General features: G+C 42.8%; 2 long non-coding RNA genes across 2 annotated transcripts; one reads left to right on the plus strand and one right to left on the minus strand.

The window, feature by feature from the left end:
• Positions 1–2,527: 2,527 nt before the first annotated feature.
• Positions 2,528–15,823, minus strand: LOC143708801 (uncharacterized). The gene is made up of 3 exons (XR_013193660.1): positions 15,778–15,823; positions 14,910–14,985; positions 2,528–3,102 (listed from the first exon to the last, which is right to left on the minus strand). It is a non-coding gene; the product is annotated as an uncharacterized LOC143708801 (long non-coding RNA).
• A 241-nt stretch (positions 15,824–16,064) lies between these two features.
• LOC143708840 (uncharacterized) lies at positions 16,065–19,709 on the plus strand. The gene is made up of 3 exons (XR_013193674.1): positions 16,065–16,356; positions 18,972–19,035; positions 19,371–19,709. It is a non-coding gene; the product is annotated as an uncharacterized LOC143708840 (long non-coding RNA).
• The last annotated feature ends 52,380 nt before the right edge of the window (positions 19,710–72,089 follow it).

Here is a 72,089-nt window from a genome sequence, read left to right on the forward strand (position 1 = left end):
TTGCTCAAGGTTTATTAACAACAATACTGGTAGACAATTGCTTGCAATTAGTATAATAGTTATTTATTAATATTCCAAAAATAAAAGTTAAACCAAAACTAATAGCAAAGTTACAATATAAAGCAAGGTATAAATCAAAGGTACAATCAGCTGGTTTTCTAGCGTCGAGAGATACCGCTAAATCAGTATCTGCTTGTCCAGTCTTCTCATCAGTCTTTTATACTCAAACAGTTCACTGCCGAAGTCAAACTCTCTTCTGTTGTCATCAACTGGAGAGCTGCCAAGTCTTCCATGACCCTTTTAAGGTGTTTCCGACGTAGCCTGCCCTCTCTCTTCTTGGCTCTTTTTCTCTTGGTTCTCCGTTTCTTCGTCTGTAATATATACCTTATCTACAGTATTACATTTTTCTTAAAAGCAATTCTTATCTAATACATACATGCTCTACTCTAAGTTACTTAATATAAACAAATTTACTACTTTTATAAGGTCAAGTATACATGCATAATTGATATTAATTTTTGTATATAATTTCCAATACATTTTAATGCAGCATTACTATTTGGGTTACATAAAAGTACTACAAAGCAAAACAGACATCAATCAAGACAGAGTAATTGCAAATAATCATCTTCATTAACACCCACTCCTTGCAATTAATCTGACTAAGTTAAGCTTCCAGTTTCAAACTAAGATATGGTACAACAAGGTCTTTAAATGTATCATATTTAGCAAGCAGCATATACACAGTTCCATCATTTGTCAGAATATTAGTGTGAAACACATCCATGAAGTGTTCCACCCAAACTCGCGTGTTTCTAGGTTTCATTCGTACTCTATGAATTATTGTCCCTGTCACAGCATCACCCGGAGGCCAAATCTTTGTGCTCTGCTTAAGAATAGTCAAAAATTGACCAAATCTAGATTTCAAAAACCGTCCATCAGTAAGCTCATGTCCACAGACCCCAATCAAACACCCCCTAGGATCCTCACACAGGAACGTGCGGCTCCTCCCCTGGCAGGATCCAAGCAAAGGAATCTGGTTTTCCAGGCAAAGTACCTTGGAAACCCGAGCCACTTGTCTGTCCTTCGGATCCCTGGGGCGTGAAGGTGACTTGGTTTGAGCTCGATCCTCTTTCTCCAGAAAATCCACAAATTTCTCTGTCTACAACAAAAAACATCTCATCAAATTTAACCAATCGTACAACTTCAGGTGTATATTTACTATGCAGGCACTGCACAAAAATCTGGTCCCCCGACTTCCATGCTTTATGCGCATCCAAGTCATTGTACCAGTCTTTAAAGTCTTTGTCAAAAATCTTTAAGTTATGTTTCCTTTGTTCCAAAATACCTGTACTCAATCCAGTAATCAATTAAAAAGATCTGATATTGTACTCAATTGTATCATCATCATTGTACCACAAAATATATGCACTCTTTAGATACCAATCTTGACATAAATCCCCCATTACAAAGTTCACTCTTTGGTCCATCAGTGGGTGACGGCATCTCATGCATTTGTCATCTTCAATAACAACCCAGTAATTCTGTTAGTAAGTCTATAGTTGTGTTTAGATAAGCCCACCCTGCGTTCACAAATTTTAATTTTCCTTCAAAATAATAAACAGTCCATAGACTTCTATCAACAGTCAGTTCTTCTTGGTCATCCAGTATGGCACTGACATTAACCGTCATCTTGTATTTTGGCGTTGGCACAGTCTTTTTATTATGGTATTCAGGAATTTCTGGAGGAATAGCCCAAACTATTCTACCATCATTTATATATCGCATTCTAACTATAGGCAAGGGATAATAACCGCCTAAGCAGGTATTTTTATATTTTATTCCCATTCCATTATGAGTTTCCTTGTCATGTACTTTAATCTTTTGAGCTTTCATACTTTTCACAGTAATACTCTCCAAAATATTAGTTCCAATATCTCCAAATAAATCCCACAATCTGAATTGTATTACCATTTGATCAGTCTCAGTCCCGGTTTCAGTAATTACATTTTTCCACAATTCACTGTTTCTTTCCATTATTGCTATTCGTAAGCCTTGCCACGTTTGACCTTTTGAGTTCCTCCAAAATGCCAACCAGTGTTTATTTTTATCTTCTTTTTCCCAAGTCATTCCAGCTCTAGCCATATAATTTGTACCACAATTCCATTTTCCAGAAATGTGGTCACAGGGGCATATACTAGTAATATATTCTTTTCCCCTTTCTACACAATTTTGGTTCCCAATCATTGTCCTATAAGCATCTAAAGCCCTCAATCTCCAAAGAGTGTGTAACTCCCAATTGTATTGAGTCCCGTCACATTTATTTAAATCCTTTTCTGGACAGTCTTCCCAAAATTTATCTGTTATAATGCTAATTTGGTAGAGGGTTCTCAGTCCTCAGAGTATCTACTAATTCCTTCAGTAGTTTCCCCTAATCTGGTAGTTTCATTATACCATATTATCCATGAAAATGGATCCCACATCTTTTTCGACGTTTCATACATAGTATACTTGTTTCTAGTATAATATTTTTCACAATTTCTTTGGAATGTTCTGTTAGGGTTGTATAACCCCCCTTTTTCACGTTGTGCCCCCTTTTTAATTGGAGGGAGTGGTGTTGGAATAATCTGAGGTTCTTTATTTTCCATAATAATGTCAGTTTGATGTTCCCGGTAACATCCATGCTTTTCTCCAGGTCCAATATATTCTATTCCTTGTATCTTGTGCCAAATCCAAACTCTCTTTCTTTGTGTAATGTTGAATATGTTTGTCCTTATCCTACATTTTACTATGGTATTTGCCCCCACCGTATAATTTTTTACTATTTCCTCACATCGGCTACATTCTTCCAATGTTTTGCTTTCACATGGGCCTAAAAAGAATTTGGTTATTATAGTACAGTTTGACACTTCTCTTACAGTAATCTCATCAACAACAATCAACTGTGTAGTGAAATCAATTAAAGGCCAAATTCCTGCCAAAATTACTGTCCCTGTTGCTAACAATACTACCAGAAATGTCTGGGCAAACAGGGTTTTCTCCATCGTTGTAATTTCCTTGCCCACTCTTCTCTTTCATCTCCATCTTGTAATTGCATTATGCCTAAAAAAAATAAATAATAATAAATAATAATAATAATAATAACAATAAAGAGGTTAGATCACACCCCTTCCCTTCCAGAACCTTTTGCAAATATACTCAATTTTAAATTTGTGCCAATTCTATATCGACAGCACATGCAAGAATTTGCGGTTCTGAGGTTGTGGTCATATTTATTTTAACTTTAAACATTAGTGTGTGACTGTGTGCTGGCAGAATCGAGGTCTCCCCCTCCATAATTGGCTTCCTTTCAGAAGATAAGGCAGCTGCTTTCAGGCTGTCTTGTCTCCAGAAGCCAATCGGAACACACAGAACACACAGCATTCTTTTAATATGATTTTATTAGAGCATCGTTCTTCATCCAATTGTCCAAATTGGCAACGCATATTACTATTTGTTTCATCACACTCTCCCCTTCTCGGAAAATCAAGTCTTGGTGATGATATTTGTGTTCCTGTACTATTACTTTCTAACATTGTTTTAGCAATAGTACCTATCGACCAGATAATTCCAATCCCTTTATCTGGTCGAAACATTGTGCCTTTTTCATCAAAGCAAGTTTTCAGGCTCTCTAACTCTCTCCCCAGATCTCTAGGGTCAAGTAGCAACCACTTGCTTTGAACATCATCCATATTTTTCTTAATACGGTATGACCATAAATAATCGACGCCAGAATTACCCAGCTGTTTCTGATAATTTGTGTTTTTCAGGTACACCCCTGCACCGTCAACCTTGCCTTTACTAGATAAATCACCAGAAATCTTATTCCAAGCCCATATTTTATGTCTACCGTATACCAGCAAGTTACGTGTTTTTATGTCTTTAAGACATTGTTCACATTTAATCCATTTTGTGCCTGTCCATAAACATTCACAAGCATCTTGTCTTTCTCCAAATCTTTGAGTTGTTATGGAATGTTCCATCTATTACCCTTCTTTCATTGATTCCTAATTATGGCCTCATCTGTTTTCTCACTTGTAGTGAGAGAGGGGCTTGTGTGATAATTTACTGTGGTTGGTGGTCAGTGGAGGTAAGGAAAAGCAGATGGTCAAGGGGTCATTTTGAGTGCATTTGTACTTTATAGCCTAAAGGGTTAAGGGGGCATCTACCTCTTCTGTCAGGGAGGTATAGAAAAGACAAAGTATACCTCTCTCCCTGAGGGGAGGGCAGAAATAAGGCCTTGGAGAACATGAGATATAAAAAAAGACAGACACTGCTTCTCCTTATCTCTCCTCACTGACTCACAAATGTGTATTGGTGACGAGGATCTCTCTTGCAAGAGAATAAATACTTTATAAACTATTAATTTGGACTCAGAGTGTCTCTTACTCAGTGATGATGTTTGTTTGATGATAAAAAAAGCCACAACAGTTTTGGTGTCAGAATAGTGGGATCCTTGGACGTGATTCCGGGACTGACGGACGGACGGAGGCTGATCACCTAGGAACTGACAAAGTTCCAACCCTACCTCGAGAAAAACATTAAGAGACGAGGGACCGTTTCCGCCGTTAGGACCGGATCCGGCCACTGGAATCAAAAGAACTCAAGGTGGCACAGAACAACATCTCTGGGTAAGCGAATTAAATTCAGTTTAAAGGGGGGAAGAGTGAAATTGAACCATATTGGCTGAGGGCTGTTTCTGTGGTACGTAATCTGAGATTAATTGAGATCTATATATAGATCAAGAGGTTTCAAACAGATACGAGAGGAAATTATCTGAGATTAATTGAGATCTGTAACAGATCAAGAGATTTCATACAGATAGGTAACCTGAAAATCAGTTGTTCCACCACGGAGCAAATTGTTTTTAGGTGCTGAGGCTAATTGGGGGGGAACCAGAAAAGATTTTTTTTGGTGAACCATAATTAGGAGGGCACTAATAGTGCAACCCGACCGATTTGGGTTAAAAGAAAAAATCGGGTCTGTTGGGGACGCCTAACAGATCAAGAAAACGCGCGTTGAAGAGAAATCCACAGAGAACAGAAAAGCGGCCAGTATGGGGAAATCTCAGAGCAAGATTATGAAATATGATACACCGGTGTACTACCAAATGAGAAAACATTATGGTCAGAAATGTATGTTAGATATTGAGAAATTAATCAAGCATCATGATTTTCCCGAAGGGGGAACATTGAGCCGCACGAGGCTGAAAGTGGTGAGAGACTCAGTGGAAAAGCATAGTGAGAAACAATTATCTTGTTGCTGCAAGTGTGTTAAACATGTATGCAAAAAATGTGAAGACACAGTCGATTGCTGGCTTGAGGAAGCAGATAAAAGAGAAAGAAGGCAATTGCAAAAAGAATTAGCAGGAAGGAAAAATGAAAAGTGTGAAAGTCTGCCTGTATGTGTGTCTGCACCACCAGAACCGACTAACCCACAGTATGTTTGTGTTTCCCCACATGAAAAAGCGGTGAGACCGGCACCGCCGGAGTACAAAACACACTTCCCAGGAGCCGGATTGACTGCACTGAAGTTCGACCCCGACCTTGACTGTTCTCCATCGAGACCGACCCAGCCGCGAGCACAAGCCGAACCGCAACCCGAGGCACAAGCAGCAGCGAGAGAGGCACAAGCACAAGCAGAGCGTGAAGCAGCGCGTGAAGCGCAAGAAGAGCAAAATGACCGAGCAGCAAGAGCTGAAGCGCTGGCCGCGCGGGAGGAACAAGAGGCGAGAGAGGCCGCACGAGCAGAAGCGCAAAAACAGCAAACAGCGCAGATGGCGTTGGCATTCCAGCAACTAGCGATGCAAACAGCGCAGGCAATGCAACAAGTGCAAGCAGAGGGACAAGCGTCCAGTCACGTGACCCAGGGCGAGAAGGAAGAAATCACAGAAAACACGGACGAGCAACGCGGAGCCAAGCCGAAGAAAATCTTCACAAGATCACAGATCCGAGATGAAACAGCTAACATCGCGGCTCCCATGATTGAGGTGGCGGGGCCGGATGGACCGGTGATGGTCTATAGACCGTGGACGGTGACAGACATGAAAGAAGCAATGGCCCATTTGCCAAACCCGGACGATGCAGGTGACAGATTTTCAAACGAACTAGTCACTTTCTGTCAAGAGTTCAGCCCAACCACACAAGAACTGAAACGGCTGCTAGCCGTGAAACTGGGAGCCACGAGCTGGCACAAAGTGAGCAGCCACATGCCGAAAGAAGAACGACGAAGAGCGCACGGGGAGTGGATGAATGATGCCAACGAACCGTATCGAGCAACAGTGAGCAAACTCGCCGAAGAAATAAAGAAGGCTTTCCCACCACGAGTGGACACAGAAAAAATCAACAGCTGTTGCCAGGTGAGAGAAGAGCCTGTTCGTGACTATTATGCAAGACTTTTTGAAACATTTCAGAAACGCAGCGGCATGCCTGAGCCGGAGGAGAGAGGAGAGCAGCCAGGCACATGGGAGTGTCATCTGCAGAGCCGTTTACTGAATGGACTGAGACCTGAAATCGCACAAGCGGTGAGAGCAAGTTACATCGAGTGGCAGAACGGGCGGCTAACAACCACCCTAGCGCACGCTGTGCACGCCGAGGAACAGCTGCTGACAAAGAAGGACAAAGCCGCGAAAGTAAAGGTGGACAGAGAGCTGCAGCTGGCTGCTGTACAGATCAAAGCTAGCACGAGCGCACCACCAGCGCGGCAGAACTGGGCCAACAAGAAGAAGAAAGTGTATCAGGGAAAGTGGAAATGTGGACTGTGCGAAAGCAACGAACATGACTTTATCAGATGCACGAAGTGCAGAGTGTGCAAGGGCGATTGACACTGGGCAAAGGATTGTCCGGAGGCGCGGAAGGCGGATTGACTACAGAGGAACGGAGAACAGGAGAGGGGAGGGCGAGCGACAGGCATTCAACCGACTGCGAGAAAGGGAAGTGAAAATTTTTTAACACACACAACACGCACACATACACTGATGTACATAATGCTTCTTGCAACAAAGAAAATGCTAGCAAACCTTTATGTGTGAGTGATGAAAATTTGAATAACGCTGTTTCTGCTGAATGTCTGAGAATGTATAAAGGTTCAGGATTTTTAAGACTACCGAGATATCCACTGCTAGTTGACGGTACAATGATAGAGTTTCTCGTGGACTCGGGTGCAGCCCGGTCCACAATAAGGCCATATGACTTGCCATGCAAACCAAGATTAACGAATGTGGTGTTTGAAAGCACGTCAGCGTCAGGGCATGAAATTTCAGAAAATTTCACTGTGCCGTTACAATGCGAGACGGAGGGGGGCAAAGCATTGAAACATGCGTTTTTGTGCTCTGAAACCTGTCCGGCTCCATTGTTGGCAAGAGATTTAATGTGTGAATTAAATTTGAAACTCACTGCGGGCCCGATGGGTATTGTTATTGAGGAAGAACAGCAAATGTGTTGTGCAAAATTTGAGCCACAATGGGCATACGAGTGGCAGGTAAAAGATTCTGATTGGGCAAAAATGATTTTGAACATGGCAAAAGATCGAACAGTATCAGATAACACAGAAAATATGATGCCTGACAAATTGCATTGCACGTCACATGTTGTCTTTGAGCGTGAACCTCAGTTTGAGGAAGAGTGGTTTAACGAGACAGAAGATGAGAAAATGAAGTTTGATAAAATGTTCTGGAATGAGAATGTGTGTGCGCTTTCAGCTTGCCTGTCAGAAAAACAAATGAAGTTGTATTTGATAACAGGAATGTCGGCGCCTCACTTATCAGTAACCAAGGGCAAAGCGCAGCAGTGGGCAGATTTGGGTCCTTTTGTGAGACAGTGCATGACAGCCACAGATTGGGCTGAAAAGGGAGACGGGGTGCAGAAGAGTGACAGTATAGGGGCATTCATGCTGCCATGTGATTTTGAGGTTGATGTACACAGAGCTGTGACTGCTATTGTTCAGAGTGTAATGGAGAAGCATGATAACGGAGCTATTTCTGCCACAGATATTCATCCTATCCTGGCAGAAATACCTTCAGCATTGTGGGCGAAACACAAGTATGATGTTGGATTGATTAAAAATTGTGAACCAGTGGTAATCACCCCAAAGTCTGATTACAGGCCGTGTCAACCGCAATATCCCCTGAAAAGGGAGGCATTGCGAGGGATCCGGACAGTTTTTGAATCTCTCCTGAAAGAGAAAGTCATCATCCCGTGTCATGATTCTCCAGTACGAACACCCATTTTCCCAGTAAAAAAGGCAACAGCTAATCAGAATGACATGGTTCAGTGGCGGTTTGTGCAGGATTTAATTTCAGTTAATGAAGCTGTTATCGCGAGAGCGCCACGGGTCCCGAACCCGTACACGATCTTGTCACAGATTCCGCAAGATGCAACATACTTCACTGTGGTTGATTTGGCCAACGCGTTTTTTTAGCGTCCCAGTGGCAAAAGAAAGTCAGTTCTGGTTTGCGTTTGATTTTGACAACAAACCGTATACTTTCACCCGTTTGTGCCAAGGTTTTTCTGAGTCCCTAACTATTTATAATGAGGCGCTCAAACGAAGCCTCGAACCGTTCATTTTGTCGAACGGAACAGCGCTGTTGCAATATGTGGACGATCTGTTGATTTGTGCACGAGATGTGTGGCTGACAGTGTGTCCCTGAAGCATTTGGAAAGGGAGGGGCACAAGGTCAGTCTGGCTAAGCTGCAGTTTGTGAAGCAGAAAATAACTTTTTTGGGTCACACGATCACACCAAACAGTAAAGCTCTCTCTGAAAAACGAGTTAAAGCGATCAAAGATGTACCAAGACCAGTAACAAAGAAACAATTGTTGTCATTTTTGGGAATGTGTGCATATTGTCGAACGTTTATTCCAAATTATGCACTGTTGGAAAAGCCCTTGAGAGCCCTGACAGCAGGGAAAGGGCTGAGGTCATGTGACAAGATTGATTGGCCAGCAGAAGCACAGGAAGCTTTTGAAACTTTGAAAATGCAACTGGCTCAGGCTCCAGCGTTGGGCCTTCCAGCAGTTGACAAACCATTTATACAGATGGTAGATGAAAAATACGGCTTTATGAGTTCAGTGCTCTTGCAAACCCATGGTGACAGACTAAGACCAGTAGCATATTTTTCAACGAAACTTGATGCAGTTGCAGCAGGTCTGCCACTCTGCCTGAGGGCTGTGGCAGCTGCGTAGTTGGCTGTGCTGGCTTCAAGAGAATTTGTGGGGTATTCTGATTTGACTTTGATGGTCCCACACGCAGTTACCATGATTTTGCAAGAACAGAAAACATCACACTTATCTTCAGCCAGATAGTTGAGATACCATACAATTTTGCTCGATATGCCGAACATAACTGTGAAGAGATGTACAACTTTGAATCCTGCCACACTTCTGCCAACAGAAGATGATGGGGAGGAACATCACTGTTGTCTTTCTGTTTTGGAGCAGGTGTGTACTCCACGTCCAGACCTGTTGGACACACCTTTGGAGAATTGTGATAATGTCCTCTTTGTGGATGGATCGGCATCCAAAGATCCACAAACAGGCCTGAATAAGGTTGGTTTTGCGGTGACTACTGAATTTGAAGTTGTAAAATCTGGCAAATTGCCGTCAACTTATTCAGCTCAGGCAGCTGAATTGGTTTCACTGACAGAAGCGTGTAAATTAATGGCAGACAAATGTGTGACGATTTACACAGACTCGCGTTATGCTTTCGGGATTACACATGATTTCGGAGCAATTTGGAAGTACAGGAATTTTTTGAAGTCGGATGGACATCCGATATTGAACGCTTCACTGGTCTCTAAGCTTTTGGAGGCCATTCTTTTGCCAGACAAGGTTGCAGTCTGTAAATGCGCAGCGCACTCTAACGATAAAAGCTTTATTTCCACAGGAAACGCGAGAGCCGACGCGGCAGCGAAGGCCGCGGCAGCGCAGGCGACAAAAGAAACGACGTGTACTTTGGTATCTGTGCCTAACCCTGACATTTCTCCTTGTTTAGAAAGCATGCAGACTTTTTCCACAGGAGCAGAAAAACAGAAATGGAGGTCGTCTGGATGCAGCCTCCAGGGGGGTGTATGGATGAGTGATGGCATTCCTTGTTTACCCAAACACTTCTTTCACCATTACGCTAAGTTAACACATGGGTTAGACCACGTGTCAAAGGGAAGTATGGTAATGCAGATGAAAGATTTATGGTATACTAAAGGATTTACAACCTTTGCTGAAAATTTTTGCAAAAGGTGTGTCACTTGTAACACACACAATGTGGCAAGAGGGATAAAAACACCCTTAGCATCCCAACCAGCCCCAGCAGGTCCGTTTGAGTATCTGATGATGGATTTCATCGAATTAACCCCTTGTGGGAAACAGAAACACTGTCTGGTAATGGTAGACATGTGGTCAAATTGGGTGGAGGCTTTCCCGACCTCACAGGAAGATTCGGCAGCAGTGGCAAAGGCCCTGCTAACCGAAATCGTGCCAAGATGGGGGATACCAAGAAAAATCAGCTCTGACAATGGCAGACATTTTGTAAATGCTGCAATAAAGCAGGTGGGAGAGTTCTTGGGCATTGATATGAGAACACATTGTAGTTACGCTCCCTCGTCAGCAGGGGTGGTAGAGAGATCAAATCAAACAATCAAGAACAAATTGGCAAAATGTTGCGAAGAGACGGGTCTGTCTTGGGTTAAGGCCCTACCAATCGTACTGATGTACATGTGAATGAGGAAAAGAGTGAAAACAAACCTGAGCCCATTCGAAATTTTGTTTGGCAGGCCGCCATTCATGGGCATAGAAGGGGGTAAACAAAGGCTGCCATCCACGGATGTGTGTGAGAATGACATGTTGAATTACTGCAAAGAAATATCTTGTCTGTTATCACAAATTTCTGTGCAGGTGAAAGCTGCCCAGGGGAAAGTTGCTGAGACGTTTCTGCACAAGGTCAGGCCAGGTGATTTCGTGGTGATTCGTGATCACAGGAGAAAGAGCTGGAAGGCGAAAAGGTGGCTTGGGCCTTTCCAGGTGCTTCTGGTGACGTACACGGCGGTGAAGGTCGCAGAGAGGGCCACGTGGGTGCACGCGAACCATTGCAGGAAGGTGCCGCCCATTGCGGAGGCGGAGCAATCGCAGGAGGGGGTTCAACGAGCATAATCGTCAAGGTCCAGTTATTGACAAGCAAGAAAAGGTACCGTTATCTGCGCAAGAGCAAGGCCATGCAAAAGACATAACAGAGCCTGCAGATACAGACCTTTGCATTGAAGCAGCAGGGAGGAGACAGGAGGAAGCAAACAACTTTGATTTTGCCAAGCGGTATCCAGCTGGAAACCGTGTGGCCAACGGAACAGATAAGACTTTCTTGGTAGTGCTTTTAAGAACTGAACTGTCTTAACACTTTCTGGTCATACAGCAGATCAGAGTAACCGAGAACATGGAGCGTACCAGACCCTGGCACCCATTCAGAGTGCCAGGAATGTGTGGCCTGGTTAAGACTACAGGCATAATGACTGTGTTGTCAGTGACAATTTGCTTGATAATAATGCATTTTACAGCAGGCCTGAAAGTATTACCAACAGGAGAACAGACCAACAGGACTGAGACAACGGAGCGGAACGACACCGCTCGACAACGTGCTAGGAGAGACGCATTCAAAGAGGTGGAGCCAGTGAGAGGCCTCGAGGGGGGCATGGTGACAGTTCACGAAGGATCAAATGTGAGTTTCGGGTGCAACCCCTATCAAACGAACTGTTCAGGCTGTCAGGGGCGCAGCGAAGACTATGCAGGCTTCTACTTCTGCGAACACCCATGTAAGTGGAGCGACGTGAAAGCACATGCCTCCAACTACAAGGGGGGAACAGATAAAAGATTTCAAGTATTTGCAAAACACAGACTAAGCAACAACAGGTATGGGATGACAGTCGAGCTAGCACAAGTAAGACTGTCAGACCAAGGCAAGTACTATTGTGGATTAGATTTAGAGGGAAAGGATTGGTACGAAGAAATTGACATTATTGTAAACGAGGCAGTCCCAACTTTAAAACCTTTTGTAGCACCTGAGGTCGAACGAGAAGCGAGGGACGAGCTGGCATGGATGGGGAACGGAGACGTGACACGAGATCAGGGGAACCCTGAAGTGCAGAAAGCCATGATGAAGTGTCAAGGTAACAAAGCCTGTGCTCTGGCTACGCTGCAGAAAGAAGAGTTAGAAATATCAACGAGCTGCTGGCTGTGTCTGCAGATGTCACACGCTTGGAAGGTCGTCCCACTGACTATAGCAACAGCTAATGAAACAAAGTGTCTAATTCCAAAACAAATGACTGATGTGCTTTTAGCAGCAGCTGAACTGGAGAAAGGAGAGACATCGACAAAACGACCTGAGGACAGCTGTGACAACGTTCGACGATATAACAACACTGATATAGCAATTCCACCACTGAGAGTAACACACGAGAAAGGTGATGTGTGCGTTTGTTCAGACACGCAGAGACTTTTCACGACAGGATGGTCTGACTGCAGAGTCAGAATCAACACAAAGGGCGGAACAGTGAACAATTGCACAGCGACACTCGACGGCAAGGAGATTAGTTTCACATGTCCATTTGGTGAGCTGCATGAGACTTCACCAGCAGCTGTGTGGGTATGTGGGGACAGGGCGTTTCACAGAATGCCTAAACACGGGTGGTCAGGGTGCTGTTATCCAGCGTTGATAAATTTGGGAACATCTGTGTATTTGCCAAACAAAACACCAAGGGCAAGGGAAAAAAGAAATGTTAAGATTTTGCCTGGGGTTCTGCCAAAACATTATTCGGGGTATACATTATCTGATCCATGGACAACACCTGGGGCAAATGTGGGGTGGTCCCTTTTCCTGGGGGTGGGAACAACGGTGACGATTAATAAGGTTAATGGTTTAGCATGGTCTGTATTAGCAATAGCAAATGCCACTGAAAATGCTATAAAAATGATAAATGATGAAATGAGACATTTACGAGAGGCAGTTATTCAAAATCGATTAGCTTTGGATTTAATTACTGCAGAACGGGGGGGGGGCATTTGTAAGATGTTAGGTGTGTCTTGTTGTTTCAATATTCCAGATTACAGTGACAACATAACAAATGTGATCGAGCACATGAGAAAGGCGGTGCAGGAGCCTGAACCAGTGGAAGAGAACTGGCTGACCTGGATAATGAATTTTAAAGGGGGCTGGGGATTTTGGTTAGCTCAGACTGTGTTGCCAATATTAGTCATAGTAGTACTGATTCTGTTATGTATACCATGTATTATACAATGTGTGTCTAGCTTAGTGCAGAGACTGGTTAAAGTTGGAATGTCTGTTCAATTGGTGAAAATGACAGCCTACCCGAATGATGATGTTGATGAACAACAATACGATGACACAAGTAGCGGAAGTTACAGCGACACGTGCTAATTGAGTAAAGAAAATGTGTTTTCCTTTTTGCCACGAGATGGCGTAAAAGGACAGGGTTTGAAACCGAGTGATTTTTATTATAGTTTTTCTGTTTTGTTTTCTTACTACATTATAACTATTTCTTGTTTATACTAAGGTGACTGAGGGTCCGATCTAGGTCGGGAGTGCAATAACAGTGCTTATTCATTCAGCCCGGCTTTAGATAAACTGTTTACTTGCTTGCTAAAATATTACGGGGCCTTTCCCCCACAAAAACAGCCTTATGCTTCTTCATTCTAAAACTTTCTTCACAGGTTCAAGGAGAGTGATTTTATGTGACTTGAATTTGCATTTATTATTACTATTATTGCAATGTTTGATTAATCAGTTATCATAGTATGATAAACAGAGAGGAGTTGTTATGGAATTTTCCATCTATTACCCTTCTTTCATTGATTCCTAATTATGGCCTCATCTGTTTTCTCACTTGTAGTGAGAGAGGGGCTTGTGTGATAATTTACTGTGGTTGGTGGTCAGTGGAGGTAAGGAAAAGCAGATGGTCAAGGGGTCATCTTGAGTGCATTTGTACTTTATAGCCTAAAGGGTTAGGGGGCATCTACCTCTTCTGTCAGGGAGGTATAGAAAAGACAAAGTATACCTCTCTCCCTGAGGGGAGGGCAGAAATAAGGCCTTGGAGAACATGAGATATAAAAAAGACAGACACTGCTTCTCCTTATCTCTCCTCACTGACTCACAAATGTGTATTGGTGACTAGGATCTCTCTTGCAAGAGAATAAATACTTTATAAACTAGTAATTTGGACTCAGAGTGTCTCTTACTCAGTGATGATGTTTGTTTGATGATAAAAAAAGCCACAACAGAGTCATTATCACTTCAAGTTTAGGGAAACTAATTTTGCAATCTTTGCAGATTACACACATTGCTGCTTTTATTGACCCTGGACTTTTGAAATATTGATATTTCGTCACCTTTGGCATCGTTTGTGGTTTACTATCTTTCAATTTCTTCCTGGATTTGGGTTTACATTTAGCTGGCCCATCCCACCAGATATATTCTCCAAAACTACCACAAATAACACACATTCCCCCAAAAAATGCTTTATCACATTTTATTTTAACAGGTTTACTTAACCTGCCTGTTTGTCTGGCTTTTTCATGGTCAACATTTGTTGCTATAATGTTAGCTTCACATTTTGTCATTAGATTAGTCTCAATTCTAATAACACCTTTTTAATTATGTATTTCCACTAACTTGAACAGCTCTTCTTTATCTTGTTGAAAATTTTCTTGTTTAATTTCTCTTTTTTTCTTTTCATTTCTTACCCAGGACCAAATTCCTCTTATTCCAGTAGCCATTTTCAGCTAATTCAACTGTATGTTTATCAATTATCTTAATTATTTTATCTTTCTTAGTAATTAAATCTTTAAATGGTTTATTTGTATTTTTGTTGTCCAACCTGATCCAGACGTCGTCTCCTACTTGGCAACAGTCTTCTGGTTGCTTTTCCTTTAATGCATTCTTTCGTTTGATCTCTGTAAGATTAACATAAAACATTAGTTCTTCAATATGTTGGTCCCATTTGTCATTATTGCAGTTGGCTCTGATCCAGCTCTTGAGACTGCCCACTGCCCTTTCCGCGATACCATTGCTTTCCGGAGCATATCTCAAGGCCTTTGTTAAAATTATATGTTTCCCAGTTAGAAAATCTTCAAACTGTTTTCCAACAAAATATGTACCATTATCAACTCGTACACTCTCAGGACGGCCGCAAGCAATCATTAACTCTTCGATGGATTTAATTATTGCATTTGCTTTTGTTTCTTTTAAAGGTTTTGCCCACATTCGCCCTGTAAATCCATCCACTGCCACTAATAAGTATTTATTACCTGCTTTAGACCTAGGGTTTAGTGGTCCCGCAATATCTAAAGACCATTCTTGATTTATTCTATTTGGGGTAATAGTTCCATAATCACTTCTTATTGTCTTATTATAGCCTTTTCGCATGCAGCTTTCACAGTTTAATCTTATATCCCTATACTTCTGTCTCCAATTAGAAATATGTATCTTATTATCTGTCAAAACTTTACCGACCAAATTTACACTTGGATGTCTAATTTGGTCATGTATTTTCTGTAATACGTTCTCTTCTGTTTCTTTAATTATCACTATCCGTCTCATGCGTGCTAGCTTGTCAGCTTCATTATTACCTCTTGCGAGCTCACTGTCTTCTTTAGAATGGCCCGGTTGATGGATAACTGTAAGGTCAAAATCGCCTATCATTTCCTGAATTTCTTGCCATAGTGTTGCGTGTTCAATTGGCTTACCTTTCGATTTGGTATAACCATTTTCTTTCCAAGTTTGTAAATTTTCATTTATTCCTGTTGCAACATAATTGCTATCCGTAACTATTATAGCCTGTGAAATTCCAAGGTTTCTCAGTGTTTGGAATGCTTTTGCAACCCCCATTAACTCAGCGTACTGAGCCGTACCTTGCGTGACTCCCTTTTCTGACATCCTGACCTTATTGCCTTGCTTCACAATGAAAGCCCAGTGAGCCTCTTTGTCTGTGGTCGTTTTAGAACCATCAGTGTAAACAACTGTGTTTTTATATAAATCCACTTTCTTTTTCTGACATTTTTTTAACTCCTTATGCCTAATTATTAAATCTTGATCTAGGAGCATACTTTCCCATCGCTGCCATCTAATATTTTGCGCACGAGCATCTTTAACTTTATTTTTGGAAAGATGAGCCAATACTGCGGTTTTCGTGTTAATAATTATTTTCTGCCCCCGGGCCAGTCCTTTCAACTCGGAGTATCTTTTGCTTAGAGCTGCAAGCTGCTTTTCAACACAAGTGAATTTACTTTCTGGATTTCCCCAACTTCCAGACATAATCCTAATAGGTATGTTACTTTTTTCATTCCTCACTATTAATTCATAACCTATCTCGTCTGTTTCCAAATCAGCTTCTAAATTTTTCTCATCATCTCTTCCTTCCATCTGTCCTGAATTTAAAATAGCTGCTTTTAGTTCCTGCAAAGCTTCCTCTGCTTGTTCGGTCCAATTTAAACGTCCACCTTTTATGGTTTTATGGATGGGTTTATCTATTTGGCTAAAGCCAAAGTCTCTTACATATCCCATTAATCCCATTGTTTGCTGGACTTGTCTAACTGTTTTCGGTGTCTCAAGTTGGTTTACTCGGTCTTTCATAGACTGAGTAACCCCTCGATTTCCTGCATAAATCCAAAAACCCAAAAATTCAACCATATTAGTCATTAGTTGGGTCTTTTTTATATTTATTCTCAAACCTGCTTCCGCAAGTCGTTTCAATACTTCTTTCACAGTTTTTACGTGTTCTTCTTCTTCGTTAGAAACTATCAACACATCGTCGATGTAGATTTCAATCTCTAAATCTTTCAGAATTTCTTGCATAAATGCTTGAAATACTACTGATGAATTTGAATAGCCTTGCCGTAATCTTTGATAAACATAATGTTTATTGTTCACAGTAAATGCAGTTTTTCTTGACTTTCCTTTGCTAGAGGTATGGACCAAAACCCATTCGATAAATCGATTTTCGAGAAAAATCGACCTTCTATTATTTTTTCAACTGTGTCTCGTGCATTAATCAAATAATGCCTATCCGGCTTCGTTACTCTATTTAAAGCTTTAAAATTCGTGACTAATCTAAATGTTTTATCAGGTTTCGGTACTAACTGTACCGGGCTATTGGTAATGGCTCCCTTTACCTCCCTAATAATTCCATGCTCCTCTAACTCTAGTATTGTTTGTTTTAGTTCTGCTATTCCTTTTTTATTAATCGGGTATTGTCTTTGGGGTTTATGGATTCCTCCCTCAATAACATGTGCAAATTTATTACTTACTTTCCCGCAGTCATTTTTACTTCTACCATATGGGGTTTTCCTTAATTCTGACATTAACTGCTTCTTTGCCCACTGTGAACCCTTCATTTCTGTTTCTATTCTTTGTAATTCTTGCTCATAATTCACCTCTTTCAATCTTAAAATCTTTTTCAGGTCTTTTGCGGCTAATAAATTTTCAGAACCTTCAATCATAGTAATTCCATATCTTTCCCCTGTCTTTTCCATTTTTACTTGACCGTCATATGTTTGTACATGAATTTTACCATTTTCTTCTAATGGCTCAGCTGAAATTGAGATTTCAGCCCCCGTATCAATTAAATAATTTGTTCCCTGAATATCAATATATAAATTTTCATTTTCCTCCTTTACTCTGGGGTAACAAAGTCTCTTTTTCAGCTGGCCGGCTAAACTTCATTCTGTGTCAGAGTCAATCCTCTCCTTCTTAACAGCTTTGTCTATTCTCTCCTTTTTAGGTTGAGAATTTTTCTCTGTCTTCTTAATTACCTCATTACTCCTAATTTTTTTTGAGTTTTCTGTTTTGTTCTTACGGTCTTCTATTACTTTAACTCTTTCTGCGGGAGTCATATCTTCACACTTTTCTGCTGGAATAAAGCCTGTCTTTTGTGGGGTTCCCAAGCTCCTTTTCCCCGTTGTTTTTTTATGTATTACTTTCCTTGCTGTGTTAAAAATCTGCCTATTTCCAGAAAACGTATGCATTTTCCTTGTTTCGCTCTGGAATCCTGCGTCATTCTTTTAAAACCCCTCATGCTTATTTAGCAGAAATCTATTATTTTTAAATTTCTTTTTGATCTGTAGCCCTTGATTTTGTTTATTTTGCAACGACATTTTCTTTATTGCTTTTACGTGTCTCGAACTAAGATCATATTCAGCTAATTTTTCTTCTATCTTTTCCCTGGTCGCATTGTTTAACAAGGTAACCAGCCCATGTCCGCCTGGAATTCTCCTACCTACTTGTCTTGATAGTAGAATTTTTTCAGCATTAGGAATCTCCTGTTCAATAGATAACCAAAATCCTAATAAAGGAATTGGCTCTTTTTGGGCATTAATAAGGGTTTTTTCCCATTCTTTAAATTTATCCTCCATACCTGTTAGATTCCTCATTTTGCCTAATGCTTCAGCTGAGATAGGATGACCAGTACAGGTTTGCACAAGCCTCGTAGCGGCATCCCGACTGAGTTGTGCGTTTTCTGCTGCTTTCATTATCCGGTCTGCATATGCACTCGGGTCTTCATGCAATTTTTTATTTCCTACTTGCTTCCTTACTGCTTCTGTAAGCTGTAATTCCAGCAGCTTTGCTTGTATGCTAGTCTGATTTTCCTCAACCTCTTGAGGAGGTATAAATCCTAATTGTGTGGACGGAGTTGTAAATCCAGGATTAGCTGGTCTAATTCTAACTGTTTTTCTAGGCTCTGTAACTTCTCTCTCCCAGTCTTCCGCCTCCTTAGACCTTTCATTTTTTCGTTTTATTCCTTTCCTAGTTTTAAATTTTTCCATCTCTCTTTGCAGACTTTTAATTTCCGATTTCAGTGACATTACCACTTGGTCTAGTTCTTTAACTTTTTTCCTATTATATTCATATCCTTCTTGAAACAATGTTTGCTTCCCTGTTTTAGACCATCCTTCTGTCCGAGCGATTCTCTGGGCAGACGGGGAGCGGCTTGCTGACCTCATTTGTCCGTAAGTCAAGCTTCTATGTTTGACAATTTTCCGGTCCCAGTTTTTTGTTAATGTTCTACCTCGTTTCTCACTGGTAGGATTTTTGTATTTAGTCCCTCTTACACTAACTTTAGGCCAGTCATTTTCTATTCGGTGTGACACTCGTTTTGACTCAATCTGTTTTCCTCTCTTATTCCGCAGCCTAATTTCTTTGGTAATATTTTCTGTTTCACTGCTTTCACTATCTACCCAGTATAATGAAGAATCTGATATGTCTGAGTCGTATGCAAACTCCAACACTTCGGATTCAACTTCGGACTCTGTCTCACCCTCTTGTACTTCTCTCAACCCTACAGGTACATTCCATTGAGGAGCCGATGGCTGAGAGGGTCCTGGCTGGTTCTCCTCCTCACTTTTCTCAAGAATGTTTTCTAGTTCTTCTTGATTTATATTAGCCATTAACAAATTTATGGTTAACTGACCTTCTTGAGACATATCTGTAATTCCCGATATTATTCCTTCTATTACTGACGTTACTGGATGTTTAAACTGCCCGGTTCCCATCAAAGTCATATGTATTTGATTTTCTTTTCTATTTAGTGTTTCTCTTATTACTGCTGCTGTTATTGTCCTGGCTTCCAGCCAGGAGCGTTCCGCACTACACAGCTCTTCCCTGCAATCTGTCATTACCGTATGCGCCACGTAACTCCACTGAGGAAGCCCAGTGGTTACTCTCGCTGTTGCTGCATTCTGGGGTCCCAGTATAGCTCTCATATTTTCTATCTCCTGTATTGCTTGAATACCTAGTTTACTAAAAATTGCTCCTGCTGTTCCAGATCCAGCTGTCATTTGTTTTATTTCCATTTAATATTACAACACCCCCTGCTGTTCTCTCAATTAAACTGTCTCTAACAAGCAGTCTTATTCTGCCTATCTCTAGCTCGTATGATTCTGGGGTAGGTGTGTATTGATTGGCAATTGTAATAACACTTTCCCGGTCATCTTCTTCATTTACCGGTATTGTAAAGCGGATTTCTTCCGTTTGTTCAAGGTCATTCATACCAAGCTGATATTTCTTGACTTTTTCCATGTCTGGTATTGCTCCTTTTTCTCTTTTTAGAGCTTTACCTACTCTATCAAAAATCTCTATTTTGCCTTCATCTCGTTTGCTAATAGTTTTTATTATATTTTCCGCTTCTGGGGTTTTACACTGTAATTGTATTTTACAGTTTTGATTTTACCCTAATTCTTGCATCCATTGCAATACTGCTAGACCTACTTCACTTTCCTCAAATTTTCCTGCTTTCAGTCCTTCTTTGGACGGAAGCCACAGGAGTATTTCCCCTGGTTCCATCTCTTGGACTGATGTCTCTGCCTGTATGGCTATCTTTTGCCATCCTAGTACACGAGAATCACCCCATGTATATGCTTGTATAAAAATATTGCTGGATTTTTTCTGGGCTTTTGCTGCCATAGCTTAGCCTCTTTGGTAACTCTTTACCTTATTTCTTATGTGCACATTTAACCCTTTCTGGGTTTTCTTTAAATAATCTTTTCTAGATTATTTCTTCCTGACTATGTTTCTCTAGTCGCCCTTTTATTTGGTGATTTATCGTTCCTTCTTATCCTTAAGCATATCCACGCACACGCTATTTAGCAGGCGCTTAACTGTTCAATTCTGGCCAGTAATTGAACAATTAAAGCCCCACGTTGGGCGCCATGTTTTACGGTGTGTGCTTTAACCTTACACCTTTAACCTTATTATTTATTATCCTCAGGTTAAGTAGAGCAAGTCAAATCTGGCCTAAATCATAAGCGTTCAAATGGTACTTACAACTTGTTCAGAAGACTCCTCTGTGGTTTAGTTCTTGCTCAAGGTTTATTAACAACAATACTGGTAGACAATTTTCGTAGAAGAGTCTGTACTTCCTGCTCCATAACCAGATCCTGCTCGGGGTCCACACCGTAGGGAGGACCCCCAGAAATTTGGGCGGATGAGAACCGAACTGAATTCTGAAACCCTTTTCTATTGTATGCAGGACCCAATGAGATATATTTGGCAGTAGTTTTCACGCTGCCAGAAATTCTACTAAGGGAACCAGTCTCTCGAGATTGGCCTCTGGATTTTGTCAAACAGCTACTTCGGTGTCCTGCAACGCCGAAATGGCAGGGAACAACTGAACTGACTGTTTTACGACCTTCCTCGGAGGATCGTTGAGATGTGCAGACACCTCTGCGGCCTGAAGTGGCGAACCGGCAGGGAACAACCGAACTGACTTCTTTACGGCCCTACTCGGAGGATCGTTGAGATGTACAGACACCTCGGCGCCCTGAAATGGCGAACCAGCAGGAACAACCGAACTGGCAGCGCTGCGACCCTCTTCAGAGAGTCCCCCCCTCATCTAGTAAACTCTTTTTTATATCACACTGTTCCTCGGCTTGCCAGTCAATATTTAATTTGGCAACAGCACGAGTCACAACCTCCATAAGCTCCTCATCAACAAGGGTATGAGATGGCGAACTCTCATAATCCCCTGCATAATCCCCTACTGATGACATCCAATTCCTCGGAACTGGATAATCGCAGCAATGGTGCCTCATCCCGGGGAGAAGAAACCACAGCGCATGCTTCTCCCTGAGATGGGACACTGCCTCGGCAGCAGCGGGACCCCATCTCAGGGAGCGCAACCCGAACCGTCCTCCTCAAATAACGCCCGGCGGGCTCCCTTTGCTCCCTCTTGTCTCGAGTTCGCTCCTGGCAGAGTAAGAGCCATTCTCCAGCCTAGTCCGGGCTATGTGCCTAAGGTGTCTGCAAATGCGGAACGGTCTGTAATCATGCAGGCATTCCATCCTCCACCGCATGTGTCGGCTGATCAAGCTAAACTACATCTATTATGCCCGGTCCGAGCTCTGGAGGCCAACGTACACAGGTCCTCGGGCTGGAGGAAGTCGGACCAGCTGCTTGTGTGTTTTGGGTCACCTAAGAAGGGTTCCCCTGCCTCTAAACAAACTATTAGCAGATGAGATGGATAGTAGAGGCCATTTCTTCAGCTTACGAGGCACGCAATTTGCCTTAGCCTCTCCTGGAAAGAGTCCACTCAAATAGAGGAGTGGCATCCTCTAAAGCCCTGCTAGCAGGTCAAGAGGTCTGTGATGCTGCCGGCTGGGCCTCCCCACACACCTTCATAAAACATTATAGTCTGGATCTGCCCTCTACACCGGGTTCACAAGTTCTCTCGTCTTGAGTGTGCCAGATTGCTTCACACCAGGGCAGGTACTAGTTAGTGTTGCACAGTGGGCATTTCAGTCCCCAATGTGTCGATTCTCGACGCAGCTTGAGTTCCCTTGAAATGGAACGTCTCAGGTTACGACTGTAACCCTCGTTCCCTGAGTAGGAAACGAGACGCTGCGTCCCCCGGCCACACTTCCTGCACTCCTGAGAACGACTTGCTTAGACCTATCAGAAGCTGACGCTGTTGTGATCCGGCGTCCTTTTATAGCTTCCACATCACCGTCACATGCGACGTCACAAGTGACGTAATGACACAACTCCAATCGAGATTGGACTAGTTCCATACAGGGTTAAGACGCATCATGCTGAAGGCTTTCCACAATGTGTCGATTCTCGACGCAGCGTCTACAGTCGTAACCCAAGACATTTGACACTATATGCTGTTTCAAACAAAGGCATCTTGCACTGCAGATGTGGCACAGAAGCAGCATGAAGTTGCTTTTAGATGTATTTAACCAATTTAATGCTGCTCTGCGAGGTAAGTAAATGCATTTACAGAGGAAATGCATAATGGATAATGCAATGAGATTCATTTTATTTTTTAACAACGTTTTGAATACAGAAATATGAAATAAATTAGAAGATAAAATGATTATGAAATATCGCTAGTAGTAGGTGGCAGCAAGTCACTATGTTATTGAATGAGTCATTTTATTCAATCGATTCGCTCAAAACGCTGATTTATTCAGTAGTAAAACGCTGTATGGCTGGTGAATCACTTACTCAGCTGATTTGTTCAAAGACTCAGATTCATTCAGGAATGAACCACTACTCTGTGCACCTATGCTGTGAGTCACACAATGATCTGTGACTTTGTTTTAGAAGTTTAGCTTGCAGAAAAAAACAAACATTGTTTTGAGTGAAATTAATAAACAGTGTTAATGAAATAAGCTCAGTGTATTGCTCAAAACAATAGTCAGGACTGCTGCTCTGCACTTCACTATGTAACTAAGGCTACATTCTCCGCTCTGCCCAGTGCGTCACGCAGTTTTGGTACACATAGACTATTTCAAGAGTTGGTCAGCTAAATAAAACAGGCGGTTCGCCAGATAGGTAGGCTAGGGGGAAGTTGTGACAGCAGATGCAATGCAAATTAATACGATAAACTAATTTCATTGCACATAAATTTATATGTTGGCAGAAGAAAGCTCTGTCTAGGCTCTGGTCTGGTAGGGTTTGTTTCGAGCCATTCACTAGTCTGGTTGTTTGATTAGAAATAGATGAAATGGCCTTGAAGTGGACGAGATAAGAGTACAACTTTAGCAGATGACTAGCCTACTTATTCTGTTGCGCGGAACTGAGAAAGAACTGATGACAGCACGGCTTGATCTTCACAGTAAATACATTCTCTCAGTAGTTGTGAGAGCAGACGGCACGTAAATGAATATTTAATACGATAAGTTAGTATTTGTATTTCACGGCAAGCAAATGTGTAGGCTACACAGAAGAAAGCTCTGTCTTGGCTCTGTCCAGGTAAGATTTGTGTCGAGCCATTTATTAGTCTGGCTGTTTGATGAGAAAAATATTATATGTAGTCGCAATAAACTCTGTAATAATCCATACAACTGTACCAGATGACTATTATTCTGTTACGCGGAGCTGAACTGATGACAGCACCACTTGATCTCTGGTTGACAAATCAGCGGAAAAGGGCGCTTTATTCACGCCCATGTAGAGATCGAATATGCAAACTATTTATTCATTTTGGTTTTATTGTTTTTCCATTTGGCGGATTAGAACAAAGTGTGATGAAAACAAATATAAAAAAATGACGCAAGATTTCTTTATGTTCGTGAGAAGCATCGAAAATGTGATAAATTAGCGGTTTCTTCATTTTTTCCATTTAGAAGTCAAAAACGAGAAAACTAATTATCCGAAGGTAGTTTTAAATATAATTCTTTGAAGTGTTGGTGCTTAATGTAACATCTAGTGTAAAATATAAATCACGATTGAGATTTGTGCTGGCTACTGTATACAGGCCACCAGGGTACCATACAGACTTTATCAAAGAATTTACTGATTTTCTATTAGGGTTAGTACTTGCTGCAGATAAAGTCCTAATTGTTGGTGATTTTAATATAAATATAGATAACAAAAAAGATGCATTGGGATTGGCATTTAAAGACAGTCTGAACTCTATTGAGTTAGATAACGCATGTCAGGACCTACTCATTGTCATAATCATACTCTAGATCTAAAATTATCGCATGGAATCAGTGTGGATGCCATTGAAATTCTACAGCAGAGCGATGACATCTCAGATCATTATCTAGTCTTGTGTATACTTCATTTAGCCAAGACTGAAAAGTCGACTCCTTGTTACAAATATGTTAGACCTATCACTTCTGCCACTAAAGACTGCTTTATAAATAATATTCCTGATCTGTTTCATCTCCTCAGTATCCCAGATAGCTTAGAAGAACTCGATATTGCGACAGAAACTTTTGACTCTATCTTTTCCAGCACTTTAGACACAGTTGCTCCTTTGCGCTTAAAGATTAAAAAAATAGTCCAACGCAGTGTTACAACGGGTACACTCAGGCCCTTAAGAGAGCAGCCAGAAAAATGAAAAAGGAGTGGACAGCTAGATATTTTTTTACCGAAGTTCAATAAAAGGCCATATGTCTTAGTTGCCAAGAGACCATTGCAGTTTTCAATGAATACAATATCACCCGCACTTTTCCACCAAGCACTCTAACTATGTTAGCAACCAGTCAGAGCAAGAAAGGAAGGCTACTGCTCTGACTAGGTTAGTAGCCAATTTACAGGCTCAGCTAAATATTTTTCTTTGACAAGCTACTATTCAGGAGTCAAGTACCAAGGCAAGTTATTTGCTGGCTTTCAAATTAGCAAAGGCCAGCAAGCCTTTGTCACGGAGACACACACAGGGGACAGAAGATCCAAAAGCAGTAGTTTAATAATAGGGTAATCCAACTCACAATCAGTCCAGGCAGGGGTTCAAAGTCCATAATATCAATCCAAGGCAGAAACAAGAAACAGAAACAAACATCCGAAGTGTGGTACATAAAACAACGACTCCGTAACAAACACTAAAACAGACAGGGTATATATACACACACAGAACTAACAAGGTGATAGGAAACAGCTGCGTGCAATGATGAGTGATGAGAACAGACAAAGGATCGTGGGAAATGCAGTTCTAGAGTGAATGGTGACAGTAAGGGAAAGAGACCTCTAGTGGACACCCGGGGAAACACAAACCAACACTGTGACATAACCCCTCCTCTACGGAGCGGCTACCAGACGAAAAACAAAACAAACAAAACAAGAGTCCAGGAGGGAGGTGGAACGGTGGAGGATCAGGGGGAGGGATGGGGGGCCAGGTCCATGAAAGGAAACAGAGACAGGGGGTGATGGTTTAGCCGGCAGCCAGGGCGAAGCAGACAGTCAATCGGGCGGCCAGGGCGAAGCAGACAGTCCATCGGGCGGCCAGGGCGAAGCAGACAGTCCATCGGGCGGCCAGGGCGAAGCAGACAGTCCATCGGGCGGCCAGGGCGAGGCAGACAGTCCATCGGGCGGCCAGGGCGAAGCAGACGACCCATCGGGCGGCCAGGGCGAAGCAGACGACCCATCGGGCGGCCAGGGCGAAGCAGACGACCCATCGGGTGGCCAGGGCGAAGCAGACGACCCATCGGGCGGACAGGGCGAAGCAGACGACCCCTTGGGAGGCCAGGGCGGTGAAGACCCCTCGGGCGGCCAGGGCGGTGAAGACCCCTCGGGCGGCCAGGGCGGTGAAGACCCCTCGGGCGGCCAGGGCGGTGCAGACCCCTCGGGCGGCCAGGGCGTTGCAGACTCCTCGGGCGGCCAGGGCGGTGAAGACCCCTCGGGCGGCCAGGGCGGTGAAGACCCCTCTGTCGGCCGCGGCACAGGAACAGAACCCGGCTGAGGAACAGACACCAGAACAGTAACAACCACAAGGACAGACACAAACACAGAAACACACATTGGTTCAGGAACAGACACTGACTCCGGCTCAGGAACAGACACTGGCTCCGGCTCAGGAACAGACACTGGCTCCGGCTCAGGAACAGACACTGGCTCCGGCTCAGGAACAGACACTGGCTCCGGCTCAGGAACAGACACTGGCTCCGGCTCAGGAACAGACACTGGCTCCGGCTCAGGAACAGACACTGGCTCCGGCTCAGGAACAGACACTGGCTCCGGCTCAGGAACAGACACTGGCTCCGGCTCAGGAATAGCAGACACCGGCTCTGGAACAGACGGCACCGGCTCTGGCTCCAGAACAGCCACTGGCTCCAGCTCTGGAACAGACACTGGCACTGGCTCAGGAACAGGCATTAGCTCAGGAACAGACACCGGCTCAGGAACAGACACCAAAACTGTAACAGCCACAAGAACAGACACAAACACAGAAACAAACACTGGTTCAGGAACAGGTGCTGGCTCCGGCTCAGGTACAGCAGACACTGGCTCCGGCTCTGGAACAGCAGACACTGGCTCCAGCTCTGAAACAGGCACTGGCTCTGGTTCTGGCTCTGGAACAGGCACTGGCTCCGGCTCTGGAACAGCAGACACTGGCTCTGGTTCCGGCTCTGGAACAGGCACTGGCTCTGGTTCCGGCTCTGGAACAGACACTAGCTCTGGGTCTGGAACAGCAGACACTGGCATGTCCAGGATCCGAGCCAGACGCTCCAGATAGTCCAGCATTGCGTTGGCGGCCACACGGATGGGCATCTCTTGATCTGTCTCAGACTGAGAAGACGTGACGTGAACAGTCTCTGGCTGGGTAGACGTGACGTGACCATTGTCTGACTGGGCAGACGGAACATGAACAGTCTCTGGCTGGGCAGAAGGAACGTGAAAAGTCTCTGACTGGGCAGACGGAACGTGAACAGTCTCTGACTGGGCAGACGGAACGTGAACAGTCTCTGACTGGGCAGACGGAACGTGAACAGTCTCTGACTGGGCAGACGGAACGTGAACAGTCTCTGACTGGGCAGACGGAACGTGAACAGTCTCTGACTGGGCAGACGGAACGTGAACAGTCTCTGACTGGGCAGACGGAACGTGAACAGTCTCTGACTGGGCAGACGGAACGTGAACAGTCTCTGACTGGGCAGACGGAACGTGAACAGTCTCTGACTGGGCAGACGGAACGTGAACAGTCTCTGACTGGGCAGACGGAACGTGAACAGTCTCTGACTGGGCAGACGGAACGTGAACAGTCTCTGACTGGGCAGACGGAACGTGAACAGTCTCTGACTGGGCAGACGGAACGTGAACAGTCTCTGACTGGGCAGACGGAACGTGAACAGTCTCTGACTAGGCAGACGTGACGTGAACAGTCTCTGACTGGCCAGACGTGACGTGAACAGTCTCTGACTGGGCAGACATGACGTGAACAGTCTCTGACTGGGCAGATGGAACGTGAACAGTCTCTGACTGGGCAGACGGAACGTGAACAGACGGGCTGTGTCTCCTCCTTCTCCGGACCACCGGACTCAGGACCACCGGAGCCGGGACCACCGGAACAGGGATCATCTCCTGATTACTTCCTCCACTGTGACCTCCACGGGACCCGCGAAACCTGACCAACCGGGTCCCCTTAAAAAACTCCCTTCTCTCCTGCTTGGTGGCTGGGGAAGAGATATTAAAAAACATACCGCTGGATCTGGGTTTGACGGAGTCGTTCTGTCATGGAGACACACACAGGGGACAGAAGATCCAAAAGCAGTAGTTTAATAATAGGGTAATCCAACTCACAATCAGTCCAGGCAGGGGGTCAAAGTCCATAATATCAATCCAAGTCAGAAACAAGAAACAGAAACCAACATCCGAAGTGTGGGAAATAAAACAGCGACTCCGTAACAAACACTAAAACAGACAGGGTATATATATTCCCCAGGTCAAGCCACTTTTGAACCAGAAACAGCGGCAGAAGCGCCTGACCTGGGCTACAGAGAAGTAGCACTGGACTGTTGCTCAGTGGTCCAAAGTACTTTTTTCGGATGAAAGCAAATTTTGCATGTCATTCGGAAATCAAGGTGCCAGAGTCTGGAGGAAGACTGGGGAGAAGGAAATGCCAAAATGCCTGAAGTCCAGTGCTGCTTCTCTGTAGCCCAGGTCAGGCGCTTCTGCTGCTGTTTCTGGTTCAAAAGTGGCTTGACCTGGGGAATGCGGCACCTGTAGCCCATTTCCTGCACACGCCTGTGCACGGTGGCTCTGGATGTTTCTACTCCAGACTCAGTCCACTGCTTCCGCAGGTCCCCCAAGGTCTGGAATCGGTCCTTCTCCACAATCTTCCTCAGGGTCCGGTCACCTCTTCTCGTTGTGCAGCGTTTTTTGCCACACTTTTTCCTTCCCACAGACTTCCCACTGAGGTGCCTTGATACAGCACTTGGGAACAGCCTATTTGTTCAGAAATTTCTTTTTGTGTCTTACCCTCTTGCTTGAGGGTGTCAATGATGGCCTTCTGGACAGCAGTCAGGTCGGCAGTCTTACCCATGATTGCGGTTTTGAGTAATGAAACAGGCTGGGAGTTTTTAAAAGCCTCAGGAATCTTTTGCAGGTGTTTAGAGTTAATTAGTTGATTCAGATGATTAGGTTAATAGCTCGTTTAGAGACACTTTTCATGATATGCTAATTTTTTGAGATAGGAATTTTTGGTTTTCATGAGCTGTATGCCAAAATCATCAGTATTAAAACAATAAAAGACCTGAAATGTTTCAGTTGGTGTGCAATGAATCTAAAATATATGAAAGTTTAATTTTTATCATTACATTATGGAAAATAATGAACTTTATCACAATATGCTAATTTTTTGAGAAGGACCTGTACACACACAGAACTAACAAGGTGATAGGAAACAGCTGCGTGCAATGATGAGTGATGAGAACAGACAAAGGATCATGGGAAATGCAGTTCCAGAATGAATGGTGACAGAAAGGGAAAGAGACCTCTAGTATACACCCGGGGAAACACAAACCAACACTGTGACAGCCTTTCTCCGAAGGGGAGTGTGGCATCGTTAGAGGTAGGGTATCACCAAAGTGTGGGTTGGTTCACAAATCGAGTCCAGGCAGAGATCAAGTCACTGGTTTCTTTTAATAAATCAACTCAAAACTCCAAAGCGTTCTTTTTCATAACCAAAAACTCTTCCAGCTTCACTTTATGCTCTCAAACAAAAAAGCCAGTCTCTCTCTGTTCTCAGCTCCTTAACAGCTTTTCTCCTCCACTCACAACAGCTGTGTCCCCACCGCTGAGGAACCTGGTAACTGTAGTCCGGGACGAGGTGGCCATCTTGGTTTGTAGTCCCCATGCTGTAACCACCTAGATGGCACATACCTTGCCTCTATGACATACCCTCTCATGATGCCACACACCCCCCTTCTCTGCTCTGTGGCTCTTGGTTGCGGGGAGAAGGTGTAGAGGGCATCTCGTCGTGAGAGGGCATCAGCGTTGCCATGGCAAGGTCCGGGTCTGTGAACGACAGAGAAATTAAATGCTTGGAGACTCAGGAACCATCGAGTTACCCTCCTATTGGTCTCTTTATTCCTTGCCATCCACTGTAACGGGGCATGGTCTGTTACCAGGACAAACGTCCGCCCTAGGAGGTAGTACCGAAGGGTCTCCAACGCCCATTTGATTCCTAAACATTCTTTTTCCAATGTGGAATAATTTTTCTCATGCTTTGCTAACTTCCTACTTATATACAAAACCGGATGTTCTGCTCCCTCTTGCGTTTGGGATAATACTGCCCCAAGACCCACCTCTGATGCATCCGTGTGTACTATAAAAGACTTCTTAAAATCAGGTGCCACCAGGACAGGATGAGATGTCAGGGCCCTCTTTAGTTGTGCAAATGGTTCCTCTGCCTTTTCGGACCATTTCACCATCCTGGAGTGTTGTTTCGTGGTCATTTCTGTAAGGGGAGCAATCAGACTAGCAAAGTTAGGGACAAACCTTCTGTAGTAATTGGCAAGGCCCAGGAAGGACTTAACTTGGGTCTTCGTAGATGGCCTGGGCCAGTCTTGTATGGCTTTGATTTTGGGCTCTTGTGGTTTAACCCTCTGAGGTCGGCTATCGCGCCGGCGCGATAGTCTCGCTTTTTTTCTTATCAGTGCAAAAGAAACTCAAATAACTCTGTCGATTTTTGTCATACAGAAAAGTGTTTTACATTTTTAAAAACTGTTAAATGTCTTCTTTTTTTTGTGTACACTAATAATAAAAACAAAAAGTTGTGTTTTTCATAAAATAAAGAAAAAAAACATGATGCACGTTCTGTCTTCTCTCTCAATGTGAAGTTCATTCTGAAACGCGACAGAAACTGATCTGTAACTCAGCCAATACTTGCCACCCACACATGCAAGTAATGTCTTTACAAAGTTCGAAGTCTCCTTCTTTAAATGAAGTAAATCATATCAAAAACAAATATTCTCGGTTTAAGAAATCCGTATGAAAGAAATCCGTATGAAAGCAACGACATGTACAGTTTCTCCAGCCCGAGCTCATTAACTTTAATTTGACCACACCCCCACGCGCGCAGCTGTTCTCATTCAAATGATCCACATGAAGGAACGCATAGCTGTTAACGCCCTCATCAAATCTAAACAAAGAATCAGTGACAGCGACTCCAGTATTTCTCTACTTTTCATCAGTTTGGAAGACTGTTTGTACTGTGGATTTACCTTGGATTTACCTAAGAAGAAGGACACATTTTATTATGAGAACAATTTTTAAGGTAAGAGACATATTAGTAAGTGTTTTATTGTTGCATAAACTTTACATTGTAGCTACTAAACTCAAACTGGTGCAGCCTAAAATGTTATGAAATGAGATACAAGTAGGCCTATGCTAGTATGAATGTTTATTCTAAAATGGTGAATATTTTAATGTTTAGACCTGTGTTTACTGTTAAATACTGTGTATGTGGATATCTGCTGAAACGTAGATGTATAATGTAACAATAATGTTTCATCGTTTGGAGCGGGTCGATCGCTGTTTGGGTCTGAGTCACGCTGTGTGTTTGAAAAGCAAAACACGCCATACATTAGGCTTCACGACAAACTCATCTCATTTCATAACGAATAGAAATATTTGAAGTAACATATGATAAACAATATATGTTTGTCTAGTGCAGGGCCGTGCAGAGACCTCTGGAGGGGCAGGTGCTCAAAGTATAAAAGGGGGCACATGCGGAACAAGGCTTTAAATAGGGCTGTGCTCAAAATATCAATACAGTAATATATCAATACGGATGATTCTGTATTGATACAGTAGCAAATGCATTGATGCAGTTTTGAAAAAGAAACAGAACAGAAAAGACAAATTTTACGTTTAAAAGTTAAAAAAAATTATGAATGTGCAGTGTGCACCTATTAATAACTCTGGGATTAGAAACTGAAGTATCTTAAGTTGTCCCAACCTGATGGCTTTTTCTTCTCTGTTATACAGAATAATAAAGAACAGCTGTTATAGTAAACTGTGTAGGACGAAATCAACGTGGCCCATGTTTCGTATAGTATAGTTTTATTTAATGCCATATCAGCATCTATGGCTATTTTCATGGCATAAACTGATTTACACAAATACAAGAGTTACATTTATACAATGAAAATAAAAACAAAGCAAACAGAAACAGCAATTAATACTTTACAAGATTTTTAACATTAATGTGATACCTGTTCTGGTACATTCTTACTAAAGTCCTTAAGTGAGTTTGCTGCCTTTGCTGTTGTTGTTACTGCTGCTGCTGCTGCTGATACTGCTGGAGCTGATCTGAGACATTAAAACAAACATATAGAGATATATTAGCTGATTAAATCATTTTTATGTGACCATGACGAGATGTAAAGATTGCTGACAGTGTTTGGAACCTTCACTAGCTCACTGACCTGCTGTAAAGCTGCATATTCTGCCCAAGCTGCTATAATATAATAATATAATAATAGTAGCCTATATAATAGTACTAGGGGAGATGTTCACAGAGGCTTCTGCACACAAAACATACGATATTTGTAAGCTAACGGTATGTGATAATAAGCCTAAACTCTTACCAGATTTGTGATGATAATTTTTATGGCACTATACGTTTTTTAAATAAATACTGTAATAATAATAATAATAATAATAATAATAATAATAATAATAGTTTAAAGTAAAAATAATAGTTTTTAGTCAAATAACATAAAAAGACCAGACCCCTCGACGCCCGTGAAACTTTTCTCCCTCAAACAGCAAGCTACCGTTACTTCTACAGCCTACACACAGCAATATAAACAACATCTCAGCATGCTCTTCACGTCGTTCTTGTAAAATAATAATAATAATAAGTAAACAAACATCAAAATCACTTCGCTGAGAATAAAACACCACTTACCAGCAGCCGCAGAGTTGAAGAAATCCTCTGGCAGTGCGCGTAGCCGCGCGAAATCAAAAAATGCGCGTGCAGCGTGAAGACGTCCCGGACGAGTTCGTCAGGTGAAAGGTCATCATGTGGGTCATTATATTTACGGCTAAATTATTATTCATTAATTTTACTAATAGTTAGATTGGGCAGGCATCCACAAAAGGGTCTTTAATTACAAAAAAAAGGAGAGGAAATGTTGCCTTGACAAAAGGGCACTTTGGGCACCAAGGGGCAAAAGGGCAGGTGCTCGAGCACCCAAAGCCCCCCCCCTCTGCACGTGCCTGGTCTAGTGTAGTGTTACTGAAAAGTGTTCATTTTTAACGATTTATAGGCTGCCTGCTATCTAGGCTATTGTTATTATTTTATGCAGCCCTACACATGCCTATATACAAGGCACAACAAACTAGGTGTTCCTATATATATTTACAAAATACATATACATATATACACTGCCGTTCAAAAGTTTGGGGTCGGTAAGATTTTTTATCTTTTTAAAAGTCGTCACTTATGATTAGATTATTTTTCAGATAAATGCTGTTCTTTTGAACTTTCTATTCATCAAAGAATCCTGAAATAAAAATGTAAATAACTGTTTTCAACATTGATGATAATGAAAAATGTTTCTTGAGCATCAAATCATCATATTATACTGATTTCTGAAGGATCATGTGACACTGAAGACTGGAGTAATGATCACAGGAATAAATTACACTTTACTATATGTTTACATAGAAAACAGCTGATTACCATTGAAATATTATTTCACAATATTACTGGGTTTGTTTTGTATTTTTACTCAAATAAATGCAGCCTTTGTGAGCATACGTGACTTCTTTTAAAAACATTAAAAATCATACCGACCCCAAACTTTTGAACGGCAGTGTGTGTGTGTGTGTGTGTATATATTAGGGCTGTCACTTTTGTGAAAAAATCCTGTTCGATTTTTGAGACATATGTGTTCATTGAATCGATTGTAAAATCCATTTTTCCATGTCTAAAGACGTTTCCATTTTCAACAGCAAATATTGACAAATCCACGGACAACTAACAGGCATTAGGACGAACGTAAGGAGGGCGCTTGAGACGCGCACAAGTCAGCAATATTTCTGATGATTTATTGGCGTGAAGTTTTTTGCAAGGTGACAAACAGGAGTGCAACATTCAAGGATTGAAATGGACACACGCCAAATTCGGATAAAAATGAACTTTGCGGGTAACGCTGTCATATCACGAGCCAATTTTGCGTGTTTCTATGTTAACTCTCTTTGCTGGGGAAGTTCGTGTAAGCCAAATCTGCGTGGATTTAGCGCAAATACGCAACTCGTGAGTCCTCATGATATATTAAATACAGCGTGTTGCGCAGAATCTGCGCATTTCTGGCTTGCTTGAAAACACACACGTCACTAAGCAACAAGTAACGGTAACAACGCGCTTGTTCACTTGCACTGAAGCAATAGCGAATATTAAAAAGCATTTGGTTAACGGAAAATACATTGTTATTTCCCAACATCCTACATGTTCTGTGCACTGTATTGATCTGTCACACTAAAACACATTTTTGGTAAAAAAAAAAAAAAGGCAGTTAAAATCGATTCCCTATTTTCGTTTTCGAAACTTGTGTTGGTTGGTTGAATATATATATATTGTGTGTGTATATATTTATGTATATGTGTGTGTGTGTGTGTGTGTGTGTGTGTGAGTGAAAAATCTAAAATGTATTCCCAGAATCGGGCAGCCCTATAGTTTGTCTTGATATCAACATGTTTACAGGTGTTTATTTATTTATTTTTTTGAAAGGGACCAGATGCCACTGGATGAGTCCTGCTGACTTCAACATTCACACGAGTCTCTGTACATGAACATGGTAAAATGAAAAGTCAAACACCTTGGACATGACAGGTATGTAGGCTACTATGTTTCAGGAATGGCACAAAGGTGTGTGACTGTTTAAGTCTTTGTCTTTACATCAGTGTGTTTACTAATGTGCTTTTTGTCCTTTGTTGTGTATCTTTGGATTATGTTGTGTTGTAAATAAATCCAGATAATCTAAAAGCCATTCTTTTTTTAATTTCTCCTCATTCTTTGTGCAAGGCTTCTCATGATGATAGGGCCTGATAGCCCCTAATAGGGCCATTAGGGGAGGGTCTTTGTCTTTCTCAGGTGTAAAATGCTTTCATATTAATGAGAGATCCACGCCCCTTTGCATAAAGCTTTCTCACACAAAACACGTCATACAAATTTTAAATCAATATATTGTCTTCTCTAAATGAGTATGCAGGATGATTTTCACATAGTTTTGGAGCAAATATTCTAGGCTACGTGATACAATTTTCAAAAGTCTTGTGAAGAAATAATCACTATGGGTTTTATGACCTTATTTCAGTGACATTTGTTTTTGTTTTTTCACAAACCACGCATAAACATTATTATCTTAAAAATACAAACATGTACATACATGTTGCTCACATATTACGGTAGCCCCGTTTGTGCTATATAGAGTGAATTTACACCTTTGCCATTAACATGTTTATAAATAACTGAAAAAAGCACAAATGTCAGAGCATGTCAGAACACCTCCAGGACCCAGAAAACACCTTAGACCTCAGAGGGTTAACGAGGCCTCGTCCTATGGTGTATCCCAGGTAGTTTGTTTCACAGAAGGCTAGTTTACACTTTTTAGGGTTAGCAGTGAGGCCCGCCTCTCTGACTGAATCCAACACTTTCTGTACTTGCATTAAGTGGGTTTCCCAATCCCGGCTATACACCACCACGTCATCTAAATATGCTGCAGCATACCTTTGATGAAGCCGGAGGACGCGGTCCATCAGCCTCTGAAAAGTCGCTGGTGCCCCATGCAGGCCGAAAGGAAGACAAACATAATGGTAAAGCCCCTCTGGGGTAGCAAAGGCTGTCTTTTCTTTGGATGCTGGAGAAAGAGGAACCTGCCAATATCCTTTGGTTAAATCAAGGGTAGTAACAAATCTGGCCTTGCCCAGCCGATCAATCAACTCATCTACATGAGGCATTGGATAAGAATCAAACTGTGACACTTCATTTAGTTTCCTGAAGTCATTACAGAATCTTATTGTTCCATCTGGCTTGAGAACCAGCACAATAGGGCTTGACCAGGCACTCTGAGATTCTTCAATGACCCCTAGTTTTAGCATTTTTCTCACCTCCTCTTTGATAGCTTCCCGCCAGGCTGCAGGGACTCTGTATGGACGTTGGTGTATGACTTTGCCAGGTATCGTGCGGATTTCATGTTGGATCATGTGGGTGTGACCAGGCTCAGAAGAAAAAACATCTCTATTCCGCTCTACTAACTCCAATGTTTCCTGTAACTGTTGTGGTGTCAGGTCTGGACTGACTTGGACTTCTTCTCTTGGACCATTGACCTTCTCTGTGATTAGGCCTCCACCAAACAATGCATCTCTTGCATGCCACTTTTTCAGGAGGTTAACATGGTAAATTTGTTGTAACTTCCTCTTACCTGGCTGGTTCACTTTATAATTTACTTCTCCAACTCGCTCTGCTATTTCAAATGGCCCTTGCCAGGTGGCGAGGAACTTGCTTTCCGCAGTGGGTATGAGCACCAACACCTTATCTCCTGTTTGGAACTCCCTTGGTTGTGCAGCCCGGTTGTAGGTGGCTTGTTGTTCCCTTTGGGCCTTTCCCATGTGCTCTCTGACAATGGGGAACACTGCTGCCATCCTCTCTCTCATAGTTTCCACATGCTCGATTAGAGTCCTATGTGGACAGGGCTGTTCTTCCCAAGATTCTTTGGCAATGTCTAAGAGACCTCTTGGCATGTGTAGGTAGAGCAATTCAAAAGGGGAGAATCCTGTAGAGGCCTGGGGTACCTCTCTCAGTGAAAACAGAAGGTAGGGTAGAAGCTGGTCCCAGTTTCGTCCATCTTTATCAATGATTTTGCGTAGCATCTGCTTGAGCGTTCTATTGAAGCGCTCTACAAGTCCATCTGTTTGGGGATGGTAAACTGAGGTTCTGAGTTGTTTGATTTTCAACAGGCTACTCATTTCCTTAACAACACTTGACATGAAGGGGGGTCCCCTGATCAGTTAGGATCTCTTTTGGGATCCCTACCCTACTACTGAGGAGAAAGAGCTCTTTGGCCACCTGTTTGGCTGTGGCTTTTCGCAGGGGAACAGCTTCAGGATATCGAGTAGCATAATCCAGCATCACTACAATGTATTGATGTCCCCTAGAACTCTTGGGAAGGGGTCCCACAATATCCATTCCAATTCTATCAAACGGGGTCTCAATTATTGGCAGGGGAATTAGGGGGTTCCGCTCTGAGGGTTTTGGTGCTACTTGTTGACATTCTGGACAGCTACGGCAGTAGTTTTCTACCTCTTTATGAATGCCGGGCCAAAAGAAATGCTGAAGCATCCTCTCCTTAGTCTTATTGACCCCTAAGTGGGCTCCAAGTTGGTGAGTGTGAGATAGATGCAACAATGTTGATCTATGAGACTTAGGAACTAGAAGCTGTTCCTGGATGTCCTCTCCACTTTTGTTTACTCGATAAAGCAGACCGTTTTTTACTGCAAAGTAAGGGTATGTAAGGTGTCCCTGTTTCTTATCTACCCCTTCCACATTTCTGACATTTCTCAGTGCATTAGTCAATGTTTGGTCATTTAACTGTGACGTACCATATTGTCCTCTTAACGGCACAGCCTCTGCTTTGATTCCAGTTTCACCCATGCTCTCTTGTGATGACTCCTTCTCAGAAGCGGTTTCAGTCTCCTCTGGAACATCCCTTGTTTCTGCAAGAGTCTGAACTGGAAAACAACATTTGGTCATATATTTTACATCCTGAATCCCTTGGGCAGAGTCTCCCCTAGATTTGGTTTTACCTCTAGGCCTTTCGGTATCTCTCATCTTTTTTTCCGATATGTCTTGCCACAAAACATGGAACACTGAGCAATCCCTGCCAATGAGCACACTTACTGGCAACGAGTCCACTACTCCTGCTTTAACATCACATCTCCCTTTGGTTGTGATGAGGGTTAATGCAGCTGTTGGGTATTTCTGAGTGTCTCCATGCACACAAGACACAGGCACGGTATCTTCCTGAGAGATCTCAGCTGGGTTGACTAGTGACTTGTGGACCAAGGTAATCATGCTCCCTGAGTCTAACAAAGCCTCCACATCCTGGCTATTTATCGTCACAGGGCAGGCCATGGCTGGGAAGTTTGTGGCTCCCATCAACGCAGCAAAGAAATTAGTCTGCTTGCTCCCTGAAGAATCTGCTTTTGGCATGGGTTCATCTGGTTTGTCACACTGCCAATAAATATGACCAAGTTCCCCACATTTGTAACATGTTCGAGGACTGTAATCTGGCAATGCTTTTTGTTGTTCATAGGGACTATTGTTCCCCTTCCTCTGGCTAAACCACTGTGTCGACCGACCTTTGGGTGTCTTCCTCGTCTGTGGAGGGGAGTTAACTGGTGTCCGGTAACTTAACATATTTACATTAGCTTGATATCTTTCACCTGACTCTATTAACTCCTCTGCCGTTATTGGGTTACTCTGGCTGACTACTTTTTTTGCTTCATATGGAAGGGCTCTTAAATACTTATCTACCACCACTTTCCCGACCACAGCTGCTGCCGTGCTCTTTTCAGGTTGTAGCAATTTCTTCGTCAGGCGCATCAGTTCATGAAACTGTGCACGAGGAGGTTGGTCTTTCTGAAAACCCCATTCATGTACTCGCTGGGCCATTCCAAATGTGGTGAGACCATTTCTGCTGAGAATCTCTTTTTTAAAACTATCATAATCATTTGCATTTGTAGGGTCCAAATCCAAAAAAGCTTTTTGTGATTCACCTGATAAAAATGGTGCCAATATCCTGGCCCACTGTTCTTTTGGCCACTTTTCTCTATGCGCTGTTGTCTCAAAAGCATACAAGTATGGCTCCACGTCATCGGTGACCCCCATTTTAGGAATCAAGTCACTAGCTCTGACTTTGTTGCTTTCTTGGTTCATTCTTAATTGAAGCTCTCTTGTTTTCAAGTCATTTGCCCGTCTTTGTTCTTCTACTAACGCAGCATTAGTTTGTTGTTGGATTTGGTTAGATTCTAGAAATGCTTTCAACAACTCCTCCATTGTAATGTTGTGTTCTTTTGTACTTAGCTTAGCAAATTTCACCGTCAGATCTTCCCAGTCTCTGTTGGACATCAGCAGTCACACCATTGGAACAGCATTCTCCACCATAGGTGGCATCGTTAGAGGTAGGGTATCACCAAAGTGTGGGTTGGTTCACGAATCGAGTCCAGGCAGAGATCAAGTCACTGGTTTCTTTTAATAAATCAACTCAAAACTCCAAAGCGTTCTTTGTCATAACCAAAAACTCTTCCAGCTTCACTTTATGCTCTCAAACAAAAAAGTCAGTCTCTCTTCTTCTTCTTCTTCTTTTCAATTTTACGGCGGTTGGCATCCAGCTTTTTGGTGCATTACCGCCCCCTCTACTCCGGAGTGTGGATCAGATACAATAATTACAAAACATCATTGTCCATTCTCTTTCCTACTCTTACATAACCTTAATGCTCTTCATATAAACACTCACATACACAACAAACTTTATTTATCAATTAAATCCTATTGAAAACTCCCGCCTCCCTTAAAAAAGACATCAATATTCTATTCTGCGTCCCATTTACTGCTCTTAATAACCCTTTTAATGTAATCTCTTGCACCCCAATCTGCCTCGACTTATTCTTCATCACCTGCCTCTGCATTTCATATCTCCTACACCTCATAATTATGTGCTCCACTGTCTCATCTTCTTGACATCCCTCACACAACCCTGTCGGGTGCTTCCCTATCATCTTTAGTGTTTTATTCAGCGAACAGTGTCCCAACCTTAACCTCGTCATCACAGCCTCTTCTCTCCTATTCCCACTTCCCACCCTATCCTCTTTAACATTTCTCTGAATTTGGTATAAGTGCCTCCCTTTCTTCTCTCTATCCCACCTCTCTTGCCACCTTTTATTTATTTTCTCCCAAATTATGCTTTTAACCTCTGCTTTACTAATATTAACCTGCATTTCTACATTCCCTTTTGTTAGCGCCCTTTTAGCCAGCCTATCTGCTATCTCATTACCTGTAATACCAACATGTGCTGGAACCCACATAAATTTAACCTGACATCCCATATGACTTAATCTTGTATTTAATTGAAGTACTTCATACAGGATATCTTGCCGAGCTTTTGAATGGAATGACCTTAAACTTGCCAAGACTGATAAAGAATCAGAGCATATTAAAACCTTTCCCTGTCTTACCTTTTCCACCCATTGCAAAGCACTTAAAATTGCCAACATCTCTACAGAATATACCCCTAAATTATTAGATGTTTTTATACTCATTTCTACTTCTTTCCCTGGAATTGCCACCCCAAACCCTGTTTCTTCCGTCTCTGGTTTTTTAGCACCATCCGTATAAATCTGCATAAATTCACTATAGTTTCCACCTACTCTGTTATTAAATATACTTTTCAGATTAACTTCTTCCTTTCCCTTCCTTTTTTCCTCAAGCACATACCAGTCTACTTCAGGCCATGTCATCTTCCAAGGGGCAATCTCTGGAAAAACTACCGTAGGGCTTATTCTAAGATTAAATACTTCTAACTCTTTTGCTACATTATTTCCAATCCGACCAAAGTTTTCCTTTAACTTTCTTCCATTTTCCCAGCAATCCTGCAATACTGCTTTCGTGGGATGCGAGTCATTATGGCCCTGCAATCCAGCCCAGTAATTAGCCATCAATTGAATCCTTCTTAATTCCAGTGGCAGTTCTCCCATTTCCACTTGTATGGCAGGTACTGAAGACGTTTTAAAAGCACCACAGCAAATTCTTAAAGCTTGATTCTGAATAACCTCCAGCCTCATTAAAAGAGACTTAACTGCAGACCCAACCACTATACTTCCATAATCCAACACTGATCTTATTAGAGCCACATATATACTCTTAAGCGATGACCGACTGGCTCCCCACTCTCTTCCTGTCAAACATCTCATCACATTAATTACTTTTTTGCACTTGTCTTCCATTTTCTTTATATGTTCTGCATACGTCAACCTTGCATCTAAAATCACTCCCAAAAACTTAATGGAACTTACCCTCTCCAACTCTCTCCCATACATCATTAGCTTAACTTCTTCCTGAATTCTTTTCCTGGTAAAAAAGACTGTCTGAGTCTTTTCTATTGAGAACCTAAATCCCCAGTCATAAGCCCACTCTACCACTTTATCAATTGCTTTCTGTACCTTCCTAATTGTGTACTGTATGTTCCTTCCTCTTTTCCACATTGCCCCATCATCTGCAAACAATGATGTTCCAATATCTTCTGAAACATTTGCAAAGACATCATTTATCATTATAATAAATAACAAAGGACTTATCACACTTCCTTGCGGTGTCCCATTCCCAACCTCATATTGACTTGACACTTCTGCCCCTATTCTCACTTGAATTTTCCTACCAAACAGAAAATCTTTTATCCAGTTAAACAAATTCCCACCTATCCCTATTTTATCCAACTTGATTAATAGCCCCTCCTTCCACAACATATCATAAGCCTTTTCAATATCAAAAAATACTGCAACTACAGTCTCTTTAATTGCTTGTGCCCTTCTTATTTCAGTCTCTAATCTCACTACTGAATCCATTGTATTCCTTCCCTTCCTAAAACCACTCTGACAACTTACCAGTAATCCTCTTTTCTCCATTTCATACGACAATCTCTCTGTTATCATCCTCTCCATTATCTTACACAAGTTAGATGTTAAAGCAATTGGTCTATAACTTATGGGTTTACTTGGATCTTTGCCAGGTTTCCTAATTGGAACCACTACTGCTTCTTTCCATGCAACTGGCAGTTTTCCCTCCTTCCATATCTTGTTAAAAAGTTCCAGTAACTTAAATAGTGATCTTTCCCCAAGGTGTTTTAACATTACATAACATACCTGATCCTTTCCTGGAGAGGTAGGCTTTGCTCTTTTAATCGCTCTAACCAATTCCGCCAGAGAAAAAGGCTCATCAATGTCACTACCAGTCTCTTCCTTCCTATTTAACGCATGCATATTTTGATTTAAAGTTACTGACCTTCTCCTTCTCTCTTCTTCTGATAAATTTTCTGAACTGTGTATCTTTGTAAACGACTTTGCCAATATTTCTGCCTTTTCTAGATTGGTGACACCTATCTCCTCCTCTAATGTCAATACTGGGTACTCCCACTGTCTCCTATCTCCACCCATCCTCTTTATCATAGACCATACCTTACCCACCGGTGTTGACCTTCCAATTTCACCACAAAATTTACTCCAACTTGCCCTCTTTGCCTGCCGAATAGTTCTTCTCACTTCTGCCTGTGCTTTTTTATACTGAATTAATGACTGCATGTTGTGATCCCTCTTTACTAGTTTAAACGCTTTATTTCTTTTCCTCACTGCCTTTTGACACTCTTCATTCCACCAAGGCACCAATTTCCGATTACCTCTGTTTTTCCCTTTAGGAATAGCTTCTTCCGCTGCCATTATGATTGCTGACGTAACTTGGTTACTTATCTCCTCTATACTTCCTGCTGTTTCAATCCTAGTCATTATTTCTTCACTCACCCTCTTGAATTGATCCCAGTCTGCTTTTCCAAATATCCACTTTGGGATCCTTTCTTCTACCCTTATTTCTTGCCTCCCACCTACTCTGCATAAAACTGGGTAGTGATCACTACCCAGTGTAGTTGTTAGCCATACCTCCCATCTAGTATTTCCAGCCAAAGTGTTAGACACTAATGTTAAGTCTAATGCAGATTCCATTCCTGTTACTAAATTTACCCTAGTTCCCCTTCCATCATTCAGACTAACCAATTCTCTTTCATCCATCAATTCTTCAATTATCTTACCATTTGCATCTGTTTGTTCTCCCCCCCACACAGGGATATGAGCATTAAAGTCTGCACACCAAATTACTTTTTGTCTATCCTGACCTTGAATACTTAATAAATTATCAATCATCAGCCTTTTACACGGGTTATAGTAGTTAATAACACTTATCCCCTCCCCTCTTTCCCACACCTCCACCGCTATATATTCCTGCTCATCTCCCATTTCTATTAACCTATAAGTCAATCCAAGCTTTATAAATGTTGCACACCCACCTCCTCCTCCATCAATCCTATCTTTCCTTAACACAGTGTATCCATGAATTACAAAATCAAGACTTGGTTTCAGCCAAGTTTCCTGTATACACATCACATCTGGTTTCTCTTCCAATTCATTTATGAAATGCTTAAATTCTTGACCATTCGCCATTAAGCTTCTAGCATTCCATTGTAAAAGAATTACCATTAAAATGATTAACCAACCCATGACGCTTCTTGACTTGACTGAATAGTAAGGTTCTCTCTTACTTCTTCCCACGTCAGTCCTACCAGTCCTAAATGATTAACTGCAGCTTTAACTATCAACTGGATTTTTTCATTTTTTGATTTAACTTCTGCAGTGCTATTAATCACCCCTGCTATGAATGTAACTAGATCTCTTTTTTCCACATACATTCTTTCATTGGTTCTTTGATGTTGTACTTGTTCTTCCACAACTTCTGGTTCTCTCATTACATATACCCTCTCTTTTGACACTCTTACAGCTTCAGCATAGGATATCCTTTTCTCCACTATTATCTTTTGAATATTAGTCTCCCGTCTCATAATTTCACACCCTCCATATGCTACATTGTGGGCACCTCCACAACTGCAACATTTTGGTGGAATCCCTGTACCACACTTCCCATATTCATGATCTCCTCCACATCTAGCACACCTTCTCTCCCTATTACAATTCTTTGCTGTGTGCCCAAATCTCTGGCAGTTAAAGCACCTCATCGGTTTTGGTACAAACATCCTGACTGGATAACTCATAAAACCCAAGAATACTTTCTTTGGAACATGTTCTCCTTCAAATTCTACTGACACCGATTCACTATCTCTCATCATTCCTTCCTTTGCTGATTTCAATCTTTGTACATTAAGTACTTTCCCTCCTTTAATATTCCTTTTTAATTCTTCCATGCTAACACTTATTGGCACCCCCGTTATCACTCCTATGTTTCCACCTCCCATCCGAGCTCCTACCCTTCCCGTATTTTCCACCTTGCATTTTCCTATCTCTTTAACTTTTAGCGCTTTTTCCATTTGCACTGCATCAGCACATCTCACCAATAAATTGCCATCATTTAGAACCTTTGCATATTCGATATCCCCTATCTTGTTTGCCAGAGTTGTTGTTAGCACTAGTGGGCTAACTTTCTTCATGCTCCCCTGGTTCTTTTCATTAAATCTTATTATGACTACATAATTTTCCTCTCTTCCTTTTTGAACCATACCTTGCCCCTCTTCTTCACTTTCTGTATCATTATCTTTCTCATTTCTGACTCTTTTATTCCCTTTGGTTCTCTTGTCACTCATCCGTCCCCTACTTTCTTCCCTTTCTTCATCTTCTCCTTCATCATAATCCATATTATTCCAGCCACCTACCTCTGATCCATTCACGGAGCAGTCGTGCTCAACCGCCTTTTCAAAAAAAAAAAAAAAAACACTGTAATGTCAGATTTACACACAGCAGGTGTATCTCCTTTCAAATGTTTAACCAAAGAAATTCCACAGCCTAGTACGAAAGTCCCGTTCCCCTCAACAGAAAAAGCCTGACCGACAGTTACCTCCAGAGCGTGCTGTTACACCTAAGCCCGCCAGCCCACGACATAGATCAGCTGACTACCCACGTCACTTCCCAAGTCAGTCTCTCTCTGTTCTCAGCTCATTAACAGCTTTTCTCCTTCACTCACAACAGCTGTGTCCCCACCGCTGAGGAACCTGGTAACTGTAGTCCGGGACGAGGTGGCCATCTTGGTTTGTAGTCCCCATGCTGTAACCACCTAGATGGCACATACCTTGCCTCTATGACATACCCACTCATGATGACACAGGCAGTTTTTGAAAGAATGCATGATAGAGACTACGAGTCTCTTGTGTCCAGAGAGCAAAAACAAATTTGAACAAATTAGTTTATCACGCAGAACAGTGACCCAGCCGTATACAACTAATTGACGAAGATTTGACCAGCGACTTGAACAAAAAACCTGAGTCATTTAAGTTCTATTCGTTAGCACTGGATGAAAGTAACGACATAAAAGACACCACGCAGCTCTTAATTTTTATCAGAGGGATTGATGATAATTTTGAGATCACGGAGGAGTTTTTGGCCATGGAGTCCATAAAGGGGAAAACACGAGGAGGTTTGACTCCTTGAACGTGGATACGTTTTATGCTTCACTCAATGAAACCAAGTTTCCAAACATCCGACAGTTGGCACAGAAGATGCTGGTGTTGTTTGGCTCTTACGTGTGTGAGCAGACGTTCAGCGTGATGAACATCAACAAAGCAGATCACAGTTAACTGATGATCACCTGAGATCAGTCCTGAGAATTGCCACAACTAAACTGACACCAAACTTCGATGGTCTGGCAAAAAAGGGTGATCAACAACACTGTTCTCACTGAAACTGATTAAGGTAGGTAGGTTGGCTAATCTTTACTTTTTAGGTATTGAGCTTCATATGTAATTTATAAATAATATACCATTAAACACAGAACGTTGGCATGATTGAATAATTGACATTTCAACACTCCATGAACAGACAGCAACTTAAGCACATAGGCTACTTGTTGCACGTTAATGTTTTTTTCCTTTTTTGGAAACTCACAGAGAAAAGAAAATGTTTGAAACCGCTTGCAGACCTGTTTAGTTCCCTTTAAAGGGAACTCGCGTTGCGTCGATTGACGCTAAGGGAAATATATATATATATTTATTTATAGACTATGGCAAGCAAGCAGCAGTTTAGAGTGTGTGTGCAGCCCTGCCCGCGCTATTTAACGTGTGGACACACACACACACTGTATGTGTTGTTTTTTTGGGAGAGGAGCATGCACGGTCAGCGCTCAAGGGTGCTGACTGTGAGCACTGTATTGTGCTTCCCTTTGGGGACACTCCAATCCCACCTGGCGTTTTTTAACGAGGATACCCAGGCTTGCATTCCCCAAGGCTCAGGTCCCGCTGCTGCCGAGGCACAGCGAAGACTTCAGACTTGGGGTTCAAAAATTGATCTGTCAGCGGGGTTAAAGACGTGCTCTGCCTTATCTATGACTTCACCTGACAGGTCTAATGCCTCGTATCAGGATTCTGAAGCACGCGCTGCGGTTTCTTCCACCTCGATACAGGCACAAACACTACAGCTATCCAGTTCCGAGGGACTGGATGGTATTAGTGTTTTTGCTCGTGATACTGAGGATTCGCCACCTCAGGCTCATACTTTTGAGGAGCTCGTTGAGGTTGTAACGAGAACAGTCGAAAGATTACATATCGATTGGCCGGCAGATAAGCAGGATGTTTGTTTAAAAAGCAAACTAGACGAACGCTTCCTGTCCTCTCGTTCACAATCTCAACGCCTGAGCCTTCCATTTTTTCCCAATCTCCACACTGAGGTGTCGAGATCGTTGAAGAAACCTGTGTCATATAGAATGTACAGTGCACAATCATTACACTACTCTTCTATTTCACAATATAAAGAGCACGGATATGGGGAAATGCCGAAGGTGGAAGAGACGCTCGCGAGCTATCTCTTCCCTGAATCTGCATCTTCCCTTAAAGCCACATTATTACCCACCAAGCCAGTTAGAGTAACTTCAGCTTTGGTGGGTAAGGCTTATTCAGCGCTGGTCAGGCTGCAGCATGTCTTCACACAATGTCGCTGCTGCAGGCTTACCAGGCTGAAATGTTAGGAGACATTAATGAGGGCGGGGCTACTGGCCCGTACGCAGTTTGCGAACTGCGTCAAGCCACAGATTTGTCTCTCAGGGTCGCCAAGGAGACGGCTATTTCTATCGGCCGGTCTATGGCAGCCCTGGTGGCCACTGAGAGACATTTCTGGCTCAATTTGAGCAATATTAAAGAGAAAATATTTTTTATGGATTTTCCTATCTCTTTATCTGGCCTCTTCGGCGACGCAGTGAACACGGTCGTCAAGAGGGTTCAGGAGTCAGCCATACAAGAAACGGCTGCCTTTTAAAGGCTGAGCGGGAGCAGCCCCAAACTTTTAAAAACCGTGCCATACAAAAACAGAGCATGACTTCCCGTGTTCCTCCACAAAAAGACTGGGGACACGGAAAGCACGCTCAACAGCAGCCTTCAAGGGATAAGACGGATCTGAGGACCCTCGTCTTTTCCAAGAAAGCTGCAAAGAGGCCTGACGTCCAAGGGCGCAGGCCATCGAGGGCAGTTCCCCACCGAAGCAGAGCGGTTAACACCTCATTTTATGGTGCCCGTCTCCCTTCGGTGCCCTCGGGTGACCGTTATGCTAAGCCTGCTACCTCGTGTGTTACAGGGCGCAGCGGTCTCCAGCGAGCACATATCTCAGGTGCCACCCGGAAACGTAGTGGCCCTGGGATGCCCACCCCCTCCGAGGAGGGTCCTAGAGCAGTCAGTTCAGTCGTTCTCTGCTGGTTCGCCGTTACAGGGCGATGGGCTGATTGCTCAACAAAAACTGAATCCAGAAACCAGTCTCGAGAGCTTCGCTTCCCATTTTGATTTTAATAGTTCTGTACGTTTCCGTCATGTAACTAAAGTTCAAAATGTTGAGACAAATCGTGCCACAGATCAGCTCCAAGGACTGGTCTGTCACGAAAAATCTCAAAGACGCATACTTCCACTTTCCCATCCTTCCATATCACAGGAAGTTCCTGAGGTTTGCTTTGGGGGACAAAGCATACCAATATCGAGTTCTTCCATTCCTCCTAGGACTATCACACCGCACTTTGACGAAATGCGTAGATGCAGCTCTGGCGCCACTGCGTCCTCAGGGTATTTGCATCATGAACTACATCGACGATTTGTCGATTCTAGCTCAGTTGCATCTGTTGGCGGTTCAGCATCGAGATGTCGTTCTCACCCACATGGGGTTACAGCTAAACGAAACCTTGGTTCCAGTCCCAGGTCCCCGTGAGGAGAGCTTCTTGTCGTCGCAGGATGCTCACGACAGATGCCACCTTCACGGGCTGGGGGAGCGATCCTGGAAGGACGCTCAGTTCAGGGTAAGGGTTTTCCCCGAGGGGCAACCCCTTTCGCATGATTATGGTTACGCGGCGATGCTTACGTGCCCTGGTTATGTGGAAGAAACCTTGGTTCCTGTCCCAGGTCCCCATGTTGAGAGCTTCTTGTCGTCGCAGGATGCTAACGACAGATGCCTCCCTCACGGGCTGGGTAGCGACTTAGGGCCTACCAGACCTCAGGGGCCACCATGTGTGGGTCCACACAGACGGCACATCGTTGGTCACCTATATAAGTCATCTAGGAGCAGACATCCTGTCGAGACAGGGGCTGAGGCCCGGGGATTAGATGTTCCACCCCGAGGTTGTGGAACAGATATGGAGGGAGTTCAGCCAGGCTCAAGTGGATCTGTTTGCGTCTCGAGAGACGTCTCACTGCCCACTCTGGTTCTCCCTCACGCATCCAGCTCCTCTCGGACTGGATGTGTTGGTACAGACGTGGCCGAGGCTACGATTGTATGCTTTTCCCCTGATCGCTTTGCTCCCGGGAGGTCTGGAGAGAGTTTGCAGGGACCATCTGCGCCTACTTCTTTTAGCCCCGCGGTGGCCGGGCAGAGTACGGTTCCCAGATCTATTGTCTCTCCTCTACGGGCCTCCTATGGAGCTTCCCGTCAGGAGAGACTCTCTGTCCCAAGCAGAGGGCTTTATATTTCACCCTCGTCTCGAACTGTGGAACCTGTGGGCTTGGCCTCTGAGGGGGCCCAGCTCATAGGGTCAGGTCTCTCAACTGAGGTTGTGGAGACCATTCTACAATCCAGAGCTCCCTCCACAAGGAAACTTTATGCCATGAAGTGGAAGGTTTTCACTTCATGGTGTAGTGACCGTCAGCTGGACCCAGATAACTGCCCCGTTGGTACAGTGCTGGAGTTCCTGCAGGAACGGTTCACCGCAGGTCTATCCCCGTCCACTTTAAAGGTTTTTGTTGCGGCCTTAGGTGCTTATCACACTCCTTTGGGTGGAATGTCTTTGGGTAAAGACCCCTTGGTATCTCGTTTCCTACGTGGCACTATGAGGCTGAGGCCTGCTGCACGCACGAGGGTTCCGACTTGGGACCTGGCGATTGTCCACCAAGGCCTTTCCCAGGCTCCCTTTGAGCCCATGGAGGAGGTTCCTGGAAGATTTCTGACTTTGGAAAACTCTGTTCCTCCTCGCTATTTCGTCTCTCAAGAGAATAGGAGATCTTCAGGTGCTGTTGGTTGCACCCTTGTGCCTGGAGTTTGCGCGGTTAAAGCGTTCCTTCATCCTAGGACGGGTTATGTTCCCAAGGTCCCCACTAATGTGGCACGATCTATAGTGCTGCAGGCCTTCTGTCCTCCGTTCCAGGAGGCGGACCAGGAAAAGCACAATTTGCTATGCCCGGTTAGGGCTCTGGATGCTTATGTCCACAGAGCTGACCTGTGGCGTAAATCCGAACAGTCCTTTGTCTGTTTTGGACCCCATAACAAGGGGTCACCAGCATCTAAGCAAAGAATGAGCAAGTGGGTGGTCGAGACTATCTCACTTGCTTATGAGTCGACCGGACAGCCTTCACCTTTGGCAGTGCGGTCTCACTCAACAAGGAGTATGGCGGCCTCTAAGGCCTTATTGTCAGGAGTACCTCTTCAAGACGTTTGTGATGCGGCGGGCTAGTCCTCACCTCACACATTCGTTAGGTTCTATTCTGTGGACTTGGACTCTACACCAGGGTCCCGAGTGCTCTCGTCCTAGTGCTGCTCATCCTATTTCACACTGGACAGGCACTTCTCGCTATGGTGGCGTTGGTATAGATGTTCGGTTACGACTGTAACCTCGGTTCCCTGAAGAGGGAATGAGAAGTTGCGACACCTGCCATATCTCCTACGTTCCTGTAAGTGTCTTGTTCAGACCCTACGAAACTGTCGCGGCTGGGTTTGAACCGCCTTATGTACTTCCTGGTTCATCACGTCACCCCCTTCTGACATCCCGTCACGCCATTGGACTGATTTTACATGTGCTTCAATACATCAACACGCAAAGCGTTCCCTTAGCGTCAATCGACACAACGTCTCGTTCCCTCTTCAGGGAACCGAGGTTACAGTTGTAACCGAGGCGTTTTTCCTTTGATTTGTCCTCTTTCCTCTGGATTTGTGGATGTCTCCTGGACTGCTTCCAGTTACCGACCTTTATTGCCCGGCTTTCGACTACGCTCCCCTGTCTGCCATGCAAAGAACTGGTTTTGTTCATTAACTGTTCTGATCTGCCTTTGCTTTTTATGTTTTATTTATTATACTTATAGTAAATTTGTATATTCGTTTATTTCGGAGGGTTTTCCACAAATGTATGACTTTTGGAAGTGCAATTTGATTATTATATGGAGTTTTAATAAAGTTGAATTAACGTAACCTTCTGTCATGTTTACTCTTCTAAGTGTACACTTGCAGGTGTTTTGTTTCTAATTTACTGTTAGGCCCATTAAATAATAATAAGGATAAACAATATTTAAAAAGTATATAATTATCTAACATCTGACTAATTAAAAACTTAACCTCAAAACATAACAATGCTAAATGGGGGATATCTATAGCATAAAAAAATTGATTGTCAGAACGTTGTCTCTCAGTTGTTGAATGTCGCGCAGACGTTGCCACAACGTAAATGTGTTAGCTGGGATAATCTGCTACTTGGCCAGCCCTCTGTCAAATTTTAAAACCCAGTGTGGCCCTTGAGCCAAAAAGTTTGCCCACCCCTGCCTTAAAAGCTGCTAGATCTGCTTATTTTTCAACCCTATTAGAAGAAAATAAACAACCCTAGGTATTTATCTGAAACAGTGGCTGAATTAGCGAAAAATAAAGCTTCAACCCCAGACATTTCCAAGCAGCACAGCAGTAATGACTTAATGAACTTCTTTACTTACAAGATTGATAAAATCAGGGAGAAAATTATAAGTATGCAACCGTCTACAACAGCATCGCATCAGGCAGTGCATTGTAGTCTCCCTGAGGAAAAATTTGTGACATCTCAGAACGACACAGGATGCAATTGCAAATAACGCTTTATTAGGGTGAATATATATAGACAGGTCAGAACAGATATACTGGGGTCGAGACGGCACAACACAGACGGAACAGTGGCGCAGGGACCCAGGTGAACCGGTGGTGCTGGTGCAGGTGACGATCCTCTGTGAAGGTGCTCGGTAATCCCGTGGTGAGTATCCGTGACGGCGTGTGGAAGTCCCGTGAAGGCAATCCAGAGACACGTAACGATACAATCCACACCAGGAACGACAGCACGACGAACAGGAATCCACTCAGCAACGATGAGACGACGAACAGGAACACACCGAAGACGAACAATGATCTGACAACATGAGACACCAGTTACTGAACATATAAAGCCACATACAAAGTGAAACCTGCTGGCGCTTCTGATCAGTGACCAAACGTGACAGTACCCCCTCCCCTAGGGACGCCTCCTGGCGTCCCCGCCCTGACCTGTTGAAAAGAGATGGTATTCATCCCTCCTGGGATGGTGCTGCTCTTCTCTCTAGTTATTTGCCTCATAGCCTTAGAGACAAAACATGACAATCTGGGGCTCAGGTCAGGAAGCAGACAAACTGGCTAAACCGACCATCTGCTAGCGGCCTCGCGTCACCAAGGTCAGATAAATCCCATCACATAGAGGCTCTTTCACCTAGATATCATCATATAGAGACTGTGTCTGTTCCCCGAATTTGGAAATCCAAAAAACGTCCAAACCGATCTAAGGTTAAAAATGTAATTGATATTCAACAAATAAAAAATAGATATAATACAGATGAGCAAACGATAAAGCTTGGGTTGCTGAATATTCGATCCCTTACTTCAAAAGCACTCATAGTTAATGATATGATTTCAGATTATAACCTAGATGTGCTGTGTATGACAGAAACCTGCCTAAAACCAGACGATTACATTACTTTAAATGAGTCCACCCCTCATGATTACTGTTATAAACATGAACCTCGCCTGAAAGGCAAAGGGGGAGGTGTTGCTGTAATTTATAGTAATATTTTCAAAACCACTAAAAAATCTAGTTTAAAATATATTTATTTTGAAGTGTTGGTGTTTAATGTAAAAATATATAATGTAAACGATAAATCAAGTTTGAGAATTCTGCTGGCAACTGTCTACAGGCCACCAGGGCACCATAAAGATTTTATCAAAGAATTTGCTGACTTTCTATCAGAATTAGTATTGACTGCAGATAAAGTCCTAATTGTTGGTGATTTTAATTTACATGTAGATAATGGAAAAGATGCAATGGTATTGGCATTTAAAGACATTCTTAACTCTATTGGAGTTAGACAACACGTGTCAGGACCTACTCATTGTCGTAATCATACTCTAGATCTAATATTATCACATGGAATCAATGTTCATGCTGTTGAAATTCTGCAGCAGAGCGACGACATCTCAGATCATTATCTAGTCTCATGTAAATTACATTTACCCAAGGCTGCAAAGCCAACTCCGTGTTACAAGTATGTTAGACCTATCACTTCTGCCACTAAAGATTGCTTTATCAATAATCTTCCTAATCAGTTTCATTGTCTCAGCATCCCAGATAGCTTAGAAGAACTTGATATTGCAACAGAAACTTTTAACTCTCTCCTTTCCAGCACTTTAGATACAGTTGCTCCGTTGCGCTTAACCCTTCGGAGTCTTGGGATATTTTGGCTGTTTTTGAGTACTTTTTATTTTTTTTATTTTGCGACATAAACAAATGTTTACCATACCAATATTGGGTATCATTTTTTTCAGCACAACATCACCTATATGACCAGATAATTAGTTTTTCACTTTGATGTACTGTATCAACATACTGGACCCAAAATCACACAAAAAACACAAAATCCGAATTGAAAAATTATAGTTTTTTTACTACAAAAAACACAAAAATGATCAATGAAGCATTTTAAAAGGTTTAAAATATAAACACAAGTTGTACATGACAACATATACAGGAACAATTCAGATATAATCAAGCTATATACAAAAAAAAAAAGATTTACAAAAAAAAGCGGGTGTAGCCATAGGCTTTTTTTTTCTTTCTAGCTTTGCCACTTTTTAAAACAGTTTATCCATACAATTATACAGAGAGCTATATTTAAGGCCTTGCATTCCCAGAGTATGAGGGTTCCCAAATAGGGCAAATACAACATAAAAAAGGTAAAATTGAGATAAAATCAAAACTATATACAGCAAAAAGCAGGTGTGGCAATAGGCGTTTTTTTCTTTTCTTTTTTGCTTAGAAACTCAAAACAATTCATGTACAATTACACAGACAGCTAGATTACAGGGCTTTCATTCATTGAGTAAGAATGGTTCCTAAATAGTGGAAATATACTATAGAAAAGGTGAATGAACACAAAATCAAACTATACATACTACTATTTACAACAAATATTAGGTGTTTTATTTTTATTTTTTATCTGTGCCACTCCTCAAAACAGTTTCTGTCAACAATGAGACAGAGGGCTACATCACAGGCCTTGCATTACCATGGTGTGAGGTTCCTTTTCTTCTCCACTTGCTGGCAATGATGGCAGATCCTGCGGCCTTGTGTGGCTTTCTCTTTGACATCTGAAGCCACGCCAATGGCAACAGGAACATGGTCGGTGCTCCTCTGGATGGCAACTCCTGTCTTGTCCACTCCACACAGCTGGGACACCAGTTCTTCCAGAAAGTTCTTGTGTGTCATGTGCTGAACCTGTTGTGTGTGGCTTATCTCACAGTGTAGGATGTAGGCATTTGTTGTAGAAATGTCCACAAAGTGCAGAAACAGGGTACGGTACCAGCGAGGAGTTCTGTGATGGGTCGAGTAATACTGGAGAAGCTGGTCTGACAGGTCAACCCCTCCCATGTTCTTGTTGTAGGCAATGATGGGGGTAGGGCAGGGAATGTCTTTCACTACCCAGTGTCCATCACCACCCTTAGTTCTCCTCTGGACAGCCTCACCAGAAAACGCTGGATGGATTGTGGAGCACAGCGACACCTCCCGTGTGTCCATCCACTTCACAAAGACCAGGGGGCCCTCTCTGATCCATCTTATGGTGCCTCTCTTGGATTTTTTGTTGAGGGCATTTGCTCTTTTACTTGGACACCCTTTCCTGTTGTCCCTGTAAGTACCACAGGCTCCAAAGTTAATGTTAGCCAAACCAAGGAACAGTTTGGGGCTTGTGTAGAAGTTGTCCATATAAATATGGTATCCTGTCCCAAGATGTGATGGCTGAATGAGGTCCATGACCGCATCATACGACAGTCCATGCACGCTTGGTGTGTGTGACTTGCCCACATACAGGTTGAAGTTGAGTGTGTAGCCATTACTTGACTCTGCCAACACAAAAAGCTTGATCCACCATTTTGTTGGTTTGTCCTTCATATATTGGGTCATGCCAGTTTTTGCTTTGGTTGCCACCATTCTCTCATCGACTGCCAGTTCCTTCCTTGGGTGGTAATGAGCGTTGCAGGCATTCCGAATGTCATCCATCAGAGGTTGGATTCTGAACAGCTTGTCATGCTGTGGTGTTCCCTTCTTCTGGTCATTTTTGACATCCTCCTCTGGATCACTGAGGTGGATGTTCCACGATAACGCCCTGAATCTGTCTCTTGTCATGACAGTGGCTGGAAACGGCACAGGCATGAAGTGTTTTTTTCTTCAGTAGTCCTGGAGACTTGGCAGTGACACTAATGATGTGTACATGAGGAGACCTAGGTATTTGTATAGTTCCTCAACTTCAACATCAGTCCATTTGTACTTATTCCCCATTTCCTGTTTTTTTGCTGCCTGCTTGTTGGTGTTTTTGCAGAGTGTCTTCATGGTATTCCTGGTAAAGTACAGCTGGAACAGGTCCATTGGTGAGTGTACTGAATGCATATTCACCTGGGCTCCTGGTGTTCTGGGCATGAACCTACTGGTTTGTGGGGCAGTATCAGGATCACTCTCGGTTTTCCAGGGCTCAGAACTGTGGTATGGCTGTCCTGACTTTGTTGGAGATCTTGATCTGGTTTGACTCTTCCTTCCACCCCCTCTCTGTGTAGGCCTCTGTCTGCTTGTTGTCGGAGTGGTAGATGAACCAGGCTGCTCATCATCTCTGTACATATCATCTCTGTACATGTCAAGACACATGTAAAATGATTAAAGATTGTACATCAAAGTACAAGATGCTCATTGGCACATATGCACAACAATTACAGTGAAGAAGTCGTTGGCAATGAAATTCTTGTTCACACAGCCACACAGACACACAGACAAAGAGACACACACACACACACACACACACACACACACACACACACACACACACACACACACACACACACACACACACTCACATACAGACTGACACACACACAATATAATATACAATAAGCTAGCAATAAATGTACAGTACAATACACAATGTACAATAACAGACAGACACACACAGACAGACAGAGACACACAGACAAAGACACACAGACAGACAGACAGACAGACAGACAGACAGAGACAGACACACACAGACAGACAGACAGACACACAGACATACACAGACACACACACACACACACACACACACACACAGAGACAAAGACAGAAACACACACGCACACACGGAAACACACACGCGGGCGCGCACACGCGCGGGCGCGCACACGCACACACACACACACACACAATATAATATACAATAAGCTAGCAATAAATGTTCACAAAATGTTTGTCTCACCTCTCGTTGTGAACCACAAAAGCCGAGTCGTCAATCTCATCATCACCACTTTCTGATTCCGACGATGAACTGTAAACAGCGTCCTGGTCGTCCAATCGATAGAACAAGTCGAGGGCTTGTTCAACCGAAAACATTCGCTTCATTTTACTTCCACAAAAAACTCTAAATCTACTCCTAAATTACCTAAACTATCTACACTACTCCACTCCTCTAAACTAGCAATAATATCTCTCTCAGTACGTCTCTCCTTGTCAACTCTGTCAATCTCCCGCCTTTCAATTTCACTTCTTTGCTCAGTTGGCTCCTCCTCCACTCCCTAAAGTGTGCAGCCTGAAGAGCAGATTCAGCAGATTTACACATTTTTCTCCGTTTTGTTTTATGACAAAAACCGACAAAGTTATTAGAATAAATGCAACGCCTGTCGCATCCCATCTTGCGTTCTTTTACGAACGCGTCAATATTTTTCAATATTTTTTTATATAAAGTTTAAATGATCATATCTCCATTTTTACTTGGTCAATCAACACAAAACAAAAAGTAGAATAGAGTTTCAAGCCAGCACTTTCGACAGAAGTGGACGGCAGTGCTCAACGTGACTTTGTTTTTATGCTTCGACGTCTTAAACTGGTCATGTGACTTGATCACGCCGGCGTGATAGGCGACTCGGAAGAGTTAAAGAAGATTAAAGAAAATAGTCCAACACCGTGGTACAACGAGCACACCCGGGCCCTTAAGAGAGCAGCCAGAAAAATGGAGCCTAACTGGAAGAAAACAAAACTAGAGGTATTTCGAATTTCATGGAAGGAGAGCTCGATTGCTTACAGAGAGGCTTTAAAAGCTGCTAGATCTGCTTATTTTTCAACCCTATTAGAAGAAAATAAACATAATCCAAGGTATTAATTTGAAAAAGTGGCTACACTAACGAAAAAGAAAGCTTCAAGCCCAGAAGTTTCCAAGAAACACAGCAGTAATGACTTTATGAACTTCTTCACTTATAGGATTTATAATATTAGGGACAAAATTATAACTATGCAACCGTCTACTACAGCATCACATCAGGGAGTGCATTATAGTCTCCCCGAGGTAAAATTTGATTCATTTGTTGCCATAGGAGAGGAATAATTTTGCAAACTCGTTAATTCATCTAAATCGACAACATGTATGTTAGACCCTATACCGACTAAACTACTGAAAGAGATGCTTCCAGAAGTCATAGATCCTCTTCTTAACATCATTAATTCATCTTTGTCTCTAGGATACGTACCAAAAACCTTTAAGCTGGATATGATTAAACCGCTTGTTAAAAAAACGCAACTTGATCCTACAGAATTAGTCAATTACAGGCCGATCTCGAATCTACCTTTTCTGTCAAAGATACTAGAAAAGGCAGTATCCTCACAACTGTATTCCTTTCTTAAAAGAAATGGTATCTGCGAGGATTTCCAGTCAGGATTTAGACCGCACCATAGCACTGAGACTGCTCTCACTAAAGTCACAAATGATTTGCTCTTATCATCCGATCGTGGTTGAATCTCTCTATTAGTGTTACTTGATCTTAGTGCTGCATTTGACACCATTGACCACAACATTCTCTTAAATAGACTAGAAAACTATGTTGGCATAAGTGGAATTGCACTAGCATGGTTTAAATCATATTTATCTGACCGCCATCAGTTTGTAGCAGTAAATGAAGAGATGTCTTATCGATCACAAGTTCAGTATGGCGTACCACAAGGCTCAGTACTAGGACCGTTGCTGTTCACTCTGTACATGCTACCTTTAGGAGATATCATTAGGAAACATGGAATTAGCTTTCACTGTTATGCTGATGATACTCAGCTCATTGACAAATGCGGAACAACTAGTTCATGCGTTCATGACATCAAGGCTAGATTATTGTAATGCTCTACTGGGTGGTTGCCCTGCACGCTTAATAAACAAACTACAGCTAGTTCAAAACGCAGCCGCTAGAGTTCTTACCAGAACCAGGAAGTACGACCATATTAGCCCGGTTCTGTCAACACTGCATTGGCTCCCTATTAAACATCGTATAAATTTTAAAATATTGCTGATTACTTACAAAGCACTAAATGGTTTAGCTCCCCTGTACTTGAGCGAGCTCTTAACGCATTATAGTCCTTCACGTCTATTGCGATCTCAAAACTCCGGCCAGTTGATAATACCTAGAATATATAAATCGACTGCTGGCGGTAGATCCTTTTCCTATTTAGCACCAAAACTTTGGAACAATCTTCCTAACATTGTCCGGGAAGCAGACAAGGTCTGTCAGTTCAAAGCTAGACTAAAAACACATCTCTTTGACCTAGCATTCACATAACACTCTACAGACTTCTATAATTCAATATTAGGCTGCTTAGATTAGGTCAGCCGGAACTGGGAATACTTCCCATAAATCCTGATGTACTCGTTACATCATAAGAAGAATGGCATCTACGCTAATTGTAGTGTCTTTGTTTATCCCGAGGTTTTCCCACAGCCTGCTGGATCCAGGCCGTTTCCAGATCTGACGAAGGACTTTCGCCTGGACCTGATGACAATGCAGTGCTGAAGTGCCAACTAGCCTCTCCCTATGGAGGATTCCCTATACCACTCTACAGATAAAGCGTTGTGGAATTTTCCGGTTCGCGTATCTACCCGAAGTGATAAGATAAAATAAAAATTCTGCATCAAAATTTATAGACAAGTAGTTTGTTTAGGCATGGTTTGTAAGGAATTACAAACCTGCGCACATATATTCAAACGCACATAACTATAGAATCAATTCTTAATGCGCATGTGAACGCCATCAGCGTCTATCACAGGTTCACGTTTAAAGTCTGTTTAGAGAGAACGGTGTCGTCTTAGCGGCCCCTAATTTAATAACAAATGATCATTTAGACGGAAGTGAATCAATCAAAACTAACTTTAGCTGGAAAAAACATTTTTCAAGAGCCACTATAAAACCAAACCAATCTCTGTTACCTTAAATTATATCTTTATCTCTGTAAAGCTGCTTTGAAACAATCTACATTGTTAAAAGCGCTATATAAATGAGGATGACTTGACTTGACTTGACTTGACGTAACTATTAATTCAGGTATTAGTACATGATCATTCATGCCCTGTTATTGTAAAGTGTTACCAAAATATTTGTACAAGTAGTCATGGTACAATACCTGTTAAAGCTCTGTTGAATTACAATGACCTCTGGCTATTACATGTAACAGTCCAGTTGTCCAGCCACAATATATTAAATATATAAACAATGTACACTACTATTTCAAATGTCCTTGCCTTTTTGTTACTTCAAATTAGGGCTGGATGATTAATCGAAAAATAATCGAAACCGAAATTCAGAGCCTATAACCGACGTAATTTTACCATGTCGGTTATTTCGTTTTTTTAATCCTATTAATATTTCCCCCCACTGTGTGCTAATGTACTTTCCCCTTAAAACATATTACCGCGTGTGTAGTCACGTAACTGTCTCCACCCCGTCCAGTCTGCGACATTGAAGCAACATGAGCCCCTTTCACACAGCGCATTGATCCCGGGAAATTGCCAGAACAAACACCTTCTGTGTGAACGCAAACACGACCCGGGATTGATGCCAGATTGGGGACATAGTAACATTGCCGTGTTCAGTCCCGGAACGCGCGCTGTGTGAACAAAAGCCGTAATGAATGCCGTGTCGTAATGATGGCGCTAAGCCGGGATCGTTCGCCAGCGTGAAACGGTTCGTAATGCGCTAGTTTATGATCGAATCAGAGAAAAAAAATGCACAAGCGTGGTTTCTCGAGAGAAATCGCAACTCATAAGCAAACTATAGACGCCGCTGGGACATGTCACGTGTCTTTGTGGGTTGTGTGTGTCTGTGTGAACGCACTCTCTTGATTCCGGAAAATTACTGGCAGTGTGAATGAACCACAGTCAAACGAACCCGGGTCAAATCCCGGCCCACTTTATCCGTGTAACTTCCGGAATCTCTGTGTGAAAGGGAACTCAAACACTGAATCAACTCAGCAACAGGAACCGCTTGTACCAAAGAAACACGCGAAAAAAGAGAGAGACTGAAAAACGCCCAGCAACACGTGCCTCCACTCCACAAAGCAGGTTTCGATAACACAAGCATTTACAAATGCTACACAATATGAAAATTGTTTTTTTAGTTTTATACAAGTTATATTTTACTTTTAAGATGACAATATTTACAATAATTTATTTTGTTTACAAAAATAACTATTTTCTACATTTTTAGGAAATTTTCTTTTTGCATTAAAACTTAATCACTTTTTTATAAGACATTTTTATTTCAGGCATTGTATGCTTTGTTTGATTCAATTGTTTGAAATATTTAATAAGTAAGCATTAAAAGCTATCTGTGCGTTTCCTTATTTTAGAATCACAAAGATAGGATTTTGCATTCTTTCATTAAAAAAAAATAACCGTGAACATATTTAAAGTATAAGCCTTGCCAGTGACACATGAGAAAGATTTTTTTTTGAATAATTGTTCAATAATCGTAATCGAGGTAACTTGTTCGATTAATCGCGATTATGATTTTAGCCAAAATTGTCCAGCCCTACTTCAAATGCATTCTATATGCATGTACTAAACATGTGAACACATTACAGTCATTGTGCACCTCTATCACAGTTCACAGTGCACACCGTTTACACAGGGTTTACAGCGTACAGCAGCATCATATGTGCTTTGGGAGCAAAAAGTAGTTTAAACTAAAAAGGGTCACTAATAACTTCCCATATGAAGCCTCTCTAAAGAACAACACAAGATATTTTTAGTTTAAGGCACATCAGTCAATCACCCAGCATCCATTTGTGACTAGTAGCAACCCTGTCCTTATTCCTGAAGCAACCATTCCCCATCCAGCTCCTGTTTCCCTTTTCCATTCTCTTGTATTCACTTCTTTGTTCTTCATTATGAACCCAGTTTATGCAGCAAGGCGAAGACTTAATAGATAGTGGGCTACTTCAAAGCACTCAACCTGAAACGCCATCATTCACCGGCACTGAATTAGCATTAGCAGGAGAGCTTGTGTGATTATGGAACGTGCTCCTCCCCATGCAAACAGAGGAGGTAATGGAGCTCTTCATCACTGCACAAATCATTTGCCAGAATGGAGCTGGATGCCAGAAAACATACTTAGTGTGTAAAGGATCCATCGATGGAAAACTTAAGGCAAAAATAACTAATAGTGATGTCAACTTGATTAGCCTGAAACATTCAGATCTGGGTACTAATTGCTTCGATTCATGTGTTGTATTACTGCTGAGCTGTTCTAAAAAATGATAATAATAAATTAGCTGGTTAGATTTTTTAGCAATGAATCAGCCTACAACCATCTAAAAACACTGCATGAATCAGATGCTTTGTGTCTAAACAAGAACAAAAGAAGCTTATTTATCTATTCATTACCAGCAGGGTAGATTACTGCAGTGGACTCATCTTGCGCCTTCACAAAATACAAAATGCTAACACTGCTGCCAGGCTCCTAACCAACACTGTATTCCAATGTCAATTCTAGCCAATTTTAAAGGACTTTTAAATGTATATGTAAGGGATATTCCATAGCTATGTTAGCATTACCTGTTTTAATGCACAATGTAAAGATAAAGAACCACCCGAGTTACCAACTTGTTGCTGAGTAATATAAAAAGTGACAAATACCTCTTATTAACCCTAACAATGTGTGATGATTGAAGCGGTGGGCAGAGCTGTCAGCACTCAGACTGGGTCTATGAACCACAATATGAATAACATCATGGAGAAGCTCACAGCTTTGCAAAGGCAAAAGGATCATTTTAGAGACCAAAATGGACCAGGAGAATAGCCTGTATAAATTTAATAAGGCTACTCGCCCCAAGACCAAACAATCCCAATCTTATCTGTTTCGGCACCCCCCTACCAGCACTGGCCTTGGCCAAGGCCACTGCTGGAACAACAACTCTCCCAGAAGAGCACTGCAGTGAGCCGCTCTTGCATTCCTTCCCCGACTCCTCAGACACCTGGTGATTGGCGGTATCGCCAAAAATGGCATACTTTTACAAAAGTGTAATTATCTTAAAAACTATTAATGATAGAGAGGTGCAGTCTTTTTTGCCGTCTTCCTCAGATTCCGCTGAAAACAGTGATAACTTACCTGGCTTGTATACACACTTCCTTGTTGCACAATACCACTACATCAAAGGCCAATGAAATCGATGTTGTTTGGCAGATTCACAAGCAACATCCAATGGAAAAATTGCCTATGGAGGAATATGGGAATGGGGTGTGGGGTAGGTGCATATCTGTGTATGTGTAAGTTCATGTGTGTGTAGGCCTGGAGAGAGTCGCTAAGCCAGCACCATAATCTAGGAGCCTCAGTCCGCAGGATTGTCATAGCGATACACAGCAAGTTGCCATGGAGACAACCTTGATCATGTCCCAGGCAGAGTCAACAATCACCAGGTGTCTGAGGAGTCGGGGAAGGAATGCAAGAGCGGCTCACTGCAGTGCTCTTCTGGGAGAGTTGTTGTTCCAGCAGTGGCCTTGGCCAAGGCCAGTGCTGGTAGGGGGGTGCCGAAACAGATAAGATTGGGATTGTTTGGTCTTGGGGCGAGTAGCCTTATTAAATTTATACAGGCTATTCTCCTGGTCCATTTTGGTCTCTAAAATGATCCTTTTGCCTTTGCAAAGATGTGAGCTTCTCCATGATGTTATTCATATTGTGGTTCATAGACCCAGTCTGAGTGCTGACAGCTCTGCCCACTGCTTCAATCATCACGGGCAGCCTTGCGGGGCTTTTGACAGCTGTCACCGTCTGCTTAGTTCCTCGATAAACCAGGGCAATGCCTAGTCCAATCAGCAGAAGACCTGTTATCATGGTGCCGAATAGGTAGATATCTTCAATGTCCTCCACGGAAAGAGCCGCCAGACACACGACCCGCCACCTCTCCCACACATCCATCGTGTAGCCAGCTGCGAACGTTCCGGCAGGGCAATAATAGTATTTATAGTAGTTCCGGTTATAATAGTTCCGGTTATAATAGTTCCGGTTATTGGTTTGGTTTGGTTTATTTCAGACAGACAACTTAGTTTCAACACAGTTGAGCTGACAAACAACAGCATATTTACTGCAGTCTGAAACAGGTGTAGGCTGAAGCTCTTGCTTATAATGCCTACCCTTTTTGAAAACATCTCATATTTTAATCTAATCAAATAAAAATAAGTATTGTCTTACATCAATATAATGTTGACAAACAAATCTAAACAAAATACAGAAACATTAATGTTTCCTATGCAATAAAATTGCACAATCCAAAATACAACAAAAACAGCTTGTTCGTTTATCACTCTTTAAATTGTTTCATATAGTTTCATTGCATTATTTTTAAATAGTTTCTTTAACTTACTAAGTGTCCCACATATTTTTAGTTCCTCATGACAGTTATTCCATAAATTTACACCTTTAACTGAAATACAATGGTATTTTGCATTGGTCCTCATGTGGTTCTTCTTAAATATACAAGTTCCCCTTAAGTCATGTTGGCATTCTCTTTCTGTGAACAACCCCTGGATACTTTCTGGCAATTGATGGTTTTTTGCTTTGTACATGATTTGTAATGTTTTTAGTTCTACTAATTCTTTAAACTTTAGGGCCTTTAATTCAATAAAAAGGGAGTTTGTTGGCTCCCTATAGGTAGTTTTCTTTACTATTCGCATGGCTCTCTTTTGAAGCATAAACATTTGATTGGTGTTTGTTTTATACGTATTTCCCCATACTTCCACACAATAAATAATGTATGGAAGCACAAGGGAACAATACAAAATATATAATGATTTTTCATTTAAGAAATCTTTAACTTTATATAATATTGCAATTGACTTTGAGATCTTGTTCTTAATATAAGATATATGGGACTTCCAATTTAAGTTATTGTCTATAATTACTCCAAGAAATTTAATAGCTGACACCCTTTCTATTTCAATTTCATTAATCATTAATTTACCTGTTGTATTCGATAAACGATTGCCAAATACAATAAATTTTGTTTTACTTATATTTAACGTTAATTTATTCAAATCAAACAAATTTTTTAGCAGTGCCATTTCTTTCCCCATTGTATCCAAAAGTTGTTTCAGATTCTCACCAGAACAAAATAAGTTTGTATCATCCGCAAATAATATCAGTTGTAATACTTTGGAAACCTCACATATATCATTAATGTATAACAGAAAAAGCAATGGGCCCAGCACAGAGCCTTGGGGAACCCCGCATGTTACTTGCACCAGTTGTGACTTGCAATTATCTATTTGGACATATTGATGCCTTTTCTCCAAATAATTACTTATCCAAGAGTGAGCTACACCTCTTACTCCATATTTTTTCATTTTCTCTAGTAAGATGTCATGGTCGACAGTGTCAAATGCTTTTTTAAGGTCTAAAAATACCCCAACTGTGAATTGTTTATTATATATTATAGTGTTATAATAGTATTGCGCCATGGAACAAGTGCACCTCGTTCATCATGCTCTTAAAGGGAATGTGATATAAAGCTCTTGTTGGTTTGTTTCCCGTTACGCCCAAACCACACCTATGAATAATGAAGCTACTTCAGACCAACCCCTTTTAGATTTGCGCCAGGCGCAAGAGGCATTTATCCCGCCGGGAAAATAGCAACAGCGCCGGGATCCCCCCACAAAGTTACTTGCGCTTTGCGCTTTGACACTTGCGTTTCAGATCGTTAAAATAGGGCCCATAGTGTTTCATCTCCATTACATATAGTTTATAAGCACAAATGTAAAAATAGAGAAAAAGGACCAAAAAGGGCTTAGTTCCCAGAGGGTTAAATGAGAAATATAATGTAGCGATACAGTACCAAAGCTATAAGCTGCAGGGCAACGTGAACAAGAAGTTTATGTGCTCCTAAAATGTTTCTGTAGTGTGCAGCGCAATCTCCAATCTCTGTGTGGGAGTGATGTGTCTACATCACTTTGAACTGATAATTTGTACCCGATTCTGTGTAGTTATGTCTTTGTCTTGACTATAGCATGAGCCAATAACGCTCGAGCTGTGAAAGAGCATATCATAGATTTGACTCACTTAACAAATATGCCAGTCACTAAACTAGTCTGTGCTTATTTTGTTTGTTCGTGAACAAAATTAACAAATCGGGCTTCTCTTTTCTGAATGTGGATCTGCTGAGTGGCCACATGAAAAGGTCTTTTTTTCACAAGGTCAGAATGGATGAATTATACATGTGACTGATGACACTGATACCAGTTGTAAACAAGGCCTTGGTACATGTGGTTTGGCACTGCAAGAACATCTTCCCTGTACCACTGTCTTAGGCGTCTTATAGACAGTTTATTGCTCTTGCCACATCTGCAGTCCTCATGCCTCCCTGCTGCAGATCTATGGCATGTTCACAGAGGTGAACATGGACCCTGGACCTTTCTTCTAGTGTTTTTCAGAGTCAGTAGAAAGATCTCTTTAGGGGCTGTTTACATGACACCGTTTTCAACTAAAAGCTGATAAGTTGTTCTGTGTTTTGATCAATCTACACGACAATAGCGTTTTGAGGCCGAGAAATGCAATCTTGAAACAGGTTTCAAAGTGGAAGTAGGAAACGTTATGCATTTGTAGGAGTTTCCCCTTCAGTCGCAAAATTTATTGGAGGAGAGTTTTTAAATAAATAATGCAAGGTGATTTACTAAGGTGTGCAATGGTCAATTTACTTGGTAGATTGTGTTGGGCATTATGTGTAATAATGGTCCACTAAAGGCAAGTTTGTAGAGAACCCACGTGCAGTTTATTTACAGAATGTGATCAAACATAAAACAAAGGCAAAACAAACTCAAAACATAAACGTGGATATGACGCTTACCAACGGCGGTAACAGGAAACAATACTTAACACATGACAAGCATGAGGGCTTAAATACACAAGGACCAATGACTAGACAAGGGACACCTGTGAACAATGACACAATGAACCAATGACAACAGGACACATCAGACAAGAGAACACATGGCAGGATCACATGACTAACGGAATCACATGACAAAGACATGAAACATGATTGACATGAAACAAAAGGTGTGTTCGACATCGGCTGCGGCTGGATGTAAGCGATCGGCGAGAGTAGCCGCGTGCAGGCGGGGAGGAGCTGCAAACGGCGATATAAAGCCGGACACGTTGTGGCTGCCGTAGTTTGCTGCAATTACGTCAGTCATGGCAGATCACGTGGTGTTTGCTTTCTTTATCGCAGACGAGCTGGAAGCGATAGAAATTCCATTATTATTGCATGACATTGAGCACAATGAGCAACGAAAGTGAGTAAAGGTTAAATGTAAGGAGTATCTTTTTAAAGAAATTATAGACACATTATCAATTTACTTGTCAAGTTACTATATCTGACAATTATATGTTGAATACAAATACTGTATCGATAGTCTTTACAATACTGTACTGTAGTCTTTGCAATGTATTACTAATGTAATGGGTGGTTTTTGTAATCAATAGCTACTGTTGCTTGCCTTTTAATAATAATAATAATAATTATTATTATTTTGGTTTAAATAGAAAATTACTCATTCTTACAAAGAATAATGGAGTGTTACTCCAATTTCAACACTTATGTATACACTAATTATTTCATTAAAATCCCCATTCAACATAAAACACTGATAATAAAATTTTGACTACATGTGTGTTCAGTTAGGCTACATATATATATGAGTACAATTCCTTTTGTTCTTATATAGAATGGTTCCAAAAATAGACAATTTTGTGGAGGATGTTGTCCCTCTCTACAGTCCCTCAGAATTTAGAGGTCATTTCAGGCTCTCCAAAGAACAAGTGGAGGTTTGTACTGGTTAATATCGGTTAATATACAATTAATTGAAAACAAGTGTTAGTATGTTGTCTTGATAACCTATTTTTCTACCTTTGCAGGATGTCATTACTACCCTTGGTCCTGTTTATATGAATTTACAACAGACCAAACTTCCACTCACAAACAGTGTTCTTGCCTGCCTTTGGACATTGGCGAATCAGGAGTCATATCGTGGGGTGGCAGATAGATTCAACATGTCAAAATCCACTCTTGCCAAGCATCTCCATGAGTTTTGTTTTAATGTGAACACATACATGGCCCACCACATTTCCTGGCCCAGAGGTCAAAGGCTGGAGATGTCAAAGTTAGGGTTTGACGCAGCAGGTTTCCCCAACACTGTATGTGCAGTGGATGGGTGTCACATTCCTATAATGAGACCCCACTGTGATAATCCCCTAGCATACATGAATAGGAAACAGTTTTATTCTGTAAATTTAACTGGGTTTTGTGACAGTCAGCGACGCTTCTATCACATCAGTGTGGGTCACCCTGGGAGTTGGCATGATGCCAGAGCATTTCGCTTGACAGAAGTTTGTCGTCTTCTTGAAGAAGATCCTCATTCCCTTGTTCCACAGGGAATGCACATAATTGGGGATTCTGCCTACCCTTTGTTGCCTCAACTTATGAGGCCTTATAGAGACAATGGCCACTTGTCTGCTAGGCAAAGATACTTTAACAGAAAGCTCAATGCAGCTCGTGTGGTCATTGAGCATGCATTTGGCATTCTAAAATCTAAGTTTAGGAGGCTCCATTACCTGCAAATGAGAAGCATTTCTAATATCAGTTCAGCAGTCTCAGTTTAGTCTCAAATCTTTGTTTAGAGCCCAGTGATCAAGTTGTTGTGGTAGATGGTGTTGATGATGAACCACACCACCAGCAACCCCACAACACTAATGCATGTCATCATAGAGACCAGATTTGTGGCCAGATCTAACTGATGTATACTAAACATACAAAAAAAAAAAAAAAGATTTGAATGTACAGAAATAGTCAACAAATGATAAAAAAAAAACAGATTTTGTGTTGAAATTAGGAAATATTGAACATGATTAGTTTGTCATTGGAAATTGTGTTCTTTGGGAACAAAAACACATTTTGGGGAAAGCTGCAAATCAAGAAAAAAAAAAAAAAACCTTTACATTATTGAGGTTCATGGGTTCTGTAATAGATGCATAATTTGCTCTTGTCTTTTTCCCATTTTCTTTAGCTCCTCAACAATTGTTCCCAAGCTGGTCAACATCTTTTTTTCAAAGGACCTTCTGCGCCTCTCCTTAAGTCGCCGCCATCTCTCCAGATCTGGCCTTACCAGGGACTCAAGCACAGCAGTCCTTCTCTCGGCATGCTCTTCATACGCCTCCAGAAACTGTAAGGGTTGTGATCGTCTTTGCCTGTTTGTGATGTTTGTATTTGGTATGGTAGAGGTTCCTGGCTGTTCATCTATACTAGCACTTGCTGGCTGGTCTTGGGAAGATGATGTGGGCCTACTTTTGGAGGAGGTCTCTTCCAAACCCAGAGGTGTGGAGTGGATGTTGCCAGGTGGTGCAGTACCGATTCCCGATGACCCAAATAACTCATCCATTAGCTGGTGGGGGTGAATTTCAAATGTAAAATGAAAAATAACCAATGTTTCTTGTAAGACATGACAATGTTATTTCAGAAACAAAGTAAAGCAGTCTTCAACTTACTGTATAGTACTCCCAGGTGATCTTCCCCTCCCCAGTTGCACGGCGCCTGTCTTTTACCCTTTTATATGTGGTTAACATGTTTGCTAGTTTTTTTCTAATTTTCTCACTTGATAAGTTGTAGCCCTTTTGTGAGAAGGAGTTTTGCATTTTTTTATAGAAGGCCATTTTGTTCCTAAAATAAAGTTGCTGATGAGTTCCCCTTCAGGGACTACCGCTGCGTGAAATCGCAGTGGGAACGCCCTCAGCGTGACGCGTCTGAAGCATGAATGAAATCAGTCAATGGAGAGGATGAGCGTACGGCGAGTGACGTCATCGACCAGGAAGCTATAAATATCCCCTGAGTACACAACACGCCAGCTTTTAGTTACTTCAGCAGCTCTGTGTGTGTCTGAATCTGTCGATTGTGTTTGTCTGTTTTGTCAGGAGTTTTCACTATATATATTTTATATAAAAAAACCAATATGAGCGAGCAGTATAAGAAGTGTGTTCCCCCCTGTACTCGGCACATCACGGGTGGGGATTCTCACGAGTTATGTGTAGCTTGTTTGGGAGTTCAGCATGCCCAGTCGGCTCTCGAGGGAGTCGATTGTCAGCGTTGCGAGCGTTTTCCCTTGAGAACTCTGCGCTCGCGGCGATCGCTCTTCGAGGAGAGTGATTTGCTGCGAGCTCCCCGAGGCTCGGGTCCCGCTTCTGTTGAGGCAGAGCGGCGGCGCTTGTCTTGGGGCTCGCAGATGGATCTCGCTGGCGACGTTGAGACGGGCTCCGCCCTATCTCAGCTATCTCCGACGAGATCTAGTGCCTCTCACCCGGTCGAAAAAGTCCTGACGGGCTGAACGTCAGGACTCTGAGGGTGGTCCCCATCGGGAAAAACTTGAGTTCACCGCACAAAAACACGGTGCCCTGTCTTTCTCGATGCCCTCAGGGGTCTGTTCTACTAACCCTACCTATACAGGGCGTAGAGAGACTCGGCGAGCGATTTCCCGAGGGACGCTCGCCCCCTCCAAGGAGGGTTGTGGAGTGCTCAGACCAGCTGTTTCCTGCCAGTATGTTACAGGGCGCTGTGTCTGTCACTCGGGATGTTCATCCGGAGGCCAGCCTCGAGAGGCTGGTTCCCTTAGTAGAGTTCCTGGCGGAATGGGTCCCCCACCCAGCAGGGAGTTAGGATACTACTTCATCGAAAAAAAAAAAAATCCTGACGTGCTGAACGTCAGGGTTCTGAGGGTGGTCCTTATCGTGAAAGACCTGAGTTCACTGCACAAGAACACGCTGCCCTGTCTTTTCCGATGCCCTCAGTGGTCTGCTCTACTAACCCTGCCTTCACAGGGCGTAGAGAGACTCGGCGAGCGATTTCCCGAGGGACGCTCGCCCCCTCCGAGGAGGGTTGCGGAGTGCCCAGACCAGCTGTTCCCTGCCAGTACGTTACAGGGCGCTGTGTCTGTCACTGGGGATGTTCAAATCAGATCCGAGGACTGGTTTGTCATGATAGATCTAAAGGACGTTTACTTCCATGTATCTATCCTCCCTCAACACAGGAAGTTCCTGAGGTTCGCTTTCGGGGGCGAAGCGTACCAATATCGGGTTCTTCCGTTCGGCCTAGCACTGTCACCCCGAACATTCACGAAGTGTACGGATGCTGCTATAGCCCCGCTGAGGTTACAGGGCATCCGCTGTACATACATATTTCTGTACTAAATAGGCGATTGCTTGATTCTAGCTCAATCGGAACAACAGGCGGTTCGGCACCGAGATGTCGTTCTTGCTCATATCAAGTGACTGGGGCTGAGGCTCAACGCCAAAAAGAGTGTTCTTTCTCCATTACAGAGAACCACTTTTCTAGGTGTAGTGTGGGATTCAACGACGATGCAGGCACGATTGTCACCTGCTCGTATTGCTTTGATTCTCGCTGCAGTAGATCAGGTCAAGCTAGGCCAGTCATCCACTGTAAAACAGTTCCAGAGACTGCTAGGTCTCATGGCAGCTGCGTCCAACGTGATACCTCTTGGCCTTTTGCACATGAGACTGTTACAGTGGTGGCTCAGGACCAAGGGATTCTCCCCGAGGGGAAATCCGCTTCGCATGATCGTGAGTTTGCGACGGTGTCATCACGCCCTGATCATGTGGAAAGATCCTTGGTTTCTGTCCCAAGGCCCTGTGTTAGGAGCTCCTTGTCGTCGCGTTATGCTAATGACAGATGCCTCTCTCACGGGTGGGCTCAGGGTCTGTGGGAGGACCATCATCGTCTGTGGCACTTAAACTGCCTAGAGATGTTGGCGGTGTTTCAGGCTCTGAAACACTTCCTCCCAGACCTAAGGGGCCACCATGTTCTTGTCCAGACAGACAACACATCGGTGGTTTCTTATATCAACCATCAGGGGGGTTTGCGTTCTCGCCCGCTTTACAAACTGGCACGTCAGATCCTTCTATGGTCCCAGGGGAAAATTCTTTCTCTGAGAGCTTTTATCTCCCGGGGTATTTAAATCAGGGGGCAGACATCCTGTTAAGACAGGGGCCGAGGCCCGAGGAATGGAGTCTTCACCCCGAGGTGGTGGAACTCCTATGGAAACATTTCGGTCTTGCCGAGGTAGACCTATTTGCTTCTCGAGAAACATCACACTGCCCGCTGTGGTTCTCTCTCAGCCATCCAGCCCCGCTGGGGTTGGATGCGATGGTACATCCGTGGCCGAGGTCACGTCTGTACGCTTTTCCCCCGATCGCTCTGCTCCCAGGAGTTCTGGAGAGGGTTCGCCGGGACGGGCTCAGTCTCCTGCTAATAGCCCCGTTCTGGTCGGCCCGGGTATGGTTTGCGGACCTAGTGTCTCTCCTCAACGGCTCTCCCCTAGAGATACCGATCAGGAGAGATCTGCTCTCTCAGGCGAGTGGGTCGATCCTTCACCCCCGTCTAGAGCTATGGAGGCTGTGGGCTTGGCCTCTGAGGGGGCCCAGCTCATAGATTCTGGTCTCTCGGCTGAGGTCGTTGAGACCATCCTCCGATCCAGAGCTCCCTCCACGAGGAAGTTATATGCCGCGAGGTGGAAACTTTTCACCTCTTGGTGTGGAGAGCGCCAGCAGGACCCAGTTAACTGCCCGGTTGGTACAGTCCTGGATTTCCTGCAGGACCGTCTCTCCACAGGGTTATCCCACTCCACACTGAAGGTGTATGTGGCGGCCTTAGCTGCTTACCACACCCCTTCAAGTGGAGGTTCCCTCGGGAAACACCCGCTAATGTCTCGCTTCCTTCGTGTCACCTTGAGGCTGAGGCCTGCAGTTCGCACAAGGGTACCAGCTTGGGATCTGGCCGTCATCTTAGAAGGTCTCTCCCTTGCTCCTTTCGAGCCCATAGAGGAAGTTTCGGAAAAGTTTCTTACTCTAAAGACTATCCTTCTTCTCGCTATCTCATCTCTAAAAAGAATTGGAGATATTCAAGCACTTTCGGTGGCTCCCTCGTGCCTGGAATTTGCTCCTGGTTGGTTAAGGCCTTTCTCTTTCCGAGACCAGGTTATGTTCCTAAGGTTCCAACTGTTTCAGTTAGACCTATAGTTCTGCAGGTTTTCTGTCCTCCGCCTTTTCTGACGTCAGACCAGGAGAAAATTAATTTGCTGTGCCCAGTTTGGGTTTTGATGCTTACGTCCACAGAGCTGCCCTGTGGAGGAGATCGGAACAAATGTTCGTCTGTTTGGGTCACCTAAGAAAGGGTGTCCTGCATCTAGAAAAAGGATGAGCAAGTGGGTGGTCGAGGCCATCCCACTTGCTTATGGTTCGGCCCATCAGCCTTCACTTTGGCTGTAAGGGCTCATTCCACCCGGAGTATGGCTGCTTCTACAGCTCTTCTTTCAGGAGCTTCTCTTCAGGACGTTTGTGATGCGGCAGGCTGGTCCTCACCGCACACTTTCGTTAGATTTTATTCCCTCGATCTTAGCTCCACTCCCGGGGC

The sequence above is a fragment of the Siphateles boraxobius genome, unplaced genomic scaffold (genome assembly GCF_051911475.1).
Source record: "Siphateles boraxobius isolate OS27281-9 unplaced genomic scaffold, OSU_SipBor_1 43, whole genome shotgun sequence".
In the NCBI taxonomy this organism is placed as follows: Eukaryota; Metazoa; Chordata; class Actinopteri; order Cypriniformes; family Leuciscidae; genus Siphateles; species Siphateles boraxobius.